Source organism: Manduca sexta, chromosome 3 (genome assembly GCF_014839805.1).
Source record: "Manduca sexta isolate Smith_Timp_Sample1 chromosome 3, JHU_Msex_v1.0, whole genome shotgun sequence".
Lineage (NCBI taxonomy): Eukaryota > Metazoa > Arthropoda > Insecta > Lepidoptera > Sphingidae > Manduca > Manduca sexta.
Genome location: NC_051117.1, coordinates 7,773,515 through 7,845,603, shown reverse-complemented (window position 1 = coordinate 7,845,603; position 72,089 = coordinate 7,773,515). Strand labels below are relative to the sequence as shown.

Sequence of the window (72,089 nt, the reverse complement as noted above, 5' to 3'; positions counted from 1 at the left end):
TTGTCATACAACGTGCTATATTAGTGTAGCTGACTACTTTTTTTTAAATACATTTATCAAAAATGTATTTCACCTAAAATCTCATCCAAACCAAACATAGGAAACTAGGGTAGTTGTATTCGTTTTTTAAATTTAAAACAATATAAAAATCATAATAATTTCATTTCGTGTTTTTCAGAAAAAAAGCCATTGCTGAACGCGCTAAAAGATACAGAGACAATAAAAAAAAGAAGCAACAGAACGAAACGTTGGAGGCGATTCTTGCCAGGTATGATTTATCTTTTGCATGAGAACAATTATACTAGATTTTCTATTTTATCAACTTAAATCGTATAAAAAAATGTAAATAATTTTAGTTTTATATTTTTCAGAAGAAAAACGAATGCTGAACGCATCAAAATATACAGAGATAAATTAAAATCGAAAAGAGAACGTGCTGAACTTGAATCTTTAAAATCATCGTAAGGAGTTTGATTATCAACCGCACCAATGTAGTAAGGAAGAATTAGAAAAAACAATAAATACCACTTTTATCCTCGATGGGGTAGGCAGAAGCGTAACAGGTGCATCCACTTTCCACCGTGTGTATTCCATTACATGATGTGATAGGTATAGATGCTAACTCTATATCGGACATAAATTCCAGACTCCACACGAGAACGATTATGCATTAACAGTCAGGCACAAAAGCTGAACAAATTACAGATTAAAACGCTCATTTTCATTCTATGTTCTATGTTAAGGGTCACTTTTTTAGCCCGTAGCAGGTCGGGCCGTTGTGCGAGGGATGCCGGCTCTGGGTCTAGCCAGCCCTACTCCTTCCAGATGCGCAGGGTCTTCCTGGTTGTTCCACGGGCTCTTCGGAGTGACCCCGGTGTACCGAGCATTTCAGCCTGTTGTGAAGCTATTTCGCATTCCAGGATGACCTGGTTGTTTCGTCATCCGCCGGACAGACAGGCTCATTTACATTAACATCGATTGAATTGTTTTCTATCTCGTAAATAAAGAAAACTAAAGTTTCTTTTAGTGGAGAAAAAATTGTTGACAAGGCCACAAAAGTGTAAAGGCGATTTGAAATTTGAGTTTGTTCAGCTATTTATGTGACTGATTTTACAATGCCAAATGTTGTTGGTTTATGAAACAAACATTGCTGACGAATGTAATTGCCTATTTAATCTTTCATAAGAAATTGTATTACTTTACATCTTCAAACATAATCTGTGTCGGTTCTTCAATAATCTCATCATTCCATTGTATTTAATTGATACTTTTTCTAGAAACTTGTATAAAATAGAATTTTAAATATGTTCTTATTATAGTTATCATAAGCCGATAATTACTACGTTAGAATATATAAGACCTAAAATATGGTACCTTTTCAATTAAGTAAATGGATATTTTGTAATTAAAGAAACTTTTTGATTTGATCTATTATTTCACATTGAAAATGTAATACTGAATAAAAAATACACAAACTATAAAGTTTTAATTTCGAATTACATTCAAAGTTAATAGTCCATTGAAAAGTTACATTTGGGGTTGCGTTTTTTAGAGGACGCAATTTTATATTTTTGAAGTGTAGGGGGGGTCAGTATAAAGCTAAAACCAAGTTTGTGGGGTCGCCACCCTTGTCCCACGGCCGCCATCTTGAAAATAGAGGTTGAAATGGTTTTTACGATGTATCTCTTAAACTATTTATCTGACAAAAAAAATATATAAACATTTTTTGTTGCAAATTAAATTCTCTACAACTTTGGTCCAATAACTTTTTGTCGTAGAACTATAAATAAAAAAGTTATAAGCAAAAATGTTAAGAAATTCAATGTTAAGCAATGCCCATTGCAACGTCATCAGAACGTGTGTTTATAAGGTTCATAATACTTTTTTTTGTACTCTCATTACATACAACACAAACCCGCGTTTGTCGGCTTGTACGCGAATTACTTGGATCCTGAATCGCTTTGGCACAAATGAAGCAATAGGGGACCGGCCTATGCTTGATTTTGTACATTATTCTATATGTAATGGTTAATAATACGAAAAAGAAGCACTCCTGCGAAAACTGCATAACAATTGGTTAAAAAATGAGCGAGTAATTCACATTTAAAATATTGTAATGTGCAGAAGTAGGCGCGATGTGGGGATATCGCTTCATCTCTTTTTTTCGCACGCGTCGTAATTCCCGATGACGTCACATGTGGATATTTCGTCTCTTTTCTGTTTCTTGTTAATTACCCCTTCCAACGAAATTCAAAGACTTATAACTTGTTGATTTTTTACCGGATTTTAATAATTCCTTCTGTGTTATAATTAATATTATGTAAATATTTGATAATAGTAAAGAACAAAAATGAGTCCGGTACCCTATTGTTCACAAAATCAAAGTCTGGCTCTGGAGCTTTTGAAACTGACGATAAACTACTGGAGCTGCTGCTGCGACGAGGAACAACATTATCGGTTCGATTGTTCACGTAATAACAATAATACGCAATATGTACAGTAAGAAACAAGTAGTTTTCACTAAAGTTAAAATTGTGTCTAAAATCATTCGAAATCGTCTTCACAATTAAAAACAGAATAAAATACATCCGCACGTATAGAAATATGTACCACAACTAAAAGATATAAGTTGAACAACTTCAATACAATATTATCAGCTATTCTTACAATAAGAAATAGTAATAATAATAGCAGGCAGATGTTCTTTTGTTCCCTAATGGTCCCTTGGGTATTTGGGTATTAATGAGAGTACAAAAAAAAAGTATTATGACCCTTATAAACACACGTTCTGATGACGTTGCAATGGACATTGCTTAACATTGAATTTCTTAACATTTTCGCTTATAACTTTTTTATTTATAGTTCTACGACAAAAAGTTACTGGACCAAAGTTGTTGAGAATTTAATTTGCAACAAAAATGTTTATACATTTTTTTTGTCAGATAAATAGTTTAAGAGATACATCGTAAAAACCATTTCAACCCCTATTTTCAAGATGGCGGCCGTGGGACAAGGGTGGCGACCCCACAAACTTGGTTTTAGCTTTACACTGACCCCCCCTACACTTCAAAAAAATAAAATTGCGTCCTCTAAAAAACGCAAGGTAAGGCCTAAAAAATGTAACATTTCAATGGACTATAATGAATGCGCGAGGAACTTCGTTCTTAATGGAAGTCCTATGGCCAACCCTATGTTAGGTTATTTCATACTCAGGGGTATGAAATAAGATGTTGTTATATTTTGTCACTTCTTATTATGTTTTATCCTTTTTTCTCTTGTTTTAAGTTTCCACTTCTATATCTAAATAATATTAATACCAAATATTATTATTATTTTTGCCGCTGTACTAAATTATAAATTTGCATGCTGTGGTCTCCTTTAATTGAAGAGGCACGTCACATTGCTAATTGTATAAAAGCTACGACATTGTATTTATTATATGCCGTGTATCCTTCGTTGGAGGTTCTTAAATAAATATATAAATAAATGATACTGCCGAATCAGCCTTATCAATGATACAGGGCCCTTGACCTTTAGTGATCCCGATGTATATAAGGTCAGACTACCAGAGAATCTTGTATAGATGCTGTGCTCTTGCACCCTATCAATTTTTTTATAGGCTCCTTTAATGCCAGCCACTCTACTAGTCGTATCTAGTTTATTTTGTAAATATAATCTACTTAAACTTTTACCTATCTATCATTGGCATCGCCTCGCTTACGACATTTAATAGTATTTTTTTTCACAGCGGCCATGACGCTGCGCCGGAGTGACTACGGGATATAAATGAGATGACTTGATACGCAGCTGGGATTAGTTCTTGTTGAGTAAAGGGTGAAAATTGTTGTAGGAGAGATCTTCGCTGGCCAGAGCGTAGAGAGCAGTAAATATGGACTTAGGATCTAAACTTGGGGAGGGAGGAACTAAGGTTGGGAAAGATATTTTTCAAAGAGAATTAACGGCAAACACGTATATGTAAAAATAAATTTAATGCATTATGTATGTTAATTTGTAAATAATTTATAATTCTCTATGTTTTCCGAAAATATATCAGTAGATAATCAGTTATGTGTTTAATTTTATACCTTTGTGTACAAAGTGTAGTCGAATTTCAGATATGTGAATTTCAGAAATGTAAATTTTATATGCGCCTACTTTCTGCCTTTATATAGTCTGTTCAAAAAGAAAACCGTCGTGGCCAAAAAGTGAATTAACTTTACAATTTTACATGGCAACCCTTCTCCGCTATCTGGTAAATGTCAAACTTATTTCTCATGTCGTATTCTGCCGTGCTAAGCTCAAAAGCGGTCTCAAAAAAAAAAAACATAATCTTGGTGTTTATGTCGTCAGATAGCTTAGAAATACCCATCTAATGAACTTACCTAAGTAACGGTATCTAGAATTTGTTAAAAAAAACTTAAAAGAGTTTGTCTATCTCAGTTTTACATACAAAACTATAAAACTATATTTACAAAATTTCGACTATCTCGAAATAAGGTTTCCCTGACATACCGATTTTGCGTTGAGAACAGCAGTATTGCATTGTTATTCAATGATTTTGCGTGTTGTTTTTAGTGATATTTGTATAGAAACATGTCGAAACTTAACAACAAAAGGTAATTAAAGACAGTGGCGACCTCAAATCCCACGACGGTTTTCTTTCTGAACACACTACAGTAAGACTACATTAGTTACCATACCAAAATTATTGGGCATTTTGAAATTAGATTTTTTAACAAATTTGTGTAATTAATTACGCCAAAAATCCGTAAAGATTTTTACTCAAACCATTTATTACGGTTGAAAACGTACAAGTAATTTAAAAGCTACTCAATAGATGTCGCAAAATGAAATAAACATTTTGCAGACTATATCGCTCTTGAACAAGTGCGCCAAAAGTATATACAATAGAATGGCTGTTAGAATAATCTTTAATCTTACTAGCTTTTGCACGCGATTCGGCCCGCGTAATAAGTATTTCCTTGATAAAAGTCCCGCTATATTATCCCGGGATAAAAAACAGCCTACGTAATATTCCAGACTATAATCTATCTCTATAAATTTAACCCTGACCCATTCAGCCGTTCTGGTGTAGCAAACATACAAACTTTAGCATTTATGGCATCGACTCTATGCTCTTTATCTTTACGGTATGTCATAGAGTAACGATAATTATCTCGGTGGCGTACTGGTTTTGAGGTACGACTTTGCGAAGTCTCGGGTTTGATCCCTGGTTGAACAAAATATTGTTTTTTTTGTTCTATATCTGCTCGGATCTTGTCATAAGTGTCCGATATGGCGATCGGATCACATCATACTGCCGAATATACGTGGTAACAATTTGATGTTCTAGTTGCGCTTATGAACATCTACAAAGTAAAAGTTTTTCTTTGTTCGAACATTATTATTTCGGTTCTATAGGGTACTTACTATAATCATTATCTTCAGCTACAATCCACTGCTGAACATAGTCTCTAAAGATTTCCAGACGGACCGGACAAAAGCAGCCCGCCTCCAGCTTGTTCCTGCGACATTTATCAAGTTGTCTGTTTACCTTGTTGGTGGATGCCCAACGCTATCTTGCTATATTAAAAAGCAATATTACTTAATGCCAAATTAGTCAATAGACCTAATAAGCCGTGATTAAGGACGGCTTAGGCCGAGGCCTTGTTGGTAGCATATTATATAGGGGCGCAGTAAATAGGACCAACTTTCTGCAAATTAAATGCGGGATATTTTTCAGGTCATCACCCTGTTAAAAGTAAAAAGCATGTTTTTACATACCTAGAGTGCCTTAATCTTATAGAAAGTATAAACTTGACAATGTACCTACATAATAAATGTATATTTGCGACCTAAACGTAATTTTTTTCATGGATATCCCATACGATTTGAGGTGAGAAAAAATAGTTGTATATTTTGAAATAAATAATGCAATTAATATTATAAATACGATTTTTTTGTGATAACGTTTCTATGTGTTAGGTGTTAATGTAGGATAATACCTAAACCGATTTGAATACAATTTGTACCTCCGATAGATCATGTCCTGGATTACACATAGGGTACTCTTATTCCGTTAATATGCTCCCATGGGAAATGGGATCTTTAATTCAGATGTCTTCAATAAATAGCGCTGTTGTTGTCCAAGTGGTGGTATGAATCGCTACAGTGTTTCAATGACTTGTAGTAGGGAAGGCTCTTCATGCGGGCGAAGTCGCGAGCAACACCTACTAAGTTATCTATACTAATAAAGAAAACTGAAGAGCTTGTTTGAACGCGCTAATATCGGGAACTAGTAAGTAATTTTGAATTTTCACTAATAGAATACTATATTAGTACTTAGTACCTTAGGCTATTTTTTATCCCGGAAAAACATAAAGTGCGTTTATAAGTCACTATGAAGACGCGACGTGTAACGCAGCTTCAACAATGGGGTGAAGATATATAAAACTCATATCAAATTAAGTATGTAGTATGTAATATAAAATAGATTACTCATTTTACAAATTAATTAACCCGTAGACTAAAAAAACTACATCTCTCCAGTAGAAACGTACTTATTTGAATTGTGAAATATATAATTATAAGAAAATTTTCACGTTTAAACAGAAACATTTTCCTAGCAATTCATTTTGAATGCTGGATTTAATAAATGCTTAAAGTGGGAGCACTGTTATTTCTCTTTGAGAGTGGCCAAAGAGAATAGGAGAAAAATGGTGCCTCCCGCCGACGAGGGAGGGGGGCCCGCCTCCCTCACCGCCGGGCAATAGCTCTGAATAAAGAAAAGTTAAAATTTTCTTAAACCCCCCGGTGGGTGGACGCCTATCTATCTTCGTTTAAGTATTGGCAAAAATGACCCCCTCGTTTTGCGTCTCACTCGCTCCCTAACCGTGTCATTTGGAGGTTTTTAAAAGGGTCGCCTCGTTTGATGTTTTATATTTCTTGGGAATTTACTTTTTCATTTTAGTACGCGTCATTGTAGACATTTTCTTTGAGTGAAAGGCTGAATGCTGAGTAAATATTTAAGTAAAATGTAGTTGGCGAGAAATATAAGCTAATATATTTGCTGCTATGTGTTGCTGCTAGTGCGATGGGGACTGTCGCGTATATCTGAACAAATCTTAAACCTATGTTTATTCGTAAAACATTAGTATATGCTATACTTTTAGAGTACTTAGTTTCTATAGTATAAGCTTTATAGTGATAGTTTATCACAATAACTTCCAATAGCAATCGGTTTTGGCAGGTATAGTTTCAATGGCTACCTTGATGATGTCTCTCTTATATCGAAGAATTCCTCCTTAGTTGTTGAAGTTGTAGTGGTAAATTTAAAATCTTCGACATCCGGTACCAGTGTCTGACTAAGTAAATGCATAGTGAAAAATGCTATTTTGCTTGACATATTAGTTAGTCTTATGAACTAAAAAGGCACGTATCTTAATAAAAGCGACCATTGAGAGGTGGAACGTTTTATTTAAATTATATTTGCCATCTAGTGCAATCATTTTATGATTCCAGGACAATAAAGTACATTTAGTATATATGCGCCCCTAATTAATTAAATTATTGTTTTCTTTTATTAACGTAAGTATTGAAAATCATAGTGTTTCAATTTTATTACCTTTATTGAGGTAAACTGCAGCATAAAGTTCAAGATAAATTAAGTACCAACATACTAATTATAATTTTTGCTGCTGATAGGATATATTTAATATCCGCTCTGATAGCGACCACCGTAAACAAGGTGCTAAAACCCGTCATAGTGTCCTACGTGTGTCGCGTTTTGGGATTAGTCTGTGCATAACCGGCTCCAACAGGCCGGCATAATTGTGTTGACTATCGAGTTCTCATCTCTCGTCAGTCGACATTGGATCCCGCTCCGCTTAACTTCAGGTGCGGTGGGGTCAATTTGCATGTATATACAGGGTCATTTTGACATTGCGCTACTAAATGAAACCGCGTACTTATCTATTTGGATATAATACTTTACAATAAGGGACTTGGGCCGTACATGTAGAATAAAAAAGTATAAGTTTCGAATAAAATAAATATTAGTAAAAAGTAATTTTAATTTTAGGCGCCCTATTGACCGTTTGATTACTCAGAGAATTCGTCGCAGCAGTAATATTACACCTTCAGTCAGAACTGCACTCTCGCACACGCCATATACACACTATACTGCAAAATGATTAAATAATCGTAAAAACTAAAACCAGAATGTTCGGTGAAAATATTCGTTAGGTATTAATGGATGATTTTTGGTACAATGTCAGCAAAGGTGACCAGGGGTTTGTGGTTTCATTTAGTAATAATAATTATTATAATATCAGCCCTATATTATATACTTGCCCACTGCTGAGCACGGGCCTCCTCTACTACTGAGAGGGATTATTTATCATTTAGTAACGCAGTGTCAAAATGACCCTGTTTAAAGAAAAACAAATAGTAAAATCTTATAGCTATAAAATCGTTCCTAATAATACACGAATAAAGCAGCATACAAAACCTAGTTCGTAAGTATGTTTTTAAAGTAGAAGTTTTGGAAATATCCCGCAGTTATTGGAGTAAGGGCACGCATCGTCAACAGGTGGCCGGGTTTGAGTGTAAGTAGCGTCAGCAAAACATTTTATATTATTAGATGATTTTGACTAAAATTAATCGACGCCGAAAAGGCCCGTGACAAATTAAACGAGTATAACAAAAAACTGTATGTTACAGACATTTATTGTACGTTCCAATACAAAACAAACTTACGAATATAACATTTTGGAACCCTTTGAAAGAACACGTTACACGTACACATTGATTTTACTCATATTTTGATAAATATCACATATTGCGCCTTACAACAAAAGCATCATAATGTAATTTGACCATATCGTTCATAACCATGGCGTGTAGACAGTATAACCCAACTGACAAGCTGGTGAAATATCCATATTCTGTAATAACATTATATTACAACTGGGCCCTTATTCTGTATGATAGTGTAAACGCGTAACGCGGCCGTGTCATGTTATCTTCGAGAAATGTGCGTGGAATGGTATTCTGTAAGCCAAATTTCTATAATCCTAAACATGACGCGTTGTGTTACGTGCTTGTTACGCACTGTCAAAATAACGTGCGGGATAGAGAATAAGGCCCCTGTATGTTCGCGTAGCATGTATCAAGTAATCACGATTCGTAAGTCGATGTCATTTAATATTGACGTTTGTGATTGGTCGAGAGACCAATGCGTCAGTAACGTGTTAATCTTTCAACTAATCCTGATAAAACGACACGGATTACTCGGGCATCAAACCCGTGACCTCAGCACTGCAGTCGTACCACTTATACTTTGCGGATGACCAACACCTCAGTCCGCCCCGTGACCACGATGGCTACAAAGTCTTCGAAACTTCGGGAGAAAAGTACAATATATAAAACCGCGATAAAATCCGAAAAATATTTTAATGTCTAACATTCGCGCAAACATAAGAAATCATTACCTAAATAAAATCAGCTACGCAAAAATACAAATATTGTATACATTAAAATCAATGTTATATCGGTGCGAAAGCAAATTCAAAAGAAATATAATTTAATATTTTAAAATTAGTGTTACATCAAAATATAACAAAATACTTATCCCACACACGCTTGCATGCCGACGGTACTTGCGGCGTCTCTCAAACTTTAAGTTAACGCGATTTAAGTTGTTCAGAGTGGTAACTTCGCCGATTTTCACTTACACCCAGCGACCGTCGCACTTCACTTTCACATTGTTCCAACACTTTTTAATGTCCAAAATTACTTGTTAAAAATCGCGACGGGCTGAGTTTACCCGCGTTATTAGTTTTAAACTACATTTAGGACAATTACGTTGTTTGACGTTGCTTTTATATTGTGAACAAAGAGTACTACTATTGACATATTAGTTTACTAAATATTCATTAGGTTCTAGATTAGACTACGATCAAATATGATATTGCGATTTCGAGGAACAAACGGGATGAAAAACAACATTATCATCATATCACCCTATATCTTTGTCGCATCAATTTCTTGCCGGCGACCTTTTGCAGATCGTTGCTCCAACTAGCTGGAGGCTATCCTACACTACGTTTGCCGAGTCGAGGTCTTAATGAATCCACAAATCTCCTAATTTCATTCAATTATTTGTATGGGACGTATGAAGTCCTCCTAATATCACTGAGTTACAATGACTTATCTGTAAGGGTGCCATTCATGGCAAGTCAACTTAATACTATATTACTCACGAAAATCAACGTGGAAACCTAAGGGCCATGTTAATAGATACTACTCAGTATCGCTCTGAAGTGTGATAGATGCCGTTCGCCTGATTGTAAGCGATACGACCGCCCATAAACAGTAGAAACACCATCCAATACCAATTACAAAGTATTGTTTGGTATTCAACTGCGCTCGCGATCCTGAGACATGAGATGTTAAGTCTTATTATATCCAGAAGTTACACTGACTACAATGTCCTTCAAATCAGAACATAACAGTGACTACACACTGCTGTTTGGCGGTAGAAATATAGATTGCGTTGGTACCCACCGAGGCGGTTTCTCACATATGATAGACCTACTCCCAGTGAAGCTGTTTAAAAACATTTATCAAAGACATATTAAATGAAATATTAAGTAACAGCATATAACGGATTTGGACAGCTGAGTTTTATTTATTAAACAATTCAAGTAAAAACGTACCCTAATGCATGTGCGTAAGCAACAAATATGCAAGTTTTGATTTTTTCAGTGATACCTACATGGACATAAATAAAAATATCAATTCACATCTTGAATCCCTATAGTCTTATATAATCGCGAGTAGACCCAAATAAGAACGTAAACTATATTTAAGGAAATATGCCTTGAGTCCAGAGTTAAACACGAACAGAAATATGATAATAATGCATAAAAACATCTTAAAGTAAGCACAAAGGCACGCATATCAAAGCATTTCAAGCAACAAAAGCAGAAAGGTCCGGCCATTCGTCTGGATGGATATAATTTTATTTTAACAAAATTCAAACCGGCGTCGGGTATTTTCTTGTACAAATTTTAATATCCCGGCCCGGGTAGATAGAGCTATTTATATTTTTCCTCCCTCTCGTTTCTTTTGGCGATTATTATTCTGTATTCCAATGGGTCGGGTGGGGGTGGCGCCGCCCCTCGGACTCTTTCCTTTTTGCTTCTTAAGTCCATCTTGAGACAGCACTGGCGGATGGCTGGAGTAGCTATTCGTTACGAAAATTTTATAAAAGTTTCAGCTCCTATAATTTTCATCTATAGTTTTGTTGGCGATTTTTGATGGGGCCGGTAAAAGCAAATACCTGTTAAAATATAGGAAATAAGTCATAATTTGTATTCAAAAACACGTAGTTTTTATGTAGAGGTACACTGAAATTATCAATATCTTAACTTAATATTTAAGTAATAAGTGTTTTAAAATTGTGAGTGGCTCAAATATGTGGCAAAATATTTGTTACTCTCGAAACGTTTTGCCGGTTATTATGAACTTGGGACACTTCTTACTTAATCTTTAAGTGAGAATTGGTTAGGCGAGTTTCATCATTTTAAAATACGGTTCGATCTAATTTTAAAACGATAATAATAATGCATAATAAAATCCGAATATGCAAAATGAAAACGAACAAAAATCTATTTAGGTAACAGCTCTTTAGCTTTCCATGTTCTCTGCCTCTGTCACTTACCCCTTTTACTGGAAAAACCGTGGCACCTACCCGGAAGGGGTTCGATATTTAAATATAAGAAGAACACCCCCTTTTTTCAAGGGAGAGTTGCCCTCCCCCCTCCGGGCCCCACGGATTTATGGATCTGGGCCGAAGTGGGCGCGTAATTACTTATCTTTCAGAATACAAATCAATCGCAGCCAAAAAGGTTTGAAATGAAATTTTGCCGAAATTGTACTCGATTCTGAAAAGTGTGTTTACCTCAATACTTTTGTTTGGTTAGCCATTGAGACTGATTGGCTTCGGTGTAAAGTATTAGGAAGTTTTTAATGGGTTTGGTGGTTCAATAGACCGGCTATGACTTTCTCTTGTCGAATTATATGGTTGTTTTTCTATAACTATGCGTAATGCCCTTGATGGAGTTGTTTTCCAAATTTTGTATTACAAGATCATTACATTTAGAGTAATTTATTACAACCTTCTTAAAAATCATACCAAAAATGCAATTAAGCAAGCACATCTATTTGAAAAAGAATTAAAACTAACTATCAGTAACGAGGGGTGAATTTTTCAAAAGGTAACCCGCGCCTATAAAATTGCCTTAGTTAACATATCGGGGCCGATTTAACAGAAAACAAAAACTAAGATAAACGTAAATAAACCTAAAAAGGAAGCCGGTAGGAATGAGATTGTATGGAAGCTTCGCCACTGCTAGCTATGAGTATTTCATAGATAAATACATAATTGCGCACTCTTAATAAAATAATGAAATATTTCAAAATTGTTAATTTGTGGCAGTCCTCGGAAAACTAATTTTTGTTTGCTACCTTTTTTTGAAGTTGCTATAAAATTAAGCTTATTAAAGATAGGTAAAAATTTAAACGTATAGCATGAAAAAAAAGGGAAAATACTAAAAGGTCGCAAACAGAAACTGTTTGTTTCCCACAAATTGGCAATTTTGGAATGGGTCATTATTTTATTAAGAGTGCGATTTATTAAATCAGTAGTTTTTGTGTTGTAACTCGTAATTGGTCTGAAAAAGTGACAAAGTAAAAATAAGCTTCTTAAAGATTGGAAAGCAAAGTTCAGAGTCAAACTATTGTCATCTGACGAGAGATACCTTTTAAAAGTTAACTTAACTTTTACTTAAATTGACTGATTTTAAACTTAGTTTGAACCCCAATTTATTCTAAGTAAATAGAGAGGGAAAAATATGCAGAGGACATACATGTTAAGTTTTTTTACGGATACGTCAAATTGACTCGAATCCATCTGATGGTAAGTGGAGTGGGGTCTAATAGAATGTCGAATGACAAGAGATAATTACCCCTTGACAGTCGACGCAATTATGCCGGCCTGTAGGAACCGGATGTACATAGTCTGATCCCGGAATAACACACCTACGTGGGCCACTGATTGCTATCCGGGCGGATATAAAATATATCTTACCACCAGCAAAAGTAAACTTTAAGATTTTATTTTCACTATGTCACATAAATATAAATATTTCGATCGGTCTACTTATAAGGCTTGAAGTGTTAAAGCTAGCTTGTGAATATTACAAATTCATAACAGTAATGAAGAATGAAGCTATCTCTAATTCTTTAATTAAACCTAAAAAAAATAACGGAGTACATTTGAAATTAAAAACGGAATGTTAAAAGAATGGTTTAAAAAAACTTAATAAAAATATGAGTAACTCTTTCCCTAATAGTAAACACCACGTATTAAGAAATAAATACAGTAGCAGTACCTTCCAGAACATATATATTAAAGTATTGCTTAGCAGAGCACTCCTCTCTCCACGCTGATACAAAAATAGAAAGTCTGATAAGGCCCCATAAATTTAGAGTTTATTCAGAGTGTATACCAGCTGATCATAGTACGATAGTCCATATATCAAAATCAACATAAAATGCTACTTTGATATAACTCGTAGCTTTTTCGTAGAAGTCAGCTACACGGTCTGCTACACAATTGGCTACGGTTATCCTACGCAACTGTCTACGAATTTAGCTATTGATATCGACTTTCTTAGAAATGTTTTTCTGTGTAAGAGAATTCTGCTTTCAGAAAAAAGGTTGTTTTTCAACATCTAGACAGACTACTAAGAAACAGTTAATTTAGATATAACACTATAAATAAATATTAAATTAATAAGGGGGATTTTGAGAAACTCATATGAATATTTGAGGAGTTTAATAAACTCTAAGAAAATGCCTTCTTTAAGCTTTTAATACATATATATTTTTATATATATATCAAGATATCAAGACTTTTAGCATAATTAAAGTTCATATTATAGAGAAGAAGCTCACAAAAAATAGTATAATATGTGTTACAAATATATTAATTTAGACACTTAAAGGTGACCCATTAGACGACCACTAGTTTAAAAATAGATGTTGTTAGAGAATTTTATGCAAATGTAAGTTTTATTAATGCTGCTGCCATCTTATTCGCATATGCTTGAGGATACGCTTTCGCGACACTAATAATGTGACCTAAAAAATTATATAAGTGCACATTTTTAGCATAATCGATAGACTATTTAGTAGCTTTAGGAACTATGTAGTGACTAACTGGCATAAATTACTTCCAATGTAAAACGACTCGCGAAATCAGTCACAGATTTAATACAAGCTCTTCACGAAATACAAAAGTAATAACTAAAGTAACAATCATTAGAATTGCTAAAACAAAAACGTCTCAAGAGTAATAGCCAAAGAATTGCCACAACACGAAAGTAATTATTTTAGTAATAATAAGAATGCACACACATATCACCATTTATCCCCGAAGCGGTAAGCAGAGGCGCAACCAGGGCGCACACTTTTCGCCAAGTGTCTTCCGTCCCATGATGTGATAGGGGGCGAGCCTATCGCCAAATCGAGCACATATTCCAGACACTGGGCTGATACTGGGCAGAAAAACCCAAATATCACTTTAAAAACAAAAATAAGAATAAATTTAGACTATCACCATTAATGAAGAAACTGACCGATGGAATGTATGGTGTATCCTAAAAGCAAGTTAGGATCAGCATTGGAGCATACTCTAAGATTTTTTTCAATATAGGGAGCCAAGACAGTACGTTGTCGAAGCGTGACGTATAAATGTCCGCTAAAACGTGCACCGTGCCCACGAAAGTCTTGTAAAAACTATGGTATAAATATTTATTGTCATGCCGATGTCTTTGTATTTATAATATATTTTTAATAAGTTAAAATATACAACTTTCTGGTTTCTAGTAAGCCCAGGATCAAGTCTTTAAAGCTTTTAATTTGTTTTAATATATACAATTAATGATATTATAACGTACATTTATCGATTGAAATAAATATTCTATCTTGTTTTATCGATTGTCTTTTCTATGAGAAATGAGAGCGTGAATTTTGAACGCCAGTGACTAATACTATACTTGAAGACACTATCAAAACTGCTAAAATAAAACTAGCACAATTACTATTAAAATAAGATGCAGTTTATCCCGATTTGATGAAGTTTCAGTTGAATTATCATAATCTTCGTAAAAGGGGGTAGCTAAATAAACTTCTTTAAACTTCGCAAACTCTTTGTGTTTTTTAATAATGGCGTAGTTTTAATTAAAACTACCAACATTGTTTCGTGTAAAGAACACGAACAAAAATACAATGGCGAGTCAAAATAAAGTAACTTCTTATAAAATAATATAGTGGGTAGAGCGTAGAGAGGGCGAGGGGGCGCGGGCGGCGCGGGGGGACGGGGCGACGGCGGCCATCGCGAACCACTTTTCTTTCTCTCGCCAAAGCCATTCTGAAAGAAACTATAGGTCATTGTGGACATACCTTGTTAGCACATTTTTACATAATTTAATTTTATAAAAAATTTACTTTGTACGACTAGATAATTAATTGAGGATTTTAATATTTTTATCAGTATTTTTATATTATGGAAGAGGAGTAGTCACATTTTTAAATACTTGTGAAACATTGCAAGACATTACGACGCAATTGTATCAAAATTAAAACGCTTGCTCGAAGATTTATTAAAATCTAACCCAGGACCCCACATTTCCACACTTATTCTACTTAATACTAATGTATTAAGTAGATTATCTAAATATAAAGCGGCAGCTATATTAATCAGTGGAATTTACCATTTGTTTACATTTGGACTTTATCTTTTTTTTTATGTAGTCTTAGTAGTAGACTGCAGATAGCGCGTCAGACCAGCTGAGAAAATAATTTATTGGCAAAAACGCGTAAAGTTGTGTTCATGATTTTGAAGATAAATAAACAACTTCAGTCTTAATAATAAAATATGAAATTAGGAAATATGAGTAGTGTCTGTTCTATCTTAAAAAACAATACTTACACACCAATATTTAGCAGAATTAATAAACACGTGTGCCCAACGTGACGTGCATACAGTTTTTTTAAATATCATTATCTTTTCTCTCTTCAAGGCTGGGCTTACTAATATCTTCGGATTATTAAAAAAATAGCCTTAAAATTTTGAAATAACAAGCGTATCCACAACATCCCAACGTCCACAGAAGTCGGGAGCGATGTTTTTTCTCGTTTTATATTAAAATCGGGCGAGCCAAGGAAATTGTCAGTCAGATAGGAAATTGCCAGGGCCTGGCGCCGAGCGCTCGCTCGTGACCAGCCTTCTTATGGCGCGAATGAGCTTCAACAGCTTTGAATACTCATCGATATTCTTCTCATTACGTATTAGTTGTGACGTGTTTGGATCTGTTTTGTCTATACGGTAAATACATGGCGATGATTAAATTTACTGGTAAAAATAATATATAGTTATAATATGAAAGTTATGCTTTTATACGCGAACTCTTGCCTTTTGTCTAGTGGTAGCGGTTGGGTTTTGAACGGGCAAGTCTTGGGTTTGATTCCCAGTTAGGTAAAAATTCTTTCCGAGTTTTTCTAACACGATATCCGGCTCTGCAACCCCCAGATTTATGGCAGGCGATATCGCATAAACTAAGCAAAATCCATTATTAAAAATGCTAGAAAATGTGTGTACTGATTTCACACTGCAGGTTGAATTTTTTTTAAATTAATGCAAATGAATAAAAACAAAAGTTAAAATTCAACTTGTTGGTATGGGTTGGCAATTTTAGTAACCGCGTGGAACGCAACAGCCAAGCTAGATAATCCGTTTTTTCACATCTTTCTGTAAGATATTAGTTTTTTATTATTCCATGGTTTTACTACTTCTCGGTCTCGCATTTAATCCGCTCTTTGAGAACATTTGAACATATTATGTTAGTTTCAAAGGCTCTACGTATCCATATCGTTTGTAGGTGAATTTTGAGAGTATTTGGAAAAAATTGCCAGTCACTATACGTAACTGATTTTTTTAAATTGTTTTTTGTTGCTTTGAATGACGAGACGAGCTTGCCGTTCGCCTGGTGGTAAACGACACGACCTCCCATAAACAGCAGAAACACCATCCAATACCTTGAATTACAAATTATATATACGATAATAAATATAATTTCGTTATCAGGAGATCAATTCTTCACTACCTACATTATTTAGAGGCAGTTTTTATAGCTGTGGATCAAGCGTCCTGGATACGATTCCTAGATCTTGTAACCTTATTTTTTTTTAAGACTAGTTACCTCTATCGTCAGACATTCGGCTGATAGTAAAAAGCCGAATCCTTTCTACTACAAGGGATAAGGAATTTTACTATCCAAAGTTTTTAATGGAGTGTACCGACCCAAAATGGTATCTTATTGTAACTGTTTCTATGGTGAAGGTTCTTCAACATATGTAGGTATACATTCCTATATAGGGCTATTTTGACTTTGGGTTACTAAATAGAACCACGTACTTATCTTCTTGAAAATAACACTCCATTTACTCTAACCGTAGATATAAAATAAAAAATCGAAATATCTAACAAAAAAAAATATTAATAAAAAGTAATTTGTTGCACACGCCTTAAAGGCACTACTACTCTAAGAAAATTCGTCGCAACAGCAAAATAACTTTCAGTCAGAAATACACTAACGCACACACTACATTCGTATTAATCTCCAAAATGATAAAAAAGACAGGAAACAAACTAGAAATTTCTAGTTTTAACTATTCGTTGTGGTTTCATTTATTAACGCAATGTCAAAATGATCCTGTATAAATAAATATAAAAATATCTATAAATACCTACATTACCTCACCGTACCCCATATATGAGACGGATTTACAAACCAAAAGAAAACCAATATGGAGTCGACTGGTGAAATATTAGCATTGGCATAATAAAAGTTGGATAAAGGAACATTCGTTTGCGAAGTACTTATGAGTATTGATTTTTGTTGCAAGACACTGTTATAGAAAAGGTGTTTCGAAGTGAGATTAAGGCCGCCATAATTAAAAAAAGGAGAGAAAGAGTTTTTAGATTATCTCGGTGATGTAGTTGTATAAGAGTATGACTGCAGGTGACTCGGGTTCGATTCCTCGGTCGGGCGGTACTATTAGGTTTTTGGGTTCTACTCAGTATCAGCCCGGTATCTGAAATTTGTGCCCGATATGGTGGTAGGTATGGACGGAACATATTCGACGGAAAGAGGGTGCACTAGTTGAACCTCTGGCTACTACTTCGGGATTAAAACCCGGAATCTTAGAGCGGTATTTTACTGTGCACGCTTTACAACTACGAAATCTAGGCAGTTCTATTTTCATTTAACGTCTGTTTTTGCAAAAGTGTGTTACAAAATCAGTGAAACACTATGCTAGTCCGGGACATATTCTTTTTGGACTCAGTTATACCAAAATATACTAACGTACAAATAATCCAAAAATGAATTATTAATATTTTACATGTAATTAACCCAACATATGTAATAATTCACTGTTCAGCAAAACAAGCCGATTTATTTATATCTGATACAAAAAGTTGTGAACCAAGCCACACTTTTTTATAAATAGAAAAATTCTGCTGTAACAAACAACAATCCACCAATGTTGTTTAAAAGTAGTTAGTATATTTTGGGATAACTCATCCCATTTATGTGCCAAATTCCGTGCAATTCCGTTCAGTACTTTCTGCATTTACTTCTAACAAACATCCAAATATATTCACAAACATTTGCAGATAGTGTGACAAAACATTTTTATGGAGTGCAGAAAGTCCGCAGGGGCGACAAGCCTAGCTATCTTTTCGCGACTCTTTCCGTTCTTCAAATAATTGTATAGATAACGCAGGACAAAGAAACGACCCCCCGGCTCCCGGGACCCCCCACCCCCTACGGGGGGACATTTTTACCGTCGGACCCTCTTTGATCAAGCAACATTTTGACGTCGTCGCGTTTAATTATCTGAATAAAAACTGATACCTTTTTCTTAGATTTAAACTTGAAAATTGGCTCTTTTGTATTGAATTTCATTTTACTCGATAGAGGAAAATCCTTTATGAGGTTTTGACGGTGCCTAAGCGACTATGTGTTCTGCCCACTGCTTACTCGTCTTTGTCTTGACTCAATATTTCAAACCATCCCCGTGTAGGTTTACGACTCTTCATATTCTGTTTGTAACCACTAACCAACATAGTTCATGTGTATGTGCCCGTGGTTTCTTGGAAAATTGTTTTGAGGCCCCCTAAATTTGGGGTTTTATTTTTATTCGTCTGTTGCACATTTTTTTCTCTATTTATAGCAGATGTAGCTTCGTTCGTATGGCTCGATTATATATTTTTTCTTTTGCAATATTTAACTTACTTCGGTAATAATTATTGTAGGTTATTCCTACAAATTTTAATTAATAAATTAATAACCTATAAGGTTGTGTGACTAAATAAAGCCTGGTTCTGTGGAAATTATACATTTTTTGTTCAATTTTATTTTGAAAATTTAATAGTATTAGGTATAATAGTGATATATTGGATTTAGTGAAATGTTTTTTTTACATTTCTTTATGAAACGATTTTATCAAGATTTTAAAATTAGGTGCGCCTTCAAGGATACCTTTACTTCCGAGTTTCTTGAACTTTGCCCAAAACTAACAAGTTAGAAACGGTGGTGGTTTCTGTTTAACACTCATGAGTACCACAATGTGAATATTATGTCTTTTTGTTGTTACTTGGAGCAGCAGAATATGTTTATATATAATATCAACCGTTGTACTGTCCTACTGCTGGGCACGGGCCTCTTCTAAATCGAATTTAAATTTGAATTCAAATTTATTTGACTACTATTAATTTTACTATCGATGCTTTTTTTCATTTATTGAAATAATAGACAAAACTTTAAACTAAATATTTAATGACCAACCCTGTAATATATAACATCCCTCTAGCCACGGGTCTCCTGCTACGATGGGATGTTATCACTTGTAATATAAATTAAAATGTACCGTTTCTTGAAAAAGGCAATTAAGATATGTTCCTTTTGTCTTTGCTTCGTGCATTTGTTGCCTTTACACCTCGCTCTGAAAAGAACAAATACAAAGTAAATTTCATAATAATAATAAAATATACAATGATATAAACATATTGTGATTGTTAAACTACTCTAGCACTTCAATAGTTTAAATAGATTATGTAATATATAATATAATCTTTCTCCTTTCCTCAGCAGATCCACGCGTGTAGGCAAACCACAGTTTTATAGTTAAAACCATCACGGCCCGAACTCATACGTTTGCCAACTCTTTTCTTTGCCGCACTATCAGGCTTTGGAATAGCTTGCCTGGGCGCGTGTTGCTTCCTTATGCCGGCGCCACACATAGCAAAATATTTGAAGACTTGTTTGAACTCATGTGTAGCACGGCTATTTGCGTATTTGTACAAAGTTTATTTAAATGTTTGCGTATTTGCCATTCGCTATCGGTTTTTCCACCACTCATCAAAACGTCCAAAGTTATCGAGTTGCTTGAAGGAGAACCGATTATATGGATACCTATAAGTAAAAGCCATAAAAATTTAAATTTGGCCAGTGTCTGTAATTGTGTTCAAATGTGTGGCAAAGTCTTTGTTCAAATATTTGTCTGTGTGTAGCGCCGGCATTACTATAATCCTGATTCCTTCCTCCGTAGCGTGAAGAAGCATCTTAGTACGTGTCGAATGGCAAGAGATAGTCATCTGTCGCCATTCCACACTTTATCTGGACGGCATCGCGCTTACCATCAGGTACTTTGAATTTGAAATTAAAAGAAAAACAAAACCTAATTAGGCCTTGAAATAAAAATATTTACGGATTTTGTCGCGGTTATGTATATTATTATTTTCGACCGATAAATAAAAAAGTAAATAACCTTGATGAAATTCATAAATAGTTTTATTTCAATGTCTAACATTCGCGAAAACATAAGAAATCATTATACTTAGGCACTTAGGCCTTTGCAGCATTTCCACATTATCTGATCTGATAAAATGTATGAAATATTATATTATCTTTTTTCGAAAACAATAAAATTTTGTGAACAAGCGTAAGTCAGTAATTTTAATTTTGCGCGAGACACAGCATTCTGTCGTCAAACGTTGTCATTACCATTCCGATAAGGTTAGTTTTTACTTAGGGCACAAATACACGCGGCGGTTTAACGCCGAGAACCTGAGCGGCTTGACAATCATACTCTTAATTAAGATTTTCAGCAGTTAGATTATGGACCATTGGCAGCAAAATTGTATTTTTGGTAATTAAAGTAACTCTTAGAATATTTATAAAGCTACCGCTTTGCTAAGTAAAGTATGGAAACCATAGTCTATAACGCAAAAATATTATATTTGGTTAAAATAGACAAAGAGTTTATATTAAAGGGGAAGAGAATTTCGGTAAACTGCAACTGTGTATTAATTATTTGAATGAAACATTAAGTTAAATATAATAATATATCTAAGTACAATCAACTACCTTCTATATTTTTTGCTGTCGTAAAACTTTATAATACTAAATAGCGTTAGCGTTTTTTTCATCGCTAAAAACCTCGGCGCGTGTCATCACCCTAACAGCTCCCCAGTAATGAAACTCGAATCGGCCCCTTTTTTTACGCGTGCGACAGAGATGGCGATATACAGCAAACTAAAAACAGAAAAGGACGTCCAGCTGACCGCTCGTCGAATTTTAATTTTCTTACTATTTGAATCTTAATTTTTCGCGGGGCGATACTTCGTCTTACTCTTACTTGCGGGGGTTGTTTTCTATTTCTTTCTATTGGTTTTTTTGTTTCGCAAACGGGGTGGCAGGGTGTCTGGGGTTCGCGTTAATTTGTTTCTTTAACTGGAGGCGATCCGTCTGTTTATCTGATATTTTTCCTTATCTAGGTCGAAGAATAAAGAACATTTCTGTTGAGTTAATAAGTCATTTCTTTATGTTTGATTTGTAAGTTTGATTAATTGTTAGGTGCTTTTTAGAACTGTGTTAGTTTGTTCCGTAGGTCAAAAATGTTTAATATAAGGGACAAACACAGTTTTTTAACACCACGGCAAAATGTCCCCTATTCATCTCGTGGTAAGTGGTGTAGAGTGTAGATAGAGTCTTGACTGATGAGAGATGTTTATCTTTAATAGGGTATTTGAGTAATTTCTATTCTTTAGGGATATCGGATATTTACTCCATATACATTATAACATAGAAAGATTAATTAAAATCCGGTAAAAATTCAATAAGTTATAAGGCATTGAGTTTCTGTAGAAAGGGAAGTGTCAAGAAACAAAAAAGTCACGCAATACACTCAAGTGACGTCATCGATGGTTACCATGCGTGAGAAAGGAAATGATGGAGCAATATTCATTCTACGTGCTCACTCCTGCACTTTGTTAAATTTGGAATATAAATTAATGCCACTTTTATTAAAAAAAATGCAGTTTCGATAGGTAGGTTTCTTTTTCGTACTATTTGCTATTACATAAAGGGTAGTGTACAAAATCAAAGATAGGAAGATTCTCTCTTGCCGGTCTGTTTAAAACCAGGGATATACAGGCTAGTCCCGGAATGCGACACACTTACGTGGGCCACTATGGCGGGTTTAACACCTTTTACAGTGATTGCTATCCACGCGGATATAAAAGACATCCTACCACCATCAACATCCACAATATTAGACGTATCTAGAACACATAGTTCATTATACACTACACACTACACTATGGAATACCTACTATGGTGTCTTTACTATTTTGTCGTACTTGTTTCGTTCCATCTATATTTATTTCACTCCAATGTGACGTCGGCACAACGCTACGCATGTTGCACACACGATTTGACTTAGTATTCGTAACTAGCCACCTACACAACTACTCAGTCAAAACTAAATTACTTGCTAATAATATATGAGGCGGAATAAATCTACATACAATTCAGTATTAGGTGCTGAATGCAATTAAAGCTTGCAATTGTTACTCTATGTCCTATGTTTTTTTATTACTTTGAATGACGAGACCAGCTTGCCGTTCGCCTGATGGTAAGCGATACTAACGCCTATAAACAATAGATACACCATCTAACACCTTGAATTATAAAGTATTGTTTGGTACTTCACTGCGCTCGCCATCCTGAGACATGAGATGTTAAGTGTTATTATATCCAGTAGTTACACAGGCTACAACGTCCTTTAAACCGGAACACAACAGTGATTACACACTATTGCTTGGCGGCTGAAATAAATATTGCGGTGGTACCTACCCCAGGCGGACTCTCACATACTGGAGATCTACCACCAGTAAATTCACAGTAATATACATGCCGAGACATTCTCAAAAGTTTGATTCGAAACACTATAGTTGATTAAGGTTAATTGCCTTTTTACCATCTTTAAAAAACGAAATTTTAACCTCATTGATATTTAATATATTTCTCGTACAATCGAAAACAAGGATTATTGAGTATTTATCATAGACAGTTACGATTTACTTCTAAAACAGACTACGCAGATGTAACATAATTCGATTTAACAGCTAAATTATAAATATAAGTGTGTCCACTGAAACTATATCTGGCGAAGCGCTGCTGTGAAAACTGGAAATTGTCTTAATTTTTCATTTCGCCGGCCGTCCCCGCGGAGCTCCCTCCCGCCTCCGCCCCGGCCCGCGCCTCCCCGCTCATAATTGTTTTTAATTTAAGGAGGGAACGAGAGGACGCCTTGTTACAAGAAAAATAATGTTCCACGAGACAGGTACAACGCTTTGGATGTTTAAAATTAGCTTTAATTGCGTTTTGTATTAAGTTTTTATTGCCATTTTATTATGTTTAAATGTTTACGTGTTAGTACGTTTAATTGTGGGGACTTCCGTTTGGGTCTTTTTTTGTACAATTATTAGGTTTTATATGGAATTGGAGTGGTAATAGTATGGTGGAATGGAACGGGTTGTTGAGTTGGTTGTCTCGGATTCGGTACTAGGACAAGCACCTCCGTTTTTTCAAGGATGCAAAAAATAATTGTCTAGGCAAGTCGTTTTAAAGATAAAAGGAAAATTCGTAAGTGAACCTTCATATTTAAGAATTCTTCATTTCCGATTACTTTTTCGTTTTTAATATCGAGGAACAAAATGTCTTTAGTTCTATTGCATACTCGTCAGAGAATATAAATATAATAATATAATATATTATGTATTTCTAGAAATACGCAATCCTACCTGACTTAGGATTTTTATTTACACGAGATGAACAACTGGAAATATCATAAAAAAAAAAATACAAATAATTCGAACAACCGTAAAATCTTAACAAATAATTCTTATTTTATTCTAAACAGGGGAAAATAAAAAGAATCCCCTGGATTGTTTACGAGCTCGTGCGTTGGCTGTGGTCCAGAAGACGGTCTGTCTGCTGTCTCCATCCGTTTCCGCTAACCCCCAGAAATATGTTCCTACCCTCTTTTGTTTTTTTTTGTTTATGGCACGTTTAACAATCATATTTAGTTATCTATTTTCTTAAAGAATCATTTACTAAATAATTAAGGCTTGTCAGTGTTTTAAAGAGATAATGTAGGATGGATGTACGGAATTTAATTATTTGCCTAAGTTACGTTAGAGCGAGCGACTGTAGAGAACACCTGAAATTTCTTCCGCAAAGGGATACATTAGGTATTGGCACAGGGACTGTGAAAAAACTTATATTCGACTAAAGACATTAAGGTTATAGCTTAAGGTCCATTTTTCATACATTTTGTTTCACCTTTAATCTGGGTAACTAAACAAGTATTGGCAAGTAAAGAATTTAAATTCACGTCTAGTTAGTGATTAGTTCTCGCAGTTGAAAGAAAAACGTAAAAATAATTAATATGCATGGATATTTCGGCCTTTAAAATTTCGTCATATTAAATTCTTTACTTTTCAATACTTGTTTAGTTACCCAGATTAAAGGTGAAACAAAATGTATGAAAATGGACCTTAAGCTATAACTTTAAACGATATAATTAGTTATAAACCGGATATCAGGGCCAAATTTTTGTTATAAAAGTTATTAGCAATTGGTGATACGTCGCTGTCTTATTTGAAATGTCTCAACGTCCTTAGATATTAATACAAAAATAATATATTAACAGAAAATATGCTAATATTCGCATTAAAAATGTGCAAATCATGATATGGAAAAAATATGAAGTATTTTATATTGATGTTTTGCTTTCACGGTAGATTAAGTAACCATCACATAAGCGCAAAATTTTTGTATGATAATCTTCCCAATGTCTGCTCTAAATACCTTAGAACTCTTTGTATTTGATAGAGAGCGTGTCTTAATATTATATTACTTATAGACTCTAATAGTATTAAAAATGTTATTCTATTGAAATTTAAATCTTATATTTTTTTTTTATTAATACTGGCCACACACGTTATAGAGAGAAAAAAAAATTAAACACCAATCAAAACTTTTTTGAACATTTTAAGAACAGATAAAAAATCCCCCATCGTGTACCATTGTCGTACATGATTGTATACATAGGTAAGGGTGGCGTTACCTAAGGGATGATATTGTGAAGTCGAAGGAGTTTTTACACGGGGTAAGCACCCTATTTTATTTTTTATCTGCACTAAATTATTATTGGTATGGCGGGGAGAAAGTTACTTGTAATTTTGTTATATTAATAGGTGTTTGTTGGCATAAGTAAAATATTATGATAAAAAATGACATGTGAATATATTAAAAAAATATATACGTCACAGAAAACTCAAAAAAATAACACATTTATTTTTAATCGAAGTTTGGTTAGAAATAACCCACGTCATAATATATAAGATATAAGTATGTTATATTTCGAAGAATATATTATTTTCGATTTAATTCTAATAACAGCACATTCGATTCTTGAAGTTCTTGTTAGAATTAAGTCTTATTGGAATCAGATTGTGGAGAAGGAAGAGATTTTATTGACAGAAGTACGATTTATAAAGAATAATTATTTGAGTATTGACTTTCAAAATATATATTCAAATGCGCATTTAAGCTTTTAAGATATTTTTAAGACTCTATCAATATCCCTATTACAGATAGTCATAAGCTCAAATTAAACATACATTATCTAGCCAAAGAACTAGAAATCACATATTTTGATTTGGGTGTTGTTATTATAATATTATTAATACTTACTCGTAGCTATACCGCACCGAACCTCCCTATCTGGTGGCAACAAAACTTTCCGTCTGCGAACCCCCTAAAAGGGAGAAAAATAAATCTAAATTGGCCCAATCCTTTGAAATCCCCTACTTTTTCTGGCGCCATTTTCAAGAATAATTGCTGGAGACCAACTTAAGAAAGTTCTGTATTATTGAACATTATTTTGTGGGCGAGTTTCAACTCAAATATGTAGGGATAGAGTCGTTTTTGCATTGCGTAGGAACGGCGGAGTGAAAAATGTTGAATTCTCTAGATGTATTTTAAGTTAAAGTTCATTTATGGACTAATTTATTGGATTTATGCTCCGTTGAAATCGGTTTTCTAACATTATTTGAAGATAAAATATTGTATTTGATGCTTCGTTTCTCTATAGTTAGGAAACTTAAGCATTACCATTACACGTTAATTTTTTAGACCATTTTGGGTATCTATTGCATTTACGATGAAATATGTAAGCAAAGTAATTTTATTATTGAATTATTACTTACCGAAACATTCATTTTCACAATAATTAAAAATAACAACACGTTTAGTTTCAAATTTACGGTTTAAAAAATGCAGAGGCAAAATCATTCTAAATATTAAAAAAAAAATTTTTTTGACGCCTGTGTTATGTGGCCAGTCTGAGCAAAGAGGTTTAACGTACATTCGTTGCATTGTTAGATAAGGTAGCGTAATTTGAAGATCAAATTCAAAATAAGAATTCGTTACATAAATCGTTTTTTTTTATTTGCATGTGCCATTATGATCAAAAAGGTTTTCGTTCATATTAGCTGTTTAGTTAGGTAATTTAATTGGGCATGGATGGTCACCGAGTAGACTTCTAGACCCCGGTACAAAATGTCATTAACCGATCACACGGTGCTGATAAATTATTACATTAAGGCATATCGCGTTCTAGCCTTCACGGTCACTATAACTTCGTTAACTTATAATATGGTTCGTTTATTGTGACTACAACATCCGCCGGTACATCCTGCTTCGCCGGAACACAGCTATTACGTCACTTCCGGCCGGGCCAAGAGCGACGAGTTTAGAACTAAGGTAATTTTTAACCTGTCTGTGCACACGGAGGTTTTGTATACCTTGGAACTGGTATGGTAATGTATGTATCTTCAGTGGAAAACGGTTATAGCGAATTCGGTTACAACGACTATCGGTTTTAACAACTAAATGGAACGTCCGACAAATTCAAGTATAGAAAAAGAGTCTCGTTTATAACGACTATCTTGTATAACGTCCATATCCAGTTTTCACTGTAGTTTGATTTTGTCCAAAAATGTGTAGGTGATTAACGAAAAATATTAGGATTAGCAACAATTAAATATTTTCAAATAGCGTCAAATGTCCAAGACAGCTCATTTTTTTTATAAAATGCCAGCCGGATTAAATCGACCATGGAAATATTATTTGAATGAATTCGAAAATTAAGTTATTGTGGAATGGAACGTTTTTGATATCTAAAAGAAAGGTAATAAAAAAAATGAAAAGCATAACCTATGAATGGATGTGTGAACATATGTTCGTTGTGGATTTGTCGGAAGTGACTAATGAAATTTAGGTATAATTTACTTTACCCCAGCGGGTGATCGTGTTAAGTTGGTTAGTGATTGGACCATCAGTCATTTGGCTATAGTTCAGTGCTATTCTTACGAAGCTGGGATAGGTCAAATGTTATATAAAAGAAAGCCTGGCAGTAGTATTAAGGGACCTTTGCCGCGACAACAAAAAAAAACGGTATGTCAAATGTAGTAAAGAGTACGAATGTAAATATGGATGTCAAGAATGAGATAGAGCTAGCAAAATACCCCTTTGGAAGTTTAGTCCTTAATGGAAAGGTTTTTGAAATGTTTGTAATATTATATTATTTGGTATTTAACTACTGGCATTGCTAATAAGTAATTTTAATTGTATTTTTTTAAAAAATATTTTTTACAATAGTATACATAGAGCCCTAATTACGTACAGATAGTACTCTGCTATCTCAGATATACCAGAGCTCTACATCATTAACTAAACTTGACGAGAAATCTTTTTGCAAACTGAACGCTACTACGCGGACTGAGTTAAATATCATCAATCACAGTCAAATAAAGTTTTTTTACCACTTTTTAGTGGCGAACGAGTTAAAACTCACAAAGTTAGACTATTAAACAGTTCCGCACTTGGTGAACTTGGCCGGTGAAAAATTCCGCGCTCAGCCGCTCGCCAAATGTAAAAGTTTCAAGTAACTTTCGCTCGCGATCCGCGGTCGAACTATTCACCGCCATTTTGGGGTTTAAACGTTTTAACTTTTTAATTTTCGCGGCGCGGTGTCGTGCGAGTTGTTCAGCCTTTATTCGATTTGTATTCTAAATGATAATAAAAAAATAAATGTTATAGACAATGGTTTGAGTCTATTTCAAAAAAGTAAATTTATATCGATCTATACTATTATATAAAGCTGAAGAATTTGTTTGATCGCGCTAATCTCAGGAACTACTGGTACGAATTGAAAAAATAGTGTTGGATTGCCTATTCATCGAAAAAGGCTATAGACTATATAATATTATGTATGGTAAAGACAATATTTCTAATTAATATAAGGAATCATTTCTATATAAATCATTAAATAAATGTCTGATACATAAAGTCAATCACAATCTATGTAAAACGATACAAAGGAATACAAGGAAAATACTCAGAAATAATAAAATAAAATCCAGTAATGGTGCCCCCTTGTTACGCTGAATCGGGCTTAATGAATTTCGAATATAATTATCTATGTTACCAAGAGAAATCAAGGAAGAATTTTGTTTTTCGTATTTGAAAATAATCAAGAACAATTTACAAGAAATGGGTTGAAACGGAACGGTATACGTACGTAGATAGGGTTGTCGAGTTTCTTATAATATAATTGACGTTTATAACTTGACCGAGTTTTAGAAAGAATTGGGATTATAGTTAAGCACTAAATAGGTCTCCTGTTCAACTAGAATACATCAGTTAGTTGACTGGCGTAGTGTTTACTTTACATTTTTTTATAACCTTTTGCAAAATTGAGGATAAAACTTGATTGTATTGGTCAGAGGAGTTTAAATTGGACTACACCGATAATACAATTCTTATTGGAATAAGTCAGCATATATATTTAAAAACATATCCATATCGCATTTACCATTAAATAGACACTCTAAACGTTTCAAAATAAGCACAAATGCGCAGAAGTCCCCTAAACTCGCACCAATCGATAGAAAAAATACAATTAAAGACGGCATAATCCACTCGCATTTAGAGCTAGTGAAATCCACCGTCTCATTACCAAAAGATAAAATTTAAATTGCAAAACACCCCCCTCGAAAAAAGGGCTAGTGGGCGTCAAAAAAGTCAGCAGAGAGGGTGCCGTCTTCCCCCGCTTGGAATTAATATTTTTACCGCCGTTCGTTTCTTGTTATCAGCAATTTTAGATATAATAATATTTTAAGGGAGAAAGCGAGCGTAGCGAAGAATTGTTTTGATTTGTTTTCTGTTCTTCTTTGTTTAGGTTTATGTTTAACGTAAAAATAATCGGTTGAAATGGGAAGAGTGCTTATTAAAAACATAACGTTTCTTATAAATTATTTGTATACATGTGTTTTAAAACAAGGAATGTTCTGGATAATTGTGTAGATTGACGTGGGATAACTATATTTCGTACGAAAACTGAAGGTCTAATAATAATTGACAAAAAATAAAAAAATGTATCTATAAACGGGTTCAGATATTTTCCTAAATTATTTATTTATATTACAGGTGCTTATAAGGTGCATCAACTTTAACGGTGCGGAGAGCGGGTGATTTGAAACAGCAGGAGCCACGGATACCATTCCCGGGGAGGATCTTTGTAATTTTTATGGCGTTTAATAAATAACTTAGATTCTGAGTTATTCATTAATTTCTATCGATATATATTTTTACTTTCCAATTTATCGTCAGTTTGTTATGTTTAGAATTTTATTTAAAACATATAAGACTATATTATGTTAATCGTCTCACAGGATTTATTAGGGTAAAACACATACCATATCGTAGGTGTCTCTAGCTTTAGGGTTAATATATGTTTTGTTTAATTTCATTCAAGTAAGGAAAATGATTTTTTCCATTTACTGGTTTCATGTCCACAACAAGTCTATCAATCATCATTAAATTATATTATTACTAACTTTTACTCGCTGCTTCACCCGCGTGAATGAGGTTTCTGGAATAACAATTTATTCTATGATTTATATATGATATGTATCGTTATATTATGATCAAAGTAGACAAAATCATTATAAATTGTAGCCTATGTGTTAGTCTTATGTATAACTAATGTTACTGTAAAGTTTCACCCAAATCCGTTCAGTAGATTTTTCGTGAAAGAGGAACAAACATACATACATCTATACATCCATTCTTACAAACTTGCATTTATAATATTAGCAGGATACGTCTACAAATAACAGTTCGATTCCGTGGGTCGTACTATATAACTAACTAAAAATCCGATATCCCCACTTATAATATAGATATTATCAATAAATACTTCATTAATAATAAATAATAATATCAGCCCTGTATTATATACTTGCCCACTGCTGAGCAAGAGAGCTCTACTACTGAGAGGGATTAGGCCTTAGTCCACCACGCTAGCCTAGTGCGGATTGGTAGACTTCACACACCTTCGAAATTCCTATAGAGAACTTCTGAGATGTGCAGTGATATTCTCAGATGTGAGGAAACCCTCACGATGTTTTCCTTCACCGTTAAAGCGAACGATAAATTCACAAAGAATACACACATGATTTTAGAAAAGTCATAGGTGTGTGCCCCCTTGGGATTTGAACCTGTGGACATTCGTCTTGGCAGTCCGTTACTCACCCAACTAGGCTATCGTCACTTTGACGGTATTATGGTATGACTTTAATACTTTATTATGGTATACATATTTCTTTCATATTTTTAGATCATATTTACCTATATATTTTCTAATTGTCTATTTTGATTCATATAGTTATAAAAAGAGATCGCGTGCATGATCATTTTCAATATGTCTGCACATAGCCGGCAGCTCAACTCCCAGCGTCGATGTTTTTCGAACAAATGGGAGCCATTAAACAGTAAATTGGATCGGAAAGTTTTCTCGGCGACCTATCGAAGTGACACTTTGAAAAATGTCCGCCAAAACGGTTTCAAAATTTAGCCTCGCTAATTATTAATTTGGAAGTTTCTCGGCGCAGCGTGTTAAGTGAGATTTGTAAAAGAAATCAAGCGTTTATCTCATTATTTACGTATAAAATAACGAACCCACGTCGATCAGAAGTTGAGTTATATTTTTTACATATTTTTTTAGGAGGTATGTAAATATTTTAATTTCGATTTAAATAGATTTAAACACGAATTTATATGTTTATTAGTTATAGGTAAATTACCATCATCTTTGTTACTATATAATGTATTATTTTATATTTGATAAATTTTTTTTTCTATTTTATTTGTTTATTAAACACAAAACAGGTTACAATCATGAATGCATCATATTACGACATGAAAAATAATTCCTTAAAATAAAGAAAAATAACATGCAAGTAAATGTATTACATAATGTAAGTGTACATACATTTTTTTTTAACTTAACCGTTCTGTCGTAGCAGGAAGATCATTAAAACATTCGTAAAATTTTAATTAAAAAATCGTGTCTTCTTGCAAATAAAATCAATCGCGGCACCCTTTTCACGATGCCTCCAAGTTTTTTACCCGCCCTATCTCAAGACTTCGCATAATTATATTATTTGTGATCATCACGGAGTTTTGATGGACTTCGCGATTACGTTAAAGGGTTTCGTTCGTTTCGAAAAACATTTTAAGATTGTTTATGGTCAATTCATACAAAATGAAAACAGATTTAGCTTATGAATAGTACTAATATTATGTAGTTCAGTAGATGTTAGAGATTATTGAAGTTTGATTTTTTTTGTAAACTCTATTTCAAACGTAAAATAAGACGAAATTTATAAAATGAAACTATTCTATAGGTTGAGGTTAATAATTAAAATACATTCTATATAACCAAAATTCCGCATTTGGTTATTAAAAATAAAATTTTACTCGGAGCGAAAGACCTTTGTAATAAAAGTAATCCGACATTATTTTTAAGAAAGGCCGCGGTTCGCCATTTTTGCGCCACCCTACGCCATTCCGCCCCCAAAGACGCCTACAACAGAAAAAGCTTTTGAATTTCGAACAAAAATGTCTACCAATGAGGGGCTTCGATGGGGAAAAAATACAATCGATAACCAAAGGGTGGAGGGAGGCAAAAATAGTGATAACGGCATTATTTTAAAAATGTTCTATGTTTGAATTTTTTTATTATCTTTGACCGTTTTTTTACTTATAAGAACATTATAGGATGAATGATAATTTTTAATTTAAATTGCTAATCATCGACAACGAGAAATAATGGTCATTATATGATTAAAAATATTCTGGAATATTTGTACAGTTTGAGCAATTAAAAGTATTACCAACCTTATTGTTTTTGTCATTAGGTTGAAATTTAAATTCACTTATGTCAAACCGTTGATTCACTCTTTAGCCTTATACTAAATATTCAATCCTTAACTATAGCGTAATACAAATTAAAAACTTAAAAAAAATCACTCACCGTCTTTGAACTAGTCTTCTATATTTGAAATTAGAGATCGTTCTCAAACATACAACCTCCTTTCTAACCTTTAAAATAAGGTTATATATGTTTTCAAAATGGCGCATTAATAACCTCACTTTTATTTTTAATTTACAGCAACACTAATTAACAACACGAATGTATGATGGCCAGGTATCAACTGAATACGTAACTCGTCTTACCGGTTGTCTGCTCATAACAAAGACAGCAAAGGGTTGGTCACGGCGGGGCCGGTAATAATATTGCATTACATTATAATATTTGGACCTATTTAAGTATCCAATGGGTCGGGTATTGTGCATTGCGAACTGACCTGACCGGTTTTCGGCAGTTGGTTAGTTTAGGGATGTGTGGATGTCGATGTTTTTGATGTTGGTTATCGATAATGTGATGTGATGTAGTTTATGAAGTCATGTAGATTATGGATTTTATAGGTGCATCTTTTCAGCATTCATTGTCAGAAGAGGTATTAAAATAATGTGTATAAATATATGATTTTGTGTTTACTGTGGTTTATAATTTAACTAGGTTACCAATATTTTAAGTACTAATTGTTAATCTAAGTGAAGACTATGTAAATAAATAAATAATTTGATATAGTGAGTTAGGTCTTTATAAGACACAAATTGTTGTAAATGTAGTATTACATAAATTATGTTTAGCATGGTGAATGAAATACATAAAAACGTCAAATAAAATCATTAAAACACATAACCTCTTTTATTTACCCAAACAAAAAAAGAACAGTTTATCAACAACTATCGACATACATTTTATCGACAAATTATATCGATATGGCTACAGTCAAATCAACACTAAAGCGACAATGAAAGCAAAGAATTGTCCACACTGACAATAGAGCGTATTAGCATACCGGCCGGACCGGTTCCCAGCAAGGGTTGCAGCCGGCCTGGACATGTCTTCTCACGTGGACTGTGGGGTCGACACCACAGATATGTAACGGTATGCGACGTTCGCTTTGAAAGACAGATGCCATATAAAAATGAATTTTGGCATTATGATTTCCTTTGCTTTATTTTGCTTTTCAAGGCCAGTTACAAACTTGACTGCATATACAGTGGCATTAGGCAACTCTATTCAGTTTAAGTTGGAATAGTAATAGAATAATTTCTATCTCATGATTTTATAATAGTTACATATTATAAAACGAAATCCCCAAAGCTAGAATGGCGATAGAATAATTTCTATCTGATGATTTTATAATCTATACATATTATTAACAAAGTCCCTAAAAGCTATCTGTCTGTATGTGATCGATTTCCTCAAAATCTATTGAACGGATTATTTTACGGTTTTTACTAAAAGATAGTACAATTCTTGAGGAAGGTTTAGATTAATAGTACATTACAAGTTCCACGCGACCGAAGTCGCAACACAGCTAGTCAGAAATAAATTCAATACAAGGCAAATCTATTAAAAATTTGCGAGGGAATATGTCAGTACTATTTAGGTTCTAATTACTTGATGCATTCAATAATGATTAATTTAATAAGATGTAATATAAAAATATATACGGGTCTTCTATTAAAGAGATGATCTATTTTTAAAAGAAGATGCGTGATTGTGCTCGTTCTTAGGTCAATAATGAAAGCGGTGACAAAGCGTAGGCGTGTCGTAGCGCGCGTAGTGGAGCGTTGTAGATGTCTCAGAGACATGGGGTTACGTGTGGTGCAAAAGTAGGTTTACGGTGAAATGTTAAACATTTTCTAGAATAATTTTATTGTACAGAAAAAATACTATTAATAAGACGGTATAGATTCTTGATTGACTTAGATTTATATTATCAAAATTTATGTTTTAAAACGTTGGAAATTTCTTTCAATGATATGTTTTATTGTAAACTATAGTCCAGTTAAGAGATTCGACAAGCTTGTTACTAAAATAAATTTATAAATCAATAAATATAAGCGTATTTAATAAAGTCATAATAATCAGTATTATTTATATTTTTTTTGTAAATTATCAGGTAAAATTTTTGATTTAAATATAAAGTTGGCATGATGGCGGCCTTTCCTTATATTAAGGGCATGTTTCACACGTTACAAGTAATTTTTACTTGATAGTTATCGCATGACAAGTCATTTAGATAGTACCATTTATTTGGGAGCATAGATTCGAATGCTTTAGTATTGAGTCGGCTTATACATTTATGTGACGAATAGTATTAATTTAGAAGTGTGAATAGGGCCTAAAAACAAATATATATTTTTTTGTATTCATTTTATTACGGTAACTTTTATGTAAGTTAATATTTAAATAAAAAAATAATGTATAAAATGAAATTATCTAAATATGACCACACCAATAGCATTACTGCAAAATTGAATTTTGAGTTGCCCCAAATCTAAGTTCTAACGTATGCAAAATATTTTCGCGCCAAGACATTAACTTTTTTATACAACCCCATCGCAGCATCCCTTGTTTCACAAGACAAACATTATTATATCTCACCCCAATAAAGCTAATAAGGAGCAATTAATTTGAATGACAATAGCCCGGCCACTGTTTGACCCGACGGGTTCCTTGAGGGCTGTCTTAGACAAAAGGATAGCTGGTGCACCTGGCCAGGGTCAATGAGATGGACGGTTACCGCCACAATTGTATTGAAATCTTAAGCAGCGTGTAGATTAGCAAGAAGAATTGCGGGAGATAACGTAAGCGATTTTTACTGAGTCACGGATTCTGGGCAAGGCGATTCCTGCAAATTAAAAATCTTGCAGAACGTGCGGCGAGTCGGATGTGTCCAGAGTTATTGAAATATTGTCGTTTGTGTAAACGCATTTTGAAATTGCGATGTATTGCTGAGAGAACTTCGTTGTCTAAAGTTAGCTTTAGCGCTGATTTTAAAGTTATCCATGATATAAATTATAATCTGACTGGACAGAGAAGTGAAATAACTATTTTTGGACAACTGCAATTTTTGGTGTGTATTTGATCCTTGAATTAGAGGTACGGGATATTTGAGATTAGCTAAGAAAACACGATTCTTGGTATGATACCTTAAATTTTAATGGTTATAGGCAGTTGTAATAAGAATTGTAACTAAGTAAGAATATAGGATCATTTTGACATTGGGTTTATAAATGAAAATACATGCTCGTCTTTAACTCTGCTAGCATTAGCCCAAAATTTTCCATATGGCTTATAAGTAAATGTATTTGTAACATAATGTGTGATGTTGCCGGTGCGACGAATTCTCTTAGATTAGTGGCATTAGGACGCGTAAAATTAAAATATATTTTTATTTATATTTATTTTGTTCGAAACTTACACTTCTTTTTATTTTAGATCTACGGTTAGAGTAACTTATTGTAAAGAGTTATTTTCAAGAAGATAAGTATATGATTTCATTTAATAACACAACGTCAAAATAACCCTGTTTATATTTATTTTCATATAATATTTTATTGGTAATTTTTCCACTCAAATATAATTTACTTTTGATTTGTAAATCAAAAATAAATGTTATTTCTTTAGGATTTAATAAACAAAACTCACATAAATGTTATAAAAAAGAATAATCCATCTAATGGCTAGTAGTAGTAATTACAAACCGCCATCTAGTATGTAGTAGCAAAAAATATAGCGCCATCTATCATGCAATAGACAAAATTAATACTCTAGTGGTGAAAAGTGGTACTAGGATTGAATACAGCGACATCTCGCAGTGAATAGAAAAATCAGGCATCTTTTAATTTAATTTTTAATATAATTTAGATATTACTTACATTATTAGTATTATAAAAAAATTATATGAAATTTAAAAAATACCAGAATACTATTCAATAAAATCAAAATCAATTACTAAGGGTTTGTAAAAAGTATAATTATAACTATTCGACACTAGATGACTCTGTACGCTTGTAAAAAAATATTAATTTTAGACATTCATAAAATTGCGTCAATAGACATTTTCGTAATTGTTTATTTCTTGTATTCTGTTTTCATTTAGTTGCATATAATTAAAATATTTATGAATTTAAATTTAACATATTGTATAATTATAATATTTAGTCACTCCGCACATGGTTCAATTAATGATAAAATATCATATTAACATTTACTTAAATTATCTAGGACAAAGAAAACATTAAATAGAGGTAACGCTACACAAAGCCACAACACAGACTAAACTTATTATGCGACAAAAACAATTTATCATATTTTTTTAAATGTCCCTGTATTTCATTGAACATTACGTATCGTACATACATTACGTACGTTGCTCGTACGCAAATCATCGTTTAGAATTTCAATAACCGTAAGCTCTACAGGTAAACATTGTCTGATTCCCGATCAGCCTACATCTATTCGTTGTATTTCGGAGGTCATTGCTCCGGCTGACCGCGGGACACTCGTTGCGTGCCCTACTCTATCTATACGCACTGTATTCATAGTTCAATTGGAGATTGGAGAGTTGTAGTGTATCGTGGGTATTTCTTGTTGTAGAAACCAAATTCACTATGATTATGGCCCCTAATAAATAAATACTACTCAAAAAAAAGGTATGTACAAACATGAAACATGTACAACTGTCAGTCAAGCATAAAATTGACAACAAATAAAATGAATGCATTTATATGGTGTATACTTAGTTAGTATTATTTCTTTGATACTTAAAAATTTTTGGAGTACAAAACCGTTAAAATAGTTTATTAGTAATATACTATTCCATTAAACCAATTAAACCAAGGCTTTTAAACCAATTATTTAAATGAACGGCTCGGTTTCGTAAAAAAATATTTATGCATTCCAATAAGTTGTATTCCAATTCCTGATAGAATTTTGGGTCAAAATTTCCAATAAGACTTACCTTTACCTTTTTCATTTGGGACCAAAACTTGTTTAAAAGAACTCGTGTGTTTAAAAAATTGTTTAAAAAATAATAACAACTAAATGCCACCCATACTTAAGCGACATTTTGTGACACTAAGTTTCATACATACTTACTGGTGGCAGGTCTCTCATATGTGAGAGTCCGCCTGGGTAGGTACCACCGCAATGTCTATTTCTGCCGCCAAGCAGCAGTGTAAAGTCACTGTTGTGTTCCGGTTCGAAGGACATTGTAGCCAGTGTAACTACTGGACATAATAAGACTTAACAACTCATATCTTACGATGGCGAGCGCAGTGGAATACCAAACAATACTTTGTAATTCAGGTTATTGAATGGTGTTTCTACTGTTTATGGGCGGTCGTATCGCTTACCATTAGGCGAACGGCAAGCTCGTCTCGTCATTTTAAGTAATAAAAAAAAATGTGGCGCGTCAGTGGATCGTTATGACTGACGGCTGGAGGTTCACCAGCTGTGTTAGAAAGTGCATCCTGGTCAATCATATGTCTTAATATCACACTCATGTTAGCCAGGAACTTGACGAAAACTTGAAGACACTTCCTATGAAATAAGTGATTTCTATATCATCATGGAAGGTTGAAAATCTATAGAGAAATGATACAACTCAAAATTATAGCCACGAGACTTCGATTTAAAAGCCTCATGATTAGTTACTCAATTTCTTAAGGAGATAAGAATTAATTAGCTCTCCTCGTGGTGACTGTTATGTATGATTTATTAGGAGAGCTAAGAGTCAACCGTGATGACGATGTAGAACATAAGATTATTATAATTCCAAATACGGTGTTATAAAAACCAAGCATATCTCAGCTCTCTTGCTACGGGACAACGTTCCAATATTTGTTTTATTCAAAAAAATATACGCAATAATATATCCAATTTATTTATTTAGCCCTTTGAACTGGATGAGAGATTTTTTTATAGGATATCTCTCACATCAATATGCCTGTTGGCAAACTTTGTAAAAAAATTCATTATAGGATGTCTCTCAACTCAATGTGCCTGTTGGCAAAGGCATCCTCTTCCTTATAGTGAATATACCTAATTATAATCATATAAATCCCACCCTACATTAAGATTTTTTTGTATCGCAGGAGGTAGGATCTATACCTCTCAATTCCGTCCGCATAGTCCACTCTTGGGATAAGAAGTTGTCTTTAGTATCTACTCAGGAATAATGTCGTTTTTATTGATGAAAGAATTGTCAAAATCGAAGCAATATAGGCAATATGGCGCGCACAAACAAACCAAAATAAAATTTTATTGTATTGGATCAACATGTTATTATTAACTGTGTAATTTGGTAACCTTATGCCAACGTCTTACGCCAATTATAAAATGATAGTATGTTGGAAATTGATATCCATATGAAACCCGCACAGACTTACATCAAATTATCTCTCAATACATCATGTTTAATAATGTCATGAATTCCTGACAAAACATATTCAAATATAAGCACAATAAATTCAAATGCAAATCGCAAAACTCCCTACATCTGTTAAATTCAAATGCCACGATTAAAAAAGAATAAAAATGTTCCGCACACGCCAAAACGGCAAGTCACAAACACCATAAAAAAACATAAAAAACCTTGTAAAAACACCTATTAACCCGTCAACATACAAAGTGAGTCCGACGGAGTTTACAAATTGCCTGACAAATTACACCCTTTAGCTTAAAAAAAGATGGCGACTACGTGCGCCGGTAGCGAGTGAATTAATCGCGGTAATAACCCTCCCGAGATATCCCGGAAAAAATCTGTTATCCGGCCGGCCGGGTGAAAAATGCCTTCGGACACTTAAATAGCTGTTTGCGCCGGCCCACAGCCGGATAGCCGGAAAAAAATCTGGTAAAAATATGCGATAGGTTGGGAGCGTAACAAGTGGCGGGTCGTGGGAAGGGTTGAGCGTTTCTTTTTTGTTTTCTTTATTGCTTGGGTTATTGGTTGTAGAAAATCAATGGACTTGTATTGCGATTGGGTAATTTTGCTTCTCTTTTGTTTTAATTTTTTTGTAATATTTTTAGTTAGCAAAACGTAAGTGCGTCATTTCTATCTGTTCTAGTTACGTAATCAGTAGTGTAGTATTATTTTATTTTTAAGAACATTTCACAATTTAATACAACATTAATAGAACTACAATACAAGTGAGAGGTGCATTAAGTTTGTAAGTTTTTTTTTGATAAAACCGAAATACTCATCGTTATAATAAGGATGCCGCGATCCCTTATCATTAAATGACGTAGCTTGTTCACCATCCTTCTAGTACATAATGAAATATTTTAATAAATGTGCTGGTAATCGGTTGTAAGGATATCTTTTGTAACTATAACAAACAGCTATGATCTTTATCGACATTTGTAGACGACACATAGTTAAACCAGTGACAATGGAAACGGAATCTTAAAATCAGAAGAATAAATTTGATAACAGTTTTACAAAACTAAAATTAAAACAATAGAGGTCCTAATAAAAACAATCTATGATTACATAGAATACTCTATTTGTGAAAATTCGTTCTGAAATCTCGATGGAAATTCAACGCTAGTTCTTCTAAAAGATTCTCCTTTAAAAGCAATCGGGTAAAATGCAGGGTATTTTTCAACATACCTTTCTCCCGCTACATCCTCAGCCTGGCACCTCGTTAGTATTCATGGCAGTTTTTATTTGCCGCCGTTGCCTCATGATTTTTGTTTTCATTTACAACGCACTCGGGACGGGCTTCATCGCTTCATAAATGGCATTTAAAAAAGATTTTTCATTCATGGAATTAACATTTTATTGGTATTGTGAGAATGTTTAATGGCATTCTTGGTTCTTTTATTTTTATATATTGTTGTCAAAAAAGAATAAATATAATATGGAATAAATACATTAAAGAAAAAACAATTGACAAAGTTTGAATAGGTAGCAAGGTATACATAATGCTTGCATGATTTATTTGTTTGGAAGATTTTTTATTTATTTATTAATTGTAATTTTGTAGTAATATTTAAGTTATTAGATAAATGCTTAATACACTAAAATATAACAACAAAAAAAATCTAATGACTTAGCACTGGTTAAATATCGTTTACTTTTTAGACATTACTGAATAATACACGTGATAGAATAGTCACTATATTATTTGAAGATTTCTATCCCATGACTGCATATTCAGCCAATGACAAGACGAGGAAGTCGCTAGCCTGACTTAAGTCCAAAATCAAAGGGTTTGAAGAGTATGAGTAGCACAACACTCTGAACTATCAATTGTGATGTGTTGCTCGGCTACACCCGTGTGAGAAGCTTATTCCTCAACCTAGTTTTGCTGGTGGTATATTTTTTCACCTGCCCGGAAAGGTATCACCACACATAAGGTGTTTAAACCCGCCATAGTAACCCACGTAGTGTGTAGCGTTCCGGGATTAGCCTGTGTATATCCGGAACCAACAGGCCGGCATAATTGTGTCGACTGGCGACGGGTAATCTCTCGTCAATCGACATTCTACTGGACAGTAGTACCATCAGGTGCAGTGGGGCCACTTTATTCCACATCGACATTTATACGACGCTAGCGCCATCTATTTAAAGATTCAGATAATCTTTCTAGAGAAGCAAATAACCAAGATATACTTATAGTAGCCTATACATTGTCCAGGACATGGTTTATCCCAGTGCCAAATTCCATCCAAATTCGTTCAGCGGTTTCTGAGTTAACTTCTATCAAACATTCAAATATTTAAACACTATTGCAATTATAATATTAGTAAGAAGTAAAATAAAGCCGTAAGATGTAGTCTATATGGTATTGGAATGAGGTTGTAATGTGTATTAATAAATCATCATCTTGAGTAGGATCTCAAGTAGACATTTAATGTATTGAACTATTTAATAAACCAGACTTAAGTAGTCATTTAAGAGTCATTTGTAAGCTGTAGATACCTTCAAAAGGTAATCATGCGCTCTTATACTGAATACGTTTGTATTAAAAAAATTACTGTATGTATTATCTAATAGTATTACTATATAGTATAAAACAAAGTCGCTTTCTCTGTCCCTATGTGTGCTTAAATCTTTAAAACTACGCAACAGATTTTGATGCGGTTTTTTTAATAGATAGAGTGATTTAAGAGGAAGGTTTGTATGTATAATAACATCTATTAAATAGTGGAGAAATACTGTTATTTGTTATGTTATACCCGTGCGAAACCAGAGCGGGCCGCTATGGTTTTATATACAACGTTCACAGTTTTTCTGTAGTGTATTTAGTATCAGCATTGCACCCGTGCGAAGCCGGGGCGGGTCGCTAGTTTAATAAATAAAACTCAAGTATCAAAATCCGACATATGCTGTGACTTAAGATGTTATTCGTTGCGGCAGATATTTAACTATATCGTTAGTTATAGACATCAGGGCCAAAGTTTTGTTCCAAAAGTTATTACCAATTGGTAATAAGTCGCTGTCTTATTTGAAATGTCCGTATGACAAGATGTCACAGTGTCCAATAATACAAATATAATATATTTACTGAAAATATGCTAGTATTCGCATTAATAACGTGCAAATTATGATATGAAAAAAAAAGATATACATTGATGTTTCGCTATTTCGCGGTAGATTGAGCAACCATCCCATAGGCGCAAATTTTTTATGACAATCTTCCCAATGTCGGCTCTATATAATCTTAAATATCTTTGTGTTACGGTATTTAGAAATTAAGATCGCTCCACACAACCACTCCCTTACAATTATTTATTACACTAATTACATACTATCGTAAACACATAATAGATAACAATAAAGTAACAGTACATAGGTTGGGGGGTCGTGGGGGGTCACGGACCCGGGGGGCTCACCCAGATCGTAATCAATTTAATTGGAAATTTCCTTTGATTAAACGCAAAGACGTTGTTAGAAGTTGACCTAATAAAGCAGGTAGCGTTGGCAAAATAATCGGAAATTAGCTAGGATTGCATAAAATAGTTTATAATATAATTTAGAGAACAATAGCACGTAGTGATTTAAGGACTTTGAAAACTCTACTAGACTTTAATACTTCCGACGTTGGGAGAAAAGTAAAATATTAAAACAGCGATAATATAATAATATATCAGCCCTGTATTATAAACTGTCCCACTGTTGGGCACGGGTCTCCTCTTCTACTGAGAGGGAATAGGCCTTAGTCCACCACACTGGTCTAGTGCGGATTGGTAGACTTCACACACCCTCGAAAATTCCTAATAGAGTATTTCCCAGGTATGCAAGTTTCCTCACGATGTTGTCCTTCACAACGATAAAATCCGAAAGATAGTTTAATTTTAATGTCTAACATTCGCGTAAATATAAGAAATGATTTAAGGACTTTTAGGGAAGGCTTAGAGGATCCTGTTTTCTGGATGTTTTTCGGTGGTGATTTACCATTAAGGGACCCATTTGTTCGTTTTCTTCTACCATAAAATGGTCATGGTAGTTATACATAACACGTCAAGTACTACACAAGTTGAACATAATGCTTTCTATAAAAGTCCACTTCTTTGATAAACTTCTGTAATAAAAAAGTGTGAGATGTAATACGTTTTCCATCCTATCATTTGGATCCAAGCATTAACGGTGCTCTGTCAACAATTGTTTATATTTTTTGGGTCAAAGGACAAACTAAAGAGAATGCTGATATTACTAATATATCACAAAGGAAGTGATATCAATCGGTGTTTGGGATATGCCACAATACAAGCATGTTTAAAACTAAATACAATAAGCCTAACCGCCCATTATCCAAATATCCATTTTTGGGAATAATAAGTGATACGAATGAAATAAAATTAAATATTTATATTAAAAATAAAGAAAATAATTAGTTACAACTCCAATAGAGGCAATGTTAAAATTACATGCACCGCGTATTGAGTATTGACAAGTTTTTGGTTTAAACTAAAGACTAACATAAGTAAAAAAAAAAATCATATATAGCAAAACCTCATCATATTGTGGTAACATAAAATATATTCTTATATTTGTAGGCACACACTGCATGTATTTCATAGAATTTGTATTTTGCTGAGCATTTTGTAGTTGCGCGGGAACGCGCTCGCATGCGTTCGTCAGTCGTTCCCCGTCACGCACCACGTTAGCCCACGTAGCCGTACAGTACTGTACATATTATAGAGTTAAGTTATTTTATTTATGCGAGGAATTAACCACTTCTGAACTTTTATTTGCAACCTTTTGAGAGTCAAGCGGAGAATTACTGAGAACAATTTAAAACATAATTATTAGTAACTAAAATCTCTACATACTGTTAAGTTAATATAAAAACAAAAAGCAAAAGTGGCATACCCAAAGCAAGTTTTTTATTTTGCTGATCATTCTATATTCCGAGTGAAATTCAATATAAAAGAAATAAAATAAACGTTTAATCCCCTGGTATAAAAACACAAATGCTGCTAACGCTACCCAATTCGTATATCTTAAAATTTCCACTGAGTGAGTCTTGCGGCGAGCGAGATTATAGCAATAAAATTTATGTACGGAACCGTGCGGATATCGGGCCAACTTCGCCGGCGAGCACGGAATTTCGGATATTGTTGTTATATGTTAAGAAATCTTGTAATACACTTCGCAGTTTAGAGGAATATCCGAACTGTAATTCTATAATGTTAGAAATACTTTGTTAGTAAAAAATGGTCTCTCGTCTGAGGTATGTTTTGTAAAATAAACATATATGAAACAAAGGGTAAAGTATTTTTCTCATGGAAGGGGTAGGTAGAGTTGTATGAATTACACTTCGTCTGTTATATATTTGAAGGGAGTCAACTAAGGCCATAAAATTTAAAAAAATATCAGTTCGTTTTTATAATTAATAGTATAAACCTCTGTGTTTCGAGACTTATTTTATCGTACCTTCTTTATTTAAATTTAACTTTTTTCTTATAATTCGGATATTACAAACTTTATCACCTGTGAACCAAGCCTAAGGCACGGCAAGTGTTGTACTGTTTTTTTTTATTATGCATATAAACTCCTTGCTTTACTTGTGTGAGCCAAGCCTAATCTGCGACTGTAGAGGTGACGGCGCGGTCGATAAATCTAGTCGGTCGCGGTCGCAATAACCGCCTGAAGGCTCCGATAATCCCTGCTCGGAAACCAAAATACGACCATGCGATTTTTTAAACGGCTTTTTGTCTTTTTATTACGGTCCTTGAGCCTAGTGCAACGATTGCTGATAATAATTCAATAATGGATTTAATAAAATTGTTTATTCTATTTTCGACCTTTATAAATGTTTTTATATTTTTCTGATAAATCAATTCATTTATAATATTTTTCTTATGTTTATGCAAATGTTAGAATATCGAAATGAAAGTATTTTTCAGATATTTCGCGTTTTTTAATATTTAATTATTTGAGACGTCTGTTAAAGGACAAATTATATTCTAACGTTTTCAGTGTTTTAAAAATCTTTCAATATCTTTATAGTTTCGTCTCATGTGTCATTGTTGGCTACAGGTTTTTTGGTTTGAGATTTTTGTGGGGTTAACACTCCGGTCCATTGTAGGTTCGTAGTTTAGATACCTTCAATATAGTAGCGGGTTATTTAAAAATATAGGGGTTAGTTCGCTTTTTAATGTTTAAGCAAGCAAAGTTATTGTTAAAGAGATTATTAATTTGACTGCCCTGGTGGAGTATTTGTAATTGTACACGGCATGAGTATGACAACATTGCTGAGGTTCTTGTTTCGAATGCTGGGTCGCGTCAGAAAAATGGTGACTGGGTTTTTTCATCTTAAAAATTATTGTCGCACCTTGGAGTTAGGAAATTGGCGGTCTGATACCCCCGTGCCTCGGAAAGCACGTACAGCTGGTCCTGCGCCTGATCTCTCTCCGGTCATGTCGGATTGCCGTCTCACCGGACTATAAGAGTGAAGGAACAGAGAGTGCACCTGTGTATTGCGCACATACTTGTGCACTATAATATTTCCTGATCTTCCTTGGCTGATCTTCGTTAAGATTTGCTGCCGTCGAAATTTGGTTAGGAAGGAATCAATCAACCATTAATTACAAGTATTTTTTTCACTTATAGATAGGGTTTCTCGCTATGTTTAAAGTTTAAACGAGCTATTTATATATTTATGAATTCCTGAAAAAGATATTAAAACGTATTATTTCTACTTAGTCATTTTATATTATTTCATAAATACTTAATATTAATTCTGAAACCACATGTTTTGGATTATAATTATGTTAAAATACCTTACATGCAACAATTTGTATTATATTTAATCATTTATAATCTGTTTTATGTGAAATAAAGTAAAACAAAAACGTTATATAATATAACTTTGAATATATTTTCACTGTCCTCTAAAATATATTTATAATTCGATAGGTTTTACTTAATTATTTTTTATGATATTAATTTACTATTATCAATTTTAATACATCGGGCAAAGGAATACTGAACATAATGCCAATATTGAAACAACTTACATAAGATACAGCCGTAGTTAATAAATGGCGTTTGGATGTCTTTGTGTGCTATGTAGCGAAGATACGCAATAAATATGTAGTGACGTGTGGCGCGCGGGAGGGAAAACTTAAGGAGGTGGGAGCGACACGCGCGAGAGGGAAAACGGAGTGAAGGGAAATTTAGATAGGATATTATTTATTATTTAAGCTATAATGTAGTGTAGGAATATTTAAGTAGATGGTAGACGCGCGAATCGTTTAGAAGTCGTGTGGCGGATATTATTTTAGAAATAATATAGTGGGTTATACTTATTTTGCTCATGACCGATATCTTAGACCTCCCCGTGATTATAAAGAATGAAAAGCGCGCAGAAAGTCTGTATTAGAAATTAAACAAATCATTATGTCATTCGTTTTATTTTTTATATTATAACAAGTGTAGGTATTTGTTTGTCTATTATAAAATAACAAAATGGGTTTTGTTTTTTTTATACGAGCCTGACTAAGTGACCTCTATGCACCTGATGGTAAGTAGAGTGGGGCCCAATAGAATGTCTACTAACGAGATATGATTACCTCTAGACAGTCGACACAATTATGCCGGCCTTTTGAAACTGGATATACACAGACTGTTACCGGAACGCGACACTTACGTAGACCACTATGGCGGGTTTTAACACCTTGTGTACGGTTGCTATCCAGGCGGATATAAAATATATCCTATCACCAGAAATTTTGACTTTTAATAATAATAATAATATCAGCCCTGTATTATATACTTGCCCACTGCTGATCACAGGCCTCCTCTACTACTGAGAGGGATTAGGCCTTAGTCCACCACGCTGGCCCAGTGTGGATTGGTAGACTTCACACACCTTCGAAATTCCTACTGAGAACTTCTCAGATGTGCAGGTTTCCTCTCGATGTTTTTCTTCACCGTTAAAGCGAACGATAAATTCACAAACAATACACACATGATTTTAGAAAAGTCAGAGGTGTGTGGCCCTTGGGATTTGAACCTGCGGACATTCGTTTCGGCAGTCCGTTCCACAACCAGTTAGGTTATCGCCGCTTCGACTTGACTTTTAACTGCCTCAATATAGGCCATAAACATTATAGTCAAATTGTTAGTTACATCCTCACCCAGCAGGGGGTCCCGCGTCTTGATACAGCGTATAAGTCGATCGCGGAGGGTGGTTTTTACATTCGCCCCACATCCCTCTCACCTCCCTAGCGTATACCAACGCAAAATCAACTCTAAACCGACGCTGTAAAGTTAAATTTTGAGCGAATATCAGCTGAAGCTTTGCCCGGGACATAATCTTAATATTAATATCGTCTTGGGAGCGTCTTATATGATAAAGTTTTATGTTGTATCTATGTTGTGTAGGCACTTGAGTGCTGAGGTAATGTCGTCTTTTATGAGTGTATTTATTACTGCTGTTTAAAGGTTTTGTTTACTAGTTATGTGTGGCGCCAGTATGCTTTGTCTAGGTGTTGGAAGTATTTTGTGTAAGGCGCCGCGCGGACGTTGATGCCAAAATTTTATATTATTTTAAATCTGTCCTATGTCGGTGAGGTTGTATTGTGTGCGTCATACGACAACGCTCTAAAGTCTCGGGTACGAATCCCGCGTCGGTTAAAGCGATGTTGTTTATTTCTGTGCTAGCCAGGAGTCTAAAATTTCTGCCGAATGAAATCATCAGAATACACAGGCGAAAAGTGAGTGCCCTAGTTGCTTCTGCCTACCCCTTCTGGGATAATGAAGTGATCTATTTGTGTACAATGAAATTGATAGGTACTGAAGCAATAATTATCAGTTTCAGTAAGGTAGTTTTAAAGAACGGACGAAGAAGAAAAGATGCTTTAAGTACATTATATTTTTACGCCTTTTTACAATGAAGTAGTAAGCAGAACACCAATATGTGCATTCAATTTTTGCTGAACTTGTTTTCTGTCTATCACAGGGAGCGAGCGTATCGTTATTTCAGGAAAATTACAATGCTTGGCAACTCAGGGAAAATATGTTATGAGATCACAATAAATTCAAGAAGTGATAAAATAAATACTTACATTGTTTCGGATATGCAAACTCACTAAGTAAATGATTAGTTGCTGTAGTTATGGACAGAAAATCTAAATATTCTGGCTCCGATTTTAACTGCAATTATAATGCATGTAATTCTGACTTATAGCCGTTCTCAATAAACAATTTCAATCTCAATCTTCAATCCGATTTCGAGAAAGAACCGATCGAAATGATTCATTCGTAAGTATGTCAACAACTTTGTTTGTTTTTGAGATAGATCAAAAAAAGCGATTGTGTTCGTTTCAAAATGGCGGTTGATCTTACACGTAAGTGTGACGTCATAATTGCATTCAAGTATTTGTACAATGGCCACGCAGCTTTAGTTAAATATATTACCTCCAATTTCTTTATAAATTTAAATTAGTTACTGATTACTAGTTGTTTATCTAGAATTTGCACCTACTTAGATATTTGAATGTAAGCATTTGAACCATCTCCGCAGGGCGGGTGGATTTCATCAGATTCGTGTCGCCGCGGTTCCGAGATGCGGAAGTAGGAAATCTGCCATTGCTTTCGAATACTGTACAGCCAACATTCAAATATGGCGCACTTTGATAAAAACTTTATTATAAATCGTTCCATTTCACGCTATTTGTTTATTAGTTGGAGGATCGGGTTGACAAAAATACGATTTTAAAAATCAAACCATTTAATTTCTTTTTTTTTTTAATTGGTAAATGTAAAATTTTAAATGTTTTCTAGTCAATCATCTCTTGCAAACTATTTACATATGAAAAATATTATCTGTCACTGAATTTTGTTTATTTTTTTAAGTATGTTAGTTCGTTACTCGTGTTATTTCTCAGGAATATAAAAATATGTGAAGTAAAACAAGACACCGTGAATTTTAACGACGGAGTCTTAGATCTTTCTCTTTGTAAGGGAATTAAATTTACTTATCATAAATTAAAATAATTATGATTAATTGAAATAAATGAGTTGGAACGATATTTGTATTAAGAATATTAGGTCTTATTGAGTGCATGAATTACTTTTTTAATTGGGACATAGTTTTGTATTTTAGAATCAGGATTGAAAGTGTTTTACGTTCTCATTAATTATATCGATGAAGACCAAGGGTCAGTCATATCTATTTCCCTTCTCAAGTTTATTTGCGGGTCAACGAACTCTGGGTCAAGTCAATGTAGTTTGAATTGTTATAAATGGTTTTATAATTGCCGGTTATTGATATTCTTTATTTAAAAACATATACCTATTTATATAAAAAAAAAATAAGTATGTTACCTGTCACCCCAAGTGCTACCCGAGATTCCAAATTCAAATTCCTTAATAAAGCCATCACGCATGCACGCCGCACGCGCGAAAACAAAAACATCGTCCATTCTAGCCGAAATCCCGCAAAATTAAAACCAAATCGCGCGACCCGAATTCAAATTTCGAGCCCCCTCTCCCACTTCGGTGCCCCCCGCACTACTACTAACAAAAAACACCAATGAACGGCTGGCATTTAAATTTAGAACGCAAGTATAAAAGCGAGCGCAGGTATCGTCAACCCCCGGTAAGAATTCACTTTTGCAAAAATATAGGAATAGTTATAGGACGCGCGGGGGGCGACACCCGGCGCTGAGGAAGGGGTCGGGAGCAGGAAGTGGGGTTGAAGTAGCGGGGTGTTCCTACGTCGGGCGGGGAGTCTCCTAAAAACGGTTAAGTAGCTCCCCCTACCCTCTAACTATTTTATGCGGTCCCCTTAGAAAGACAGCGGAGATGGGGCCGCCGCGATACGCTATAGGCGTAGTTAGGACAGGGGAAGTGAAATTTTAATATGTCTAGTCAGTTAAGAATTCATGGCGGATTTATAATTAAATGCCTAATTAGGGTATTGCGTTGTTTTCGTACGAAAGTCGTGTATGAATTTTAACTTGTGCGTTAATCTGAACGTTTTTGTTTGAAATTATTGAGGGTTGGTTACATTTGTTTTGGCTTATTTAATACTAACTAGTTAGCGTTTAAATGAGTTTTATGTATTGAATTTGCCAATTAATTTTACAGAATAGTCTTATTGTCATTATGTTTGGTTTAACAGAATGTTACGCAATGCTAAATTATATACTGTAGTATAAAGTAATAAAGCCTCTTCATAGAATATTACTTGAGAGATCGATTTCATATTGTTTTAAACGAGTTTGTAATGTTATAATATTTGGCTTTCTTCGTATTGGTATTTAATAAGTAATTTACTTTACCAAAAGTTTGCGTTTGAGTGTTTGCATGTAGAATAATATATAAATACATAGAAGATAAATCAAGACTCTCAATTAAATACGTTGAAATATTATATTCTGTAGTAGTAAACATATTGGATACGTTTTATGGAGACAATAATAATAATGTAGTCTCATTTCGTATCAATAAAAATGAATTGATATCTTGTAATGATAAATCATTTATAGTATACCACATAATCTTTAAACAATATTGAAACGATCAATTTAAAGAATAAATTATTGATTTATGTATTAATTTTCAAGGCTATAATATTTTTTACCTTAATCATAAACCGATTTGTCATTACTCATTACCGACACCGCTTCAAACTACTCAATATTTATTATAAATTGTCGTAAGCACATAAAAAATATATTTATAACAAGTTATTCTTCTTTTTAATTACGCGAAACATGATGACAATTAGTGAATGAGGCTCATACAGGATCAAAAAGAGTGTGATCGAGAGGCTACCTTTGTCTAGCAGTGGGCAGAAGTAATGATGAAATGTACAGCTAATACAGTAAAATGGATATAGCCACAATTTCAGTTAGGAAAAGAAAAATACATTTTAAAGAAAAGATTACACCGTCATTAAACACATGACAAATTAAAAATAAATTAACATAATGTTGAAGTCTTGGCCTAATTTATTTTTCTGTGTTGTTTATGTTTTTATTTATATTAATAATATGAGCCAACTCTAAAATCGACCCAATAGAACCCAACGCAAAAACACTACTGGAAAAGTCACAGGCTAACAAAATACGCAATTAAATTGACTAGGATAACGATGGACGGACTTCTGAGTTAAGAAACAAAAATAATACACTGCAAATCAAGAACCTCTTTCTTTTTATGAGGTTTTGTAAAAATATAATACATTATAATGCTTACTTACTGCGGAAATAAAAAAAATCTTAATATTTTAAATAAAAGTAGATACCTGAAAAATAATTACAACATCGAGCATTTCTGGTAACGCTACTACCTCGTCTTATGCTATAGCTCCTATATGTATACCGCTCTACATGCGAGTGCAGGTCCCTCTACTGAAAATATATAAAAACAGGTTTTATTTTCATACAAAGTTTGACTTGCGTGAGAAAAACCGAAATAAAAAGGTAAAACTTGTTTTGTTTTTTGAAATTAAATTTAATATTGCTATGATTATTACACTTTCTTAATTTCTAAAGATGTGCTTGACATGGAATATGTTTGTATGGGGATTAGACACGTTTTGCGTCATGAGAGTCAAGAGGTAGGGAGAAAATGGCCAAGCAAGAGGTAGATCGCCTTTACGTATTGTTCAAGAAAATATTAAATTCTACAGGTATTAACTTGATTTTCTTGATAGTTTTTTAAATTATCCAATCAATTTAACTGAAATTATGATACTTAATTAAAAGGAAATTGAACATTCATGTATCAAGGTTTTATATAGGAATTTTAAAACTAACAAGTACCTATTGCGTCCACCGAAGATATAAAACTTGCACATTCTATAAAATATATTTAAAACGATTGTTAAATAAGTTCAAACCTGTGATTGAGGTATTTGTCGAAACTATTCGAAATAAAAAAAACAGCACGCACTGAACAGAGCAGTTTTATTTTTAAACCCTTACATCTCATTACATTATACTAAATCCTTTCCCATAACCTTAAATTTCTCATGACCCCGATAACACCAATAAAACTCGATTTCTAATCGTACAATATAAAATCAGAAACTAATTGTCCGAAACGGGTATTCGAGTAAAGAAGATACCGCCCCACCCTAATCATGAACAGGTTGGTCAAGAAATGTTTGAAAAGTCCGAATACTGACAAAATTCCCACGGAGCGGAGTCACTAGTGACCATACCCGTTTTTTTAAAACCTGTCGTATAATCACAAAGGGATGAATGTCTCAAGTCGAACTAAATACGAATAAAAAGATAAGTAAAAACTTGTTTTCGTAAGGGTAACAATTGATGTATAGAGCTATAGAAATTGCTTTTTTGAAACTTGTTACTTTTTGTAATTTTTTTAATACTTGGTGTTGTGAGATTTAAGAAACGTGATTTTCGGTACAATTAAAACTTATTGTTCGCGTAACTTTTCAAATAATGAAAGGAACTTGATTTATTTGGCGCAATTTTAAATCTTTATTTTAATATACACATTTAAACAAATCAACCAATTTACTTAAAATCATCTTCTAATTCAGCATTACAAATTCAAATAACACATTACATCAATCTAAACATTTTCTTTCCAGTATACCAAATGTTGCGCGCCTCTCTACAGCTGCTTATACTCATGTAAAAAGCCAACGTCTAAGGCGCAGCGCGGGCGGAGGGCGGCGGGTGGAGGGCGCGGGCGGCACCTGCGTCTGTGTGCGAGCTTATATTTTCATTTCAATAGTTTTTGCATTGCATCGGTGAGCGTGGGGTAATGCCGTATTGATTTGCGCGGTGCGGCAAGTTTACGATCTTCAAGATGGTAATGTATGGGTGTACGTGTGGAGAAAATGTTCGTATTTAAATTAAAATAGTTGTTTGACTTTTATATGAAACGTTTTAAAATTAATGTATGTTGAAAGGTAGTATTGTGATATAGAAAATATTAGGTATAGAAGTAATTTATAAAGTTACATATTTTATAGGTAGTCAGTTATTTTTGGCTGTTTTTTGTACATTGGTTGGGTAATGTAATCAAGTTATTTGTGTAAGTTAAAATTAAATCAATTGACATATTATAAAAAACAATTGGGTATTTGATAATGTCTATTCAAAATACACGTGCATTTTCTGACGTAACGGATTTGATACTTTTAAATAGATTAAATATAAAGATATTTTGTATACATACCCATGGCCACTAGCCGTACCGAGTCATTCATCATTTACAGATAACATTCTATGACAATCCAAAAAAACAAAACACGCTTTGGTACTCCAACTAAAAGCACCGAATCAAGACAACTGAATAAACCCAGCTGATCTCCATAAAGCAATATTGAAACGTTGACCGTTAAGAATAAAATTAAAATCTCCGCCGTCGACCAAATGTTGCCAACCTCTGCCAACGGCACACCGCCGGAGTTTGAAAAAGCGAGCGTCTAAGGAGGCGGGTGGGGACGCGGCCGGGGGCGTGCGGGGGCGCGAGGGGCGCGGGGAGCAACCGCTCTTATATTTTAAGATGGCTTCCGAGCGCGAATATCGACGCGCCACCCCGCGCGCGCCTCGCGCCCCGCGCGTCCCTACGCGGAGGAATTTTGCAGGCGCGCGATTTGTTACATTTGTGCGTCTTGGATATGAGTTACGAAGGTTCTTAGAATAGGCTGTCTTCAATATGATGCGACTAACGTCTGGTTTTCAATAAACTATCCCAATCTTAATCTTCGATTCGATCCTGAGAATCAACCAATTAAAATAAGGCATTTGCAAGCATGCCAAAAGAGCATCGTTTTGATTGGTCTATTTTCATATTTGGATCGAAAAATGCGATTATAATCGTTTTTTAAAATCGCGGTAGGCTTGACTCAAAACACAAACCTTTTCGATGTATATATTTTACTACTGGGCAAAAGTAAATTGCAGTTTACCATGTTCATGACGTTTATAAAAGAATTGAGATAAGATGTCATAGTACTCGTGTATAGATTTAGTGCTTAGTGTCTGGAATTATGAATTAATATCTATAATTAAAAGACATAAGATTATAATTAACCTAACCTAACAAACTTAAAAGAGAAAATCAGATAAAAATTATAAAAATCTTTAATAAATTAATATAAAACTAACTACATCACAAACCTATTTAGACTAATAATAAAAATAAAAAACATTTTCAATAATCATTTTCTAAAATTATTATAAATGCAAGTTTTAACGGATATAGGTATTCAAAACTTCATAAAATTAAATTCATAAAAACTATTTTTAAATATATAAAATTCGTAAACTAAACGAATAATTGAATACATTAGAACCTGCTTCTGTAATTCGTTTACATCTAAAGATATATTTTAAAAAAATTGTATGTTTAAAATAGTTTGATAGTCTCACTTTTCAATCAGTCAGGTTGTACCTAACAATTGGGTTTAAATAGTCCTTATCCTGATCCTTATTCGCTTGACTGATGACTTCTTTTCGTATCACAGATCTATTTGCCGCTTCTAGACTGCGGTCTCTTCTTCGACACCGCTGAAAGCCTTCTACTGGCCAGCAGGCCCATTTCCAACACTTCGTCCAGCTGTTTTAATTCCCTGCAAGTGTGTGGCAAACAATTACCTTCAATGCACACGTTTACAATTCCCCTGGGCTTTCTGTTCAGGCATTTCTGGTATAACAGGACGCTTAATAACTTTCTCAGAGTAAAATAGCTGAGGTTATTATACGCCAAATTTATGTAGCTCAGTGTGTTGTTCCCAAAGGAGTATGCGACGCCTTCTTTCGAATTTATCTCTGTTGCACAGAACGGGTCTGTGAATTCGCCAATCGCTGCCTCCGCCATATTGGTTGCTTTTTCATAAAAAATAGCTTCAACATTACCTAAACTTTTCGAGTCTGGTATGGATTTAAGCGAACCTTCCCTATCCATTTTTCCTTTCTTCCCTGAAGCCGACGATGTCGGTCTGGGCACCTTTTTCTTCAGGGGTTTCCTGTCAATATCACCCGCTTTCAGTTCCTTCATCATTTTAGTTATAAGGTTATTTTTCTCCTTCAAATAAGTCACGTGTCTTGTTCTAGTTTGGATAACTTCTTCGTATGTCATAGGGAACTCAGTCAGGCTATTAAGGATGAAGGTAGCTCCATCATCAGATATGGAGTTGCTAGCCAAGTTAAGGTAACACAACTGTCTGTTAGACCTAAGCGCTTCTCCTATGTACTTAGCGCCCAAATCCGTGATCTTGTTCGAAGATAAATTTAACAGGCTCAAAGTTTTTGATGCTGGTGACGGATGACGCAGTCTTGAAGCTATATTATCTACCACTATGTCATCAATTTTACATCGCGATAATGATAGATGACGCAAACAGCTTTGGTTATCAAGCAAGATGTGGTAATTGGCCTGTTGTAAAAACGTATTGTCCAAACAAATGTCAGTGATATGCGAATTGGGTAAGAATTTGAACATTTCGTAAATGATGGAAGCAGTTAAACCTCTATTGATGGTGAAAGTTGTTAAATTTGTCTGGAACTGAATAATCATGCCGATCAGTTTGACGATAACTTGAGGTACATGATAGTTGTTGTCAAACTTTATTTGCGTAAGGTTGTCTGCACTGTCGTATATTGTGATTATCCTAACGATCTTCTCTGAGACCACCCAGCCCGCGAGGGTATTGGCACTTTTGTCCTCTTTGTTCAGTACTGATGTCACATCAGCTTTTGATGGAGTTATTTTGTGACGACTTATTTTGCTCTTCGCTTTCGATCTGTCTGTGTATGCCATGCTTACGTATTCATCTGAAATTTAATAAGACTTCAAATCTATTCCAATTTGCAGAAACGGTACATTGGTTTCGTCTTGTATATGGTTAGGGTTTAACTTAAATAAATAATGAATCAATACTCCTGCATAAAGGAAACATTTGAAACTGAAGGGTATGACTGCCCATGAACTATAATAAACCCTCATACCTTATGACTACAAAGTATTGAATCACACATAATGCTATACAAAGGTTCCGGGGCTGATCTAAAACTAGTCACGACTCACGTTCAAAGGAAAAAGTTAGAAATAGGACTGAAGATAAATGACAATAAGATTTGAAGAGTCGTTGCTGTATTTGTAATAATATCTGAAACAGTATAATTAACTGAATAAATTATTAAATTTGGAATTAAAATCATTGAAATAGCTTTCATTTTTGTCATTTTTATTACAGACCCATTATTTGAGCGTTTATCAGTATAATCCTAAGACTTATGTAATATAAAATTGTAACTTTACTATAAGTAGTAGAATATTGATTGAAGGAATATATTGCGTCGACCCCATATAGGAGTGGGATAAGAGCAAGGGGGTATAAGAAGATAAGTAAGAGACCCCTGTCATATTCAGCTTTGTTAAGGTCTGCACCAGATTTCCACAACCAGCAAAGTATGGTAAACTTACTCTGAACTACCCTGACGATATCGAGGGTAGCGTGGACCTGCAGCTGCGTGCAGGCCCAGGGTAGGAAGGCGTCGAAGTCATCAGCCGCTGGACGCGCCGGTTCCTCCTCTTTAAATGATGGCTTATTTAATTCTTTATCCATTTGAATATACTTATAAAAATCTGTGTAAATTATATAAAACTGCTAGATGTCATTCAAACATATATTTAGATAATAAACGAAGAAAATAATATGTCAAAGAGCAGATAAGCAAACTCGAATTTCCATATATTTTATAATTCTTTTTGAAACTCGAATAGTGGCTAAAAAAAGTTTTCATGGTTATTTATAATTTAGTGTTATAAATAAGGTTAAGGTGTGTAGGCATCTTATGCGGGCGTCAGACTCCCCAAACTGCTCTGACTGTGGAGTAAGAGATGACGTACTTCATGTTTTGTCCGAGTGGGCCTCATACTTTGAGCTTTAATGTGGGCAGCATAAATAGCTTTTTGTCGGTTCCTGTATCAGAAGAGTCTAAGGCTTTATTAAAAAAATATTTTGATTTCATCAAAATTTAGTAGGCACGGTTAAAAGTGGACGTACGGAGCGATATAATCGTGAAATAACGACCAAGCTCCTTAAATAAAGATTAAAAAAAACATAAGGTCTGGGGCTCTATTCCGTCTACGGGTATATCCATCTTTTTGCAAGTATCCAAAAAACATTTTTTTTAAAGGCAGCTGTTCATTGTTTCATTATCAACATGAAGTTTGCTATCTTACTTATTCAATTCTTCGTTTAAATTCCGCATTTCTGTGGATATGGTATACCTGGGCTCATGCCCTCATAATCTCAAGAGACTTGGTCCGGAAGCAATTGACGATAACCACTTAGTATTTGGTCAAGTTTGAACTTTGTTTTAATGACCTCGTATTCTGGTCGATTTGACTACAACATATTTCGTAACAGAGGTATGGATGGGGTATACAGATGTCCATTGACGTGATCTGAGTAACATTCACTGTATGCAATTGCACTGTACTGCAATCCGGTATTGGTTACCATTTCACTTATACTCTAAAGCGCTTTAGCACTGCATGTTTTAACAGTTTGGTTAGACGACGATTGATGTTTTAGCACTGCAGCGAACTTCAGTAAATCCAGATTTTGAACAAATCCTAATATTATAAATGCCTAAGTTTGTGAGCATGGATGTATATATGTTTGTTTCTCTTTCACGAAAAAACTACTGAACGGATTTGGATGAATCTTTACAGTAATATTGGTTATACATCAGAATAACACATAGGCTACAATTTATAATGATTTTGTGTAATTGGGTAATAATATAACGATACATATCAAGTAAGTCGGAAAAAAGTTGCTATCTTTGCATACGCTGCCTAAACCGTTGGAGTTAGACAGAGATGATGTACCGTAGGATTGTTTGTATTAAATAGTTCTAAATAAAAGTCCGCAACAGCATATATCTACCTTTTATGTGGAAGCCACTATGACCAAAATAGTGAGCCATAAATATAATTAAATCGGATACTTTTTTTACAATGCACAAGCTGGACTTTTATCCCGGAAAACCCCTTCACGTGAGCGAAGCCGCGAGCAAAAGCTAGTATTTTATATGGACGTTCGTGTCTATAGAATATACGTCAATGTGCTGTACTTTATAATTTATTAACTTTGCACGTGATTCAATCTAAATAAAATAATTATTTTCTTTATTCTTCTAGAAGGTCCTAGAATGTCTTCTTAGAACTCGACTCGACCGAGTTTTTATGTACAAATGTTAAATTGCTTCTCTACCATCTTGGAGATCCATTCAAAAACTATCTCAAGTACATAGCGACGTCGAAATTATATGTAATGTATGTAAATAAGCGGTTGGCGTAGTAGCGGGTTATCACGCGCTCTTGCCCCCCCCCCTCTCCCTCCGCGGCCCTCCCTCCGCCCCCCCGAGAGGCCTCCTCGCGAAAACTACCGTCGATATTATAATTTCGTGTGCTCGGGCTAAGAATGTATGGGAGACAGACTATTTACATTTTTAAAAAAGAGAATAGAACGATAATGCAGATCTTTAGTATATATGTATGAAGTTCGAATTGTAATCGTAAAGAAATGTCGTTCCACTATTAACCTCGAAAATGGGCTGTGGTTTTGATGTTTAAAGAAGGAAAGAGAATGAAGACTTTTAAGACCTAAGTAGGTAGAGGCAAGCAATATTTTTGCTATGGTAACCTAACATTAATAAAAACCTGTGAGGCTTAGTATAATTTCCTCAAAAGATTGAATGTTAGCCTGCAAGGTATTGAAGAGTAAAAAATTGCTATGCATTTATTTTGATTGCATCTAATTATCATCCTGGTGGGAAAGTTGACTTAAGCACTATTAAATCTTAAAATAGACTTTAACACGGTCCATATTGTGGCGACTGGCGCCAAATCAAGATAATATACATATGTAAAATATAAAACACTAGGTATTGCGTGAGATTTTTCCCAGATTAAAGTTTACGTATGTACTTATACTTTTTCAATGTACGAGTATTTGTTAATACCATTCAAATACATGTATTTTTCACTAAAATTCGAATTTAGAACATAAAATTGAACCAAAAAGCCATTTCCACAGAGTTCTCACACACGCTCGCGCTAAGAACTGTTCAAGGAGGCGCGCCGCCATCTTGAATCTCATCTATGCTTTACCGTGCCACTTATGTGCCGTCGAATAATGTATTAAAATGTACAGGCACCCCGTCCCACCCCCGCACCTCGCCCCCGCGCTCCTCCGCAACCCTCGCGGCCTTACCTTTCTAATACACAAGGAGAATAAATTAGTTTCCCGGCGAAATTGAAAAATGGCGGGAAATATTTTGATTTTAGTAACCTAGATTGTTAAATAAGGTTTTGTTGGTAACTTCCAATATTTATTATAATTCAATGTAGTAAGCAAATAGTAGACATAATATGAGATTTTAGAGTGTAAATCGTTATCATATTTAACCTTTGGAAGTCCACTGTTGACCAAGAGACCAGGAGTCTGCTAGAAGTCATTTGCATTTAGGAGTTCCTTTGACCTTCAAATACTTTTATAGTTTATTTATCACAAAAACAAATAATATTGAATATGCACAATAATTATAAGCTGAATAAAAAAAACACATGAATCGACTGCATGAAATAAGAACTAGAGAGGGAAAATACATTATATAGAGTCTATATAATGTCACCATGTAATTATAGAACATTGACTGTTATAAGCTATTGCAGATGTGGCCAACAGAAAATATTCATTATAAATTAGCTTCTGTTAGCCTGCTTGATATCCATTTCCCGCCAATACCCTCTGTGATCTAATTCGAAAATAAAAAGAAAAATATAATGCTACATGGCTAAATATCACTGCAATTTCAGCGTTTTATTTCTCATATGGATTCGAACATCACTGTAACCTCTTCACAAACTATTTTTTTTACATAAGTAGAATTTTTGAATGCACATTTTTTCTGTCATCGGTTGGCTGGTTCCCGACTATAACATCAATGCTTTTTCCACGTTTTAAGACAGATTTTTCAATCATCATATAAAATTTATCCATTAAATTTATATCTATATCTAAAACTGATTCCTTTATCTACCTGGGTAAGCAAATTTCATTTTATAAACTGAGCAATGAACACGAAATAGAAAGGAGAGTAACAAACGCGTGGAAGAAATTTTGGAGCCTAAAAGAAGTATTAAAAAGTGATATGTCATTAAGAATAAAACAAAAGTCATGGATTCTTGCATTCTCCCTTCTCTGACATACGCCAGTCAGACTTGGAAATTTACCAAGCGAATAGAGAACAAAATTAAATCATGCCAAAGAAGTATGGAGAGGAGTATTTCGAAAGTAAAAAGACTACAGAAAATACCTCACAAAAATATAAGGGAAAAGACGAAAGTTATAGATGCACTGTGCCACTCAAAGAAATTAAAGTGGCGCTGGGCTGGTCACATAGCCAGGTTGACCGACAATCGATGGACTCAAAGACTGACTTCTTGGACCGGACCATCAGGCACCAGAAAGAGAGGTAGACCAACGGCCAGGTGGGCAGATGATGTAGTGCAGGTGGCAGGTGAAAGTTGGATGAACACGGCTAAAGATAGGGACAAATGGAAAACTCTAGAGGAGGCCTTCACCTTCGAAACGAGGGGTTCTTATTAGTTAGATATCAATTAATTTTATATAAGCATATTGTTAGAGATAAAATTAGTTAAATTAGTTAAGTATCTTATCATATTTTTTAGTTGAAGTAATAAGAAATAAAAGGCTTTTTTATTTTTATTTTTTTTATTTATTTATTATTTTATCTAAAACTGAAGAGTTTGTTTTTGTTTGTTTGAACGCGCCAATCTTTAGAACTATTACTCGATTAAAAAAAAAAAAACATTAATAGTAAGCTATATTGATCCTGAATGCTACTTTTTATACCGGAAAAACTGTTTCATGCGAACGGAGCCGAAGGCAAAAACTAGTAAATTATAATTACATCGAATATAAAAGTGAGACAGACCTACAAATTTATACACATAATTTTCATTTTTAATTCGTTTGTGTTAAAGTATTACCTACAAATAAATTAAAATTAAAAAGTCAGTCCTTATAGTAAAATCAGGGGCGCAGTTACCGCAGTATCAATGATACAGGGCCCCCAAGCTTTAGGGACCCCTTTTGGCCCATACCTATATGAAACAAAGCGGGCGCCTAAAACTTCGCACTGCCCTGAAAGGCCTCAACAAATTTTGATATAGGGCCCCTATGTCAAGCTACGTCACTGAGTAAAATATTCGAGACGGTTATCTCGCAAATTGTTCGTTTAAGAAATCACAGTACGTAGTGGTTCGTTCGTCTTCAATTTAACTTTGTTCCGCATTACGGTCCGCGCTAGGGCTGTGCTGAGGTCAGTATTATCTTTCGTATTTTGCTTTAATTTTTAGGCTTTCTTTAAAAATGTATATTCGTAAAACGTAGGTAGATATTGTAACTTTGACTTTACGGATGGACAACACCTCAGTGCCCCCGTGACCATGAAGGCTGCAAAGTCTTCGAAATGTCGGGAGAAAATAATAATATGAAAACCGCGAAAAAATAGTTTTATTTTCAATGTCTAACATTTGCGTAAACATAAGAAACCATTATGCTTTCTTTTGCTACTGAATAACAAGCGGAACTCGTTTGAAGGTTTGACGACTACTCATAAACAATAGTAGCAGGGTAGTTGACTGCTCTTTTCAATATATTTATCAAAAGTACATATTATCCAAAATTTGACGTCAAAAGAAATTACAAAATCCACACAATAATAAATATAAAGTTTCGAAAATTGTGGCGGTCAAATAACTGTAATAGCAAGCTGTGACGTTATCGAGTGTCACCGGCAGTTATAGAGGAATAACCCCACCACAGCGCCACATTTTCTGTTTTATTTTTCAAGAAATTTTATTTCTGATTTCACTAATGACGTTATAATTGCATATATATACCGCCTTATTCATCAATTATCTGCCAACTGATAAGCGGCTGCAGACATTCCTTTGAGAGCGACTTTAAAGTTCATGAAATAAAGTAAGTATATTTTTAATAATACATTTTTGACGGCCCGGACAATACATGGAGTAATATAAATTATAAACATCATTGAGTACCCAGCCATACGGTGTGAACCTTATTAGATAACTGGTGAATTGCGAGCTTGGCAACCCTAAGTATATATTCAAAACGAGCGAAGCTTGGTAGTTGATAAAGAGGTACGTGCTCTAAGTTTGCGCGCGGGCGGCGGCGCGGGGCGCAGCGCGGGGTGCGGCGCGGGGCTCGCTCGCTGATTTATTCCTTGGCGTTTTGATATTACTTTAACAACTTGTACGACAGATTTACGACAAACGTTTTCCTTTAATCGGCACGTGTTGTTAGTAAGTTATTTCATTTATACGATGTTACACCTCCTACGATCTTACCCCAACGCGCCTTAAGCCATTGAAATTAGGTAGTAGGGGTGAGTGTCAAAAAACAGAAAAGGGACAAAATACTTGCATGTGACGTCAGCGGGCATTACGCTGCGTGCGTAAGAAAGAGATGAAGCGATATCCCTACTCCACACCCACTCTTGCTCGTAATAATATTTAAAATTTGAATTACTGTCTCATCATTTCTTATCCAATTTTAATGCTGTTTTGACAGAAGGATTTCTTTTGTGTACTCATTGCGGTTACATATTAAAAATGCACAAAACAAATACCCTATTGGAAACTAATTATTTGCGTCAAAATAATTCTTTTTTACAGACTTTATACTTAGGTTTTGAGGGTGTAAAATGTCAATCTAAATTAGTTTTTATTCATTTCTTTCATTCATATTCAGTTCATTTACGAGAGAGTGTTATAAAATAGCACCCAATTTTATATTTGTTTCTGTCCATCCAAAGGTATTCTGGAAGAAATTTCTTTTAGCGATAAAACCGCCCATTATAACCATGTCTTGTATTTATTTTCTTCTATGTTTTATTGGTTATGCAATAAAGAGCTCTATTATTATTATTATCCTTCAAAGTCGAATACATTTGCCTTGGCAATAGATACAGCCTAACTCAGATTATAGTAACGTGAGACATTACCCCCCATAAGACTAATTCTAATGAGACCCAAAGGGCTATAGCCCGAAGTCCCCCAGTTCCGCACCTCTCGTGACTCAGGATAAGAACAAAGAAGTGATTGTAGAAGGATCGATACACGTATGAGATAGTGATGTAACATGTTCGGCTGTTACATCGAATTCGGTATTTTCAACGTACAGCTAAATGTGTTCGGTTTTGAAGGATAATAATAATAATAGAGCTCTTTAACAACCAATAAAACACAAACTTGGCAAAAGTTCTAAGGTAACAAACATAAAACCTTGAAACCTTTCGTCGGTTTACTGCAAAAACTCACTAATTGCAAAAAATCATCAAGTATAGTTTATAACGCATAAAAATATAATATTTAATATACTCACTTGATTTTAAGAATAAAAATTATATCTAAGATATAGGGAAAACAATGTAACTAAAACTAAAAGTGTCTTGATTCATACTTTTGTATTTGTCAGTTAATCACTTCTTGCAGTAAACCGACGATTTATAATATTATAATATTTATTTTACTCATATGTGAGAATTCATCTGGGTAGGCAACACCGCAATGTCTATTTCTGTCGCTAAGCAGCAGTGTGCAGTCACAGTTGTGTTCCGGTTTAAAGGATATTGTAGCCAGTGTAACTACTGAATACAAAAAGAATTAACACCTCTAACAAGGTGTTAGATGGTGTTTCCACTGTTTATGTGCGGTAGTATCGCTTACAATCAGATGAAAGGCTAGATCGTGTCGTCATTAAGCAATATTATCGAATTTGCCATTTACGACTGTATTTATAATGTCATTGGTCGCAAATAATTTTAAATTCTAGCTACTGGACTGATGTCATTAGCTATTGAGTAAAGTCACTAATTCTATTTGTACAGTTTTTCTTTTGTATATTAATAACATTTTATCGTTAAACAGTTATGCACTTAGATTTAAGCTTTACACGTATTTAACGTAATTTATGACAGAAAACAATTAAATATAAATATTCGCATTCGCAAAACATAAAAATAAGTACATCACTAGTACATACATATATCATGAATATTCTAATGTACCTTACTTATTCGCAGCCGCGAAAATAGAGGAGCTTCGCGAGGGGCGTCGGCGCCCCCTGCCGGCGGGGGGCGTGCGGCGGGGGGCGCCACCTGAGACACCGTCAAGACGGAGGCGCTCAAAATTTCAGTTAGGGTCGTGTGGAACTGCAAGCGATGTGAGTAAAGATTGTTGGATGGATTTTCATAATCGAGACGTAGTTTGGGTCAGTACAAGTGCATTGTTTTTTTATTGGTTTATTGAAAGATCTATCCAATATGTAGCCAATAAATTATTGAGTTCAGTCTTCAAATCATCTCAACACTCATTCATTAAAATTTCATCTCTGTTGAAAGTTTGGTCTCGAATAATACATTCTTTATGTAAATTTTTACGTTGTATCATTGGAGAACCCTGGTGGAAGGTAAAATTTTCCCAAAAATAATATAGGTATTAATGTATAACAAAGGATCTGATAATTATTTTACATAATTTAAGTAAGAGACCCCGGCAGGAATCGACTTATATGGACTCTTCACCATTGTTAGAGAAATTACAATGTCGACTATCCGAGGTAAAGCCACTTAGGTTAAAAATACTCGCCAAACGTTTGAACTTTTAGCGTAAAGGTTAACGCCACTATAGAGGAACAGATGGTTGCGTTCTTCTACGGAAGGGAAATATTTCCAGTCAGGCAGACGTTACTTGTGACCGGCCGCGGCCCCTCCGACGGCTCCTATTCGGAGGTGCTATATATGCGACGCGTTGTTCAAATTGTGCAAGCGTAATCCAGGATCGTCTGTCGCCATCTAACGTGATTGCTGTGTGTTATCACTACAGTAGTGTCAGCGCATCGATCATCTTGCAGTTCCGGCGATGTTGACGAGATGGCGATGTATGCATTGATTGTACCGCCACATACTCTACACCCGTGGCGAAGAGAACCCGAGGCAAAAGAACCATTAGCTAACATATCGCGATAATAATTTAACAAACAACAACATAATTTAACAGAAAACAAAAAAACAGACAAAAATAAACCTAAAATGGAAGCCGGTGGGAATCGAGTTGTATTGACGCATCGCTACTCTACAGGCTTATAATCAGTAGAAATACGTCAATGCTTGCAATATTATCGCTCGCATGTCAACATCTCATAGTTAATACTGTGACATAACCCTTAAACAACATGGATATAGCGTGGAATTAATTAGTTTTAAAGAGTAAAGTTTTACACTTAGCTCCAACAGTTTGGAAGGTAAAGTAAGGGTGTTATTATACGAAGGGTATCGACCGCAGTATGACGCACCTTTATATAAACTATGTAGAATGGTTTAAGAAATATTTATGTTCGGAAAAGGGAAACTTTGTTATGTATCATCTTGTTTTATATTAGGAACAATATTTTTTTAATATCATTAGTTATAAATACCAAAAAAATGTCCTTATTTGCTGGCGTTACTGAACACATATCACAAAAAAAAATACAAAATAGGGTGTCATAAAATTATCCCTAAAAACAGGAAAATTTTAATCACAAGTTTCATTGATTTATAATGGCTTTCAAGCGTCCATGAGTCAATACAATTTGATAGTATTACTACATTGTACATTTAATGAATACACACCACTATTGTGTTCGGATTTGGAGGATATTGAAGACGGTAAATTGAATACAAATTATAATTCTTAATAGATGTTAAGATGTTGGATAAGATTATCCACGACGACTGAAGAGCATAAGAAAAGTATTTTAAAAATTATAATTCTGTGTAATTGTAATAGGTAGGTAGGTATTGTAACTTCGACTTTTCGGAAGAACAACACCTCAATTCGCCCCGTAAATTGTCTTAAAGTGTCTTATTGTGAATTAAATATTCGTTTCTTACGCACATTTACTATTTATTGACGAAAATCGATCAGATATCTGATCCTCATAGTATTTGTTACAACGTGTTGTGTCCATTATTATAGCCAGTGTAACTACTGGACATAATAAGACTTAACATCTCATGTCTCAGGATGGCGAGCGCAGTGAAATACCAAATAATACTTTGTGATTCAAGGTGTTGGATGGTGTTTCTGCTGTTTATTGGCGGGCGTATCGCTTACCATTAGGCTTACTTCTATTCCGATAGTTTACTCCCATGGGTAAATATAGGATTCATTAATTATATTTTTTAAATATGGCGCTGGCATCGTCCATGTGGCTCTATGAATCGCTAGTGTAGCGGGACTAGACTTCGTTAAACCTCTGAAGAAATGATTCCCACGTGGGCGAAGTCGCGAGCAATACTTTGTTTATCCATAAAGATAAATAAAGACACGGTTAAATACTACTATTAACATTTTTCTATACCAAAACCTAGCACATATATCTGAATCAACAAAGATTCATATAAACTAACTTAAACACAATAACTAATTACTTTCAAATGTGACCCTTAATCTCTATAAAACTCTACCAATCCGCGGCTCAACATACAATTGCTACTTTACTATCGCAACGCTGCCTAAAGAAGCTTTACTTGGCCCGAACATCATAATAATTTTAATGGAATCTTGTTAATCCCGAAGGGTGGAACTTGGGGGAGGCGGGAGGGGGAAGGGGGGCGCGCCTCGTATAAAATTACGTAAACCAACATTATTGTACTCAAGACGTTTAATTTAATTAAAATTTAATTAATTCAACGTCTTTGCGCACAATGCAAGGGATTTAATCGTGACAAGTTATAAATTGTTGTGTAATTTATCATAGTGGCTTGTTACTAAGACATGACATATATATAGTATATATAAATATACAGTACTAGCTTTTGCTTGCGGCTTCGACCGCGTAAAGGATTTTTCCGGGATATTTTTTTTCCCACTTGATGTATCGATATAATGACCAAATTACACTAAATCATTATAATTTGTAGTCTATGTGTTATTTTGATGTATAACGAATATTACTGTAAAGTTTCATCCAAATCCGTTCAGTAGTTTTTTCGTGAAAGAGGAACAAAGATACATGTACATCCACTCTCACAAACTTTCGTATTTATAATATAAGTATGACTCGACGATAAAAATTATGTTCTAAATACAGCAAATCAGCGACAAAACTTGACATTGATTTACAGAGGACGGTATAAAGAATGCTGAGGGATATATTGTATATCCGCCCGGATAGCGATTACACATAAGGTGTTAAAACCCGCCATAGTGGCCCATGTAAGTGTCGCGCTCCGGTATCAGCCTGTGTATATCCAGTTTCAAAAGGCCGGCATAATTGTGTCGACCGCCGAGGGGTAATCATATCTACAGTTGATGTGTGTTATTATATAACAATAATATAATATCAACCCCGTATAATATACTGTCCCACTGTTGGACACGGGCCTCCTCTACTACTGAGAGAGATTGGTAGACTTCACACACCCTCGAAATTCCTATACAGAACTTCTCAAGTCTTATTAGCGACTATATAACAGATTAGTATAACATAACATATTGTTCTAAGCTTCGTCCGCGTCATAAGATTTTCCGCTACAAAAGATCATAAATTATTGACTCGATTTATTACTACTATTTAATACTATATTCTATATGACGTCAGCACTATCTATTTAAGAAATCAGATTAGAACGTTAAATATTTATTTATTTATTTTATTTATTAAGGAACAACTCACAAAACATACATCGATACCTGATTAATACAAAGTTTCAAACAAAAAGCTAAATGTTTCAATTACGAGTCGTCACAGCATGCACACAATACAAAATGAGTGAAAGTAAAATATTATTTAGATTCCGTCAATATTTATTTCCTTTTACTAATCATTCTCCAAATTTTTGTTGTATCTTCTCTCCAATTGTAGAATTCCAGAAAACATGGAAATAATATTCTGAGTTTGTACTTCGGAATCCATTTATTTACAAACTGACATTTCTTTGAAACAAAACATTATATTAAGAAAAACGTACCAGCCAGTACACTACACCAATTAAACCCCTCCCGGAATCAAACCTAGAAATTCGCGAACATTGCCATCCGATACGGCAATAAGAGCTCCGGTGGAACGTCGTTACGTATGTAAATACTGGAGGAATTTCATAAAGACGAGTGTCATGAGACGTACAAAGTGGCTAAGAAAGGCGGTTGTCAAACTTTTGATATATCTACAAATATATATTTTTTCGTGCATGGTAAAGTGACCCCTTCTATGGTAAGTGGAGTGGGGTCCAATAGAGTTTTGATTGACGAGAGATGATTCCTCCTAAGGTCAGTTGGTTAGACTGCAACGGTGGCGTAGTTGTATTGCACGTCCGGTACAATAGCGCTCTGAGGTCCTGGGTTCGAATCCCGGGTCGGGCAAAGTGATATTTGGGTTTTTCTGCTCAGTATCAGCCCGGAGTCTGGAATTTGTGCCCGATATGGCGATAGGCTCGCCCCCTATCACATCATGGGACGGAACATACTTGGCGAAAAGTGGGTGCCCTAGTTGCGCCTCTGCATACTCCTTCGGGGATAAAATGCGTGATGTTATGTATGTATGTATGTATGTCAGTTGGAACTGGTTATACAGGCTGGTCACTGATCGCGACACACTTGGGTCTCTATGGCGAGTTTTCACCTTGTGTACGGTGGTCGCTATCGGGCGGATATAAAACATATCCTACCAACAGCAACCTTAAATATGAGATCTCATTTCACTCCTTAAAAGGGAAAAGGGGCCGTTCAATTATTACGTAACGCAGTTTGGATGGAAGGGGAGTCTTGTAAAACCTTACGATCTGTTACACGAGCAGGTTCGAACAACGCGTTACGTAACATTGGTTTTTTTATTTTAAATTAATAACAAAGGTATTTTAGCGATTTTCTGGTACTATGCGTAACATAATTAATAATGTTAGAAAAAAATTGTCACTTTAGAGTTACATAACTTTTTGAGGGGGTGCGTACAGGAAAACGTTACGGCGCGTTACAGGGAAGATTGGGAAGGTCAAAGATCTTCAAAATTGCGGTACGTAATATTGAACGGCTCCGAAGACGTGATTATTATCTGTATATTAGTATGCCAGAAAGTTTGAGCACCTTCGCATTCAAAGGAATATGAGAGGCGTTGTGAATGCTAAGCCCTTGCGACAGTTAATTACGATTCCGCGTTGCCATGGGCTCACCTACGCTGTTTATTTTGATAAATTAACTCGAGCAGAAAGGAGGGTACTCGATAATTATACTTGGCTTAATATCGATTGTAAACAAGTTGAAAATTTCTGGGGTAGTCAATGACGTTTTACAAATAGTAGCGTCATGTCATAGGCTAACAAAATTGCACATAAAACAGCGCACTATTTACTATAGTCACATACCTACACCGCCCTAGCAGTTCGCATTGATACGGCCCGAGTGAGCCCGAGTGGGCACGACTGGGCACGAGCGTCGATAACCCCATCGTCGCCACGACAGTCGTATAAAATGCATTTATTACTTAAAAATAAGTTAAATAGTGTAAAATTATTACTAACGTATGAAATGAAACGTTTTTTTTATTCACAGTTGGAATATAATTAGTTCATCGTCTAAAAATACAAAGGCATTTTATTTATAAAAATATAATAAGTTAGTAAGGCGACTGGCCGCGACAGTGGTTGGAGGTTGACTAAGTGAATGTCGGGTAATTACCTTGCTTTCATCTTGCCAGTATTGAGCTCGGATAACGTATCTAATATCTATGTAATAACAACATCTTAGGGGGTAGTATCAACGTGCGCGGTATGATAACACTCTGAGGTTCCGGATTGGGCTGAGATATTAGGTTTTCCTGCTCAGTAACAGCTTGGAGTCTTGAATTTGCTCGATGTGGCGATAGGCTCGTCTCCTATCACATTATGGGACGGAATATTACGGCGGAAAGTGAGTACATCAGTTGCGCCTCTGCCTACCCTTTCGGGGATAATAGGCGTGAGTATGTTTGTACTAAACGTTTCACTAAAATATTAACAAAACTTTGGTTACTAATAGTTTAACTATTAATCTATATTAATATTATAGAGAGGAAATGTTTGTAGGAGCTAATCTTTTGAACTATTAGACCGATTTAGAAAATACCTTCACTAATACGCAGCTACATTACTCCTGACATTTATTCCTGTCATATATCCCGGAAAAGTTTTGCACACAGCCGAAACCACAGGCACAAGCTAGTATGGTATATTTTTACCGTGCAGATGGCGCTTAGCACCCGTCTTCCCGTTAGTTATAACCGACCGATACTATTGCTTAATATCTATGATAAATCGTCCCGCTGGCGCCGCGCATCGTTTATTTCATTTTCTGTGTATGTCTATATTTGAATAGTCTGCAATTGGAAATCCCTTTATACTACAATGGTAAGAAGTGAAATTATCCGAAAAGGAACTCAACGCAACGTATTTTTATTCCGTTTTCTCTTATATCCATGCCATGGTTGACTGTAAAAGATTGCCTTGTGCGATAACACCACCACTTGTACTTTTTTCTCTTTTCTTGTACTCTATTTGTGTCTTTGGTGTATAATAAAGTATAATAAACTAAAATCAAAAATAGGTACTAATATGCATAAAAGCGCATATCGTGCTGATGATAATTAGATAAATTTTACATAAAGGCAAGCTGGTAGAAATCGGGTTTTATGTATCCTTCGCTACTGTTATACTATCATTGTCTTATAAACATTATACAAAAGACTTGTAAAAAAATACAAAAGATTCAATGGACAATTGATGAAAAAAAAACCCGGAGTTTCGGTTAGGGCTTTTATCGTCCTTATTGGTGAGGATCGCGACGCGTTCTTCCTTGTATCTTTATTAAGATTATGTTCATAATTTTATTTCTTCTGTCCTGCCAGTCTTCTTTGTTTACTTTATAGTCTTTAATTTATTTTGTCCAATATAAATTGTCTTTAATTTATTTAAGCGACTTTATCTAACTAATAATTAAATATTCCCATGTACTTATCATAAGTGCAACTATGTTCACCTACGTGATGAATAAAGCATTTTTTTTAACAGTTACACCTTTGTTTCGCTCTCTAGTGCGATATCAGCTTAGACTCTCAAAATAAAGTGAGCATCTTAAAATCGGCGATATCCTAGTTGGTTGTGAAACGGACTGTCGCGACGAAAGTCCGCAGGTTCAAATCCCAAGGCCACATACCTCTGACTTTTCTAAAAAAATATGTGTGTATTCTTTGTGAATTATCGCTTGCTTTAACGGTGAAGGAAAACACCGTGAGGAAACCTGCATACCTGGGAAATTCTCCATAGGAAATTTCGAGGGTGTGTGAAGTCTACCAACCCGTACTAGATCAGCGTGGTGGACTAAGGCCTAATTCGTCTCAGTAGTAGAGGAGGCCCGTGCCCTACAGTGGGACAGTATATAATACAGGGCTGATATTATTATTATTATCTTAAAATCATCGCTATTTAATAGATATCAACAACATCTCAAATGATATCTTAAGTCACAGCAATGACGGATATTGATAGCTGATTTTTAATTTTTAAACAACGCCGACTCAGCTGAGAGCGAGCCTTTAAATGACAACTTAAGCTTTGTTTATAAAAAAATTAAATAGATTAAACGACTACTTGAGATCTTATATAAAGGTGATATTAATTAATTAATACGATCACTAGTTTATTGGAGGCTTGGACTGTGAACTGTAAGGCCT

At 34.5% G+C, this 72,089-nt stretch overlaps 2 protein-coding genes across 10 annotated transcripts in view; one reads left to right on the top strand and one right to left on the bottom strand.

Moving 5' to 3' along the window:
• The window catches only part of LOC115450068, a 13,790-nt gene extending 9,726 nt beyond the window's left edge, over positions 1–4,064 (top strand). For 2 of the 9 annotated variants that reach the window (XM_030178037.2, XM_030178039.2), the window contains 3 exons: positions 179–268; positions 372–461; positions 3,749–4,064. In XM_030178037.2, coding sequence (XP_030033897.2) covers positions 179–268; positions 372–461; positions 3,749–3,773 — 205 coding nt within the window. In that variant the 3' untranslated portion in view covers positions 3,774–4,064. Of the gene's footprint in view, positions 1–178; positions 269–356; positions 1,462–3,748 lie in introns of those variants that run through there. The other 7 variants (XM_030178035.2, XM_030178038.2, XR_003939246.2 and 4 more) reach the window with 6 other exon arrangements.
• A 50,675-nt stretch (positions 4,065–54,739) lies between these two features.
• On the bottom strand, positions 54,740–56,840 carry LOC115450073. Its single transcript, XM_037438561.1, has 2 exons — positions 56,699–56,840; positions 54,740–56,046 (listed from the first exon to the last, which is right to left on the bottom strand). The coding sequence occupies exons 1-2, from the start codon at positions 56,838–56,840 to the stop codon at positions 54,740–54,742; spliced, it is 1,449 nt and encodes a 482-aa protein (XP_037294458.1).
• Between the last annotated feature and the right edge of the window lie 15,249 nt (positions 56,841–72,089).

Excerpts from the sequence above, each read along its gene's own strand:
- LOC115450073 (XM_037438561.1), bottom strand. The coding sequence starts at position 56,840 with ATGGATAAAGAATTAAATAAGCCATCATTTAAAGAGGAGGAACCGGCG. Across the intron at positions 56,047-56,698 it reads TATCGTCAGGGTAGTTCAGA|ATGAATACGTAAGCATGGCA; the intron begins GTAAGTTTACCA and ends ATTAAATTTCAG.